This window comes from Calliphora vicina, chromosome 2 (assembly GCF_958450345.1).
Source record: "Calliphora vicina chromosome 2, idCalVici1.1, whole genome shotgun sequence".
Classification (NCBI taxonomy): domain Eukaryota; kingdom Metazoa; phylum Arthropoda; class Insecta; order Diptera; family Calliphoridae; genus Calliphora; species Calliphora vicina.
In genome coordinates this window covers 63,967,885-64,039,973 of record NC_088781.1, presented here as the reverse complement: position 1 = coordinate 64,039,973, position 72,089 = coordinate 63,967,885, and positions in this window count along the sequence as shown.

Here is a 72,089-nt window from a genome sequence, read left to right as displayed (position 1 = left end):
GTATGATCCGGAAAAATAACTTAATGCAAAAGCGCGTAAAGTGAAATTTTGCTCACTTAAGCGGACATGACAACCCCTAGACTAAGCAAACTTGCTCAATTAAAAAAAAAAAATTCGGTTTGAGTGAAAAATTCTAAAAAAAAGCTTCACATTTTTATAACCCTCTATGATTCTTAAACATCTACAAAGATTTTTTTTACTATCACACCGTAAGTAACGTCACAGTAGGGACTTTTCTCAAAAAAAACTCAGTTTTTGGAACGCATTTTCCTTGGTTTAGGAATTTTTGTATTTAGAAATAAAAAATTTCAAAAATTATAATGTCGTTGAATCTATATTAGTTCCAAATTTTTTTATGATATCTTTAACCGTTAAAATTTTACATTAATTCAAATTTTATATTTTTCTTCGTGGAAAATTACCATATTATAACTTTTTTAGTTTTTTAGGTGTATGTCTTCTCAAAAATTCATAAAATTATTAAATTTCACCAAAATCAATTTTCAAGTCCTAAGGTTTTCACCAATATCAAATACTTTTATAAAAAGCCTTCAATTACTCCACAGAAGTTAAACAAACCTTGCCCCCTTTGACAAATTTGTGTGTTTTTATACCCTACACCACCATAGTGGGGAGGTTATAATGCGTTTGTGCAGATGTTTGTAACGCCCAAAAATATTAGTCTAACACCCACCTTAACCCTCTAACCGGCAAGGCTGCCTTTAGGCGGGGTATGTTAAATGTATGTAATGCTGCTTTATTTGCTTATTTCTCCCGTTATAACGGTAAATATGTGTAAAGAGACAAACAATTTACTTATTGTGATAAATATGAACATGGACTTATCTTTTGTTTTTTATACCCTACACCACCATAGTGGGGAGGGTATTATGCGTTTGTGCAGATGTTTGTAACGCCCAAAAATATTAGTCTAACACCCACCTTAAAGTATACCGATCGACTTAGAATCACTTTCTGAGTCGATTAAACGATGTCCGACAGCCATACAAATGTCCTTCCGAAATTGGACTTTATCGGTCATAAATGTTTAATTTATATATGTTATATATATATATTCCGCTCCAAATAAGTTTTATATAAACAAAATTCATGTCACCAAATTTTGTTACGATCGGTCCATAATTAGTCATAGCTCCCATATAGACCCGCTTCCGAAAATCACTTTAACGTGCATAAATCGCTTAAAAATGTTGAAATACACACAAAATTCAACATAGTTATCTTTCATATAGACATAAATCACACGACCTAATTTCATGGTGATCGGTCCATAATTGGTCATAGCTCCCATATAAGGCCCACTTCCGAAAATCACTCAAAAATATAAATTATTGAAATTTTAAAAGAAAGATGTTTTTGCTCTTTTACTTAGTGTAGGGTATTATATGGTCGGGCTTGACCGACCATACTTTCTTACTTGTTTTCATATACATATAATATCTCATCTAAAACCAAGTGAAACAATATCTCTAGTAGTTCCCGAGATACCGAACTATTTCCAAACAAAAAAAATCTAAACCTCTGTGCACCACTGAATTGATGTATTACTTTGACGATTTATCTATCTAGTTAATAATTTGGTTAAGATTCCTTAATGTCTTTATTCTGTATATTTTTTAATACATAAACTAGAAAATATTAGAGTTTTATTTCAAAGAAAGCAGACCTCTGAATTGAAAAATTAATCATTCAAAGGACCCATAAGGAGACTCGCATGACGTATAAGGTAGTGCAAATCTATAATGACCGTTTTATTCTAGTATAGTTCATGGACGTTCCCTTGTCAATTGTAAATAAACGAATCTCAGTTTTACACCCAAAAATAAAACATCAACAAAACTTATAAGCAAAGCAAGGATTTTCATGCACTAAAAAAAGTTAAAAATATGCGCTTATAATATGCACTATAATCAGAGAAAATATGCACTAAAAATGACAAAAATATGCAATAAAAACAAGTTTTTTATTTGAAATATATTTATTAATATGTACAAGAAAAATATAAATTTCTTCAAAGAGTGCTGGGTGGATTATTGTGACTCTAGTCCTAAATGAAATGAAATAAATAGGTGAAACTCGTTAATTTTCTACATTGTTTTCCAGAAATATGCAACAACAAATCGATGCCATTTTGTTTCAAATACTTCGATTCGGTAAGACAAATTGTCAAAAGTGATTTTGAGTTACTGACTACAAACATGCATTTGCATAGAAATCCTTGTCCTGCTTATAAGTTTTTACTTAATTACAAATTTAGCATCAGTTTCAAAATCGATGCGAATATCAGTAGTGACTCTCTGATAGGAGAGGTAGCGACTACTGCACATCAATCATCATCAGAATAAATAAGAAATACATGTTCTTATGGAGTTTATAATTTGTTTCCATATCTATTTTAATTATAAGACCCAATTTTGTATAACTGTTTGTCCTTCTCAGCACTCTGCTTCCATTGTTATCATACATTTAAATACAGCAAACGTAAAATATAATAATATTCGTTTACCTTTAGCGAATACTTATTTCCCTTAAACTGCTTATAGATCTGTTAAATGTTGCAGACACTTTACGATGATTTTCATTTATGCATTCTCCAAAATCATACTCCTCGTATGCCAACAGCCAGCTATATGGAATCGAATACGAGTACGAGTACTTAGTTAGTGGTGATTGTAAACCTGGCCTCTTCATTTGCTTACTTTGTCGTACTTTTTGTTTAGCGTTTATAAAAAGTCTTTTAATGTTCTTTAATGCTCATCGTAATTTTTCCAAGACAAACCAATAGTAACTACTCCCATAATATATTTTGGCTGATATTTTAGTTACTTTTGTATTTGGTGTGTGTTTGTATTTTGCGGTGCCTGCTTATAAGTTGAAAACTATAACTTCCTTTCAAATTGCTGAATATTGTTGTTTGTTTTTGTTGTTGTTGTCTTATATACATATTTGTTACGATCTCCAAACATATCTTCATTTGCAGTTTTGTTCTTATATGTTTAAAGAAACTGAGAAACAACACAAAAAATATCTGACTTATATTTTTGTATTTAAGCTTTTGTACACCACGGATTCTGATTCCTTTTTGCTATTTTACTTTAAATAATGAGAATCATGATTTCTTTATGGTTTTACAAAATAAAGCAAGTAAGGATAAGTTATGATCGAGTTGTGGTAAACCAAGGAATACCCTAAATAAGAGTAATAGTGTTAGCCTTAAAATTTTGGTAAATGTAATTCAAAGAGGCCTTCACTATAAGTAATAAAAATTACAAGTATATCTGAACTACAGGTACAAATTAATATATTCGGATGCTAAATCTTTCAGAATTTGAAAGATATCAGAGGCTTAAACCCAAGGATACAACTGGAATGTACAAGTATTTTGGCGGAGAAGAAGATGGGGATGGAAAAGGAATAATTATGGACCGTATTGGTCTCAATGGACGCTGATTCCCATCCTTATAAAATAATCCAACTTTCTTAAAAGATTTTTATGTTGTTTCCAATGCAACCAAATAAGAGATGTAATTGGAAAAGGCTGTAGGGTATAAGAAATACCAATTTTTCTTTGGGAGCTTTTGGATGTTTTTTGCAATCTTTTTTTTTAGTTTACGCCATTTTGTTTGAGTACAAATTGATATGCAAATTCTTTTGTCGTTTAATACCTTCTTCATTGGCATTCATTGGTTGGTAGGATGGTTGGTTTCGTTGGACGGATGGCCGATCAGTTGTTTGCCTGGATTGGGTTTTTTAGTTTAAGATTTTGTTGCATTGGTTCTTCTTCAGCTGTTGTGTCTGTTGCTTGTTGTTGCATCAGTTATCATCATCATACGCGAGTACATTTAGTTCAGTAAAGACAAAAATACAGATACAAAATAAAAAAAAAAAAAAACTTGAGGAAAAAATTAGTGGGTACGTTAATTAGTAAACACTGTGTAATGTAAAATTCAAAAAAAGAGATGGTAACAATTGATTGTCATATGAACGTTTAAACGTTTATGCTGCAATATTGACTGGTTGCAACAATATGTACATTGTACATCTTACCACAGCCATAATCACTGTTTGTCCGTCTGTCCATCTTGTCTGTCTGAAATGAGGACATATTTTGTAAATGTTGTTTAATTATAAGATTTGTAAATATTCATTTAAAAGATATCACTTGGCAATGCCAAAAATATGTTGCTTATTAGCAGTAAATTTTGTATTTATTTAAATAAATAAATATTTTAATCCCAAGGTCAATCTGAACGTTGTTAAATACTTTTACAGACCTCTTCAGTTACTCAACATTAGCATAAAAATTTTAAGTTTCTTTTGAATGTAAGAATCATTCTAAATTGAATAAAGTGATTTTAAATAAATGATTATGTTTTAAATCAAAACAGGAAATATTATTGAGGTAGATTTTGTTGTTTTCCTCATATACGAGTATATCGGCTACAATTTCAGTGAAAATACCGATGATTTCGAGATCTCTTAATATATTTAAATAAAAATAGGAAACCGATTCTGGGTTATAACCGAATTTGTGTCAATTGAATTATTCCGTAATATGCATGTTTTCAGTTTAAACATTATTTAATTCATCCTGTTACTAACGGAATACACTAATACCCCGGTTTGCGTCGCCTCGTTCTGCGTCTGCTTCGAAGTTGCGTCTTTTTAAAATTTCTGTGATTTCGAAGTTGCGTCGTTTTTGTTTCAGTTTGCGTCGTTAGTGCTTCGATTTGCGTCGTTAATTCGAAAATGTTTGTACAAAGCTAAAACAGAAAAAGGGTATTTCCCGTTTAAAATGTAGTGCAAATTCGAAGTTGTTTCTTTTTAAAATTTCTGTGACTTCGAAGTTGTGTCATTAATATGAAAATGTTTGTACAAAGCTAAAACAGAAAAAGGGGATTTCCCGTTTAAGTATAATGGAAATACATACATATTTATGTTGTCTGATGGTTGTAGTGAAGTTGAAATGTATATACATATTTTGCAGCAATGAGTCAAAAAAGAAAGGAATTATGCATAGAACAAAAGCTTGCCATTCAAAACGTTTTAAATCCCCTTCTACAGTAAAATCCATTTGTTCCAGAGACGCTGATAAAATTAAAAAAATTGCTGAAACCGCAACATCGTTACAACATAAACAGGTTACCAAAATGAGAAGTTCTTTAATGGAAAAAATGGAGTGACTTCTTAACATTTGGATAGAAGATCAAAATCAGCGAAGAATGCCATTAAGTCAAATGGTAATTCAAAAGAAAGCACTAACTTTATTTGAAGATCTGAAAGAAGATTATCCGTTATCAAGTGCCGAAAGTGCGGAAGAATTTGATGCAAGCAGAGGTTGGTTGACCGTTTTAAAATCGGTGGAAATTTGCATATCATTGCATTAAAAGGAGAATCTGCTAGTGCAGATACTTCAGCTGCAGAAAAGTTCAAGCTTGAATTAAAAGCAATTATTGAAGGGTGGATATTCTGCACAACAAGTTTTAAACGCGACAACGGGACATTTTTGGAAGCGTTTGCCAGGAAGAACGTACATTTCTAAATCCGAAAAATTTAAAATGCTCTTGTTAGTTGACAAAAAATTCAATATTTTTTATTGAAAAATCTATTTTTTTCAGCTAAAATTATGAATCTCGGAACCAATTAAATGAAAATCAATACAAATGTATGGAAAATCGTGCTTCGTTTTGCGTCGTTTCGGTCTGCGTCGCGTTTCTTCAGGCCCTATTCGAGACGCAAACCGGGGTATTAGTGTACTTTTAGAATTTAAAAATAAAATTTCGATTCGAAAACTTCTCACAAGTTATGTATGTATATAGATATGGTACTGACTTGTCTAATAATAAAAAACAGAGTATTTATTTTTTTATGCTTTTAATAATATTATTTTCAAAATATTTTGTTTGTGAACTTTCAGTGCCATTAAAAATATATTATTTCCTCTTTAAGTCCATATTTTACAAATAGACTACCTAATTACTGATGTTTTCCAATTATTGAAAGCAATATTAAACAGCATCCAGATCCTATGAAATATTGAACTTTAAAGGTCTTTTGTCCATGGTCGCTTAATGGTGAGAATTATTACGGATAGATGGCTGATTTTGAATTCAATTCTTTTTTTAGATGAAACAAATACATTCAATATAATGAATTCATTAAAATTTTAATTTAGTTCACATTTTGGGCAAAATGGATTGATTTACATTTGTTAATTCCAGGTAAATTAAGAATCAAATATGAATCATTCATTTACAGCTCTGACGAAGACACACCAATATAGAGTTGTAAAATATGAGCGGAAACTAGAAAAAACTCAAACAAAAAAATTACTTTGTTTTTACTTTTTTTTTAATTACTTTTAACGTTTATTTATTTATCGAATCTGCCTTACTTAGGCCTGACAATAAGTAACAAAATCTTATAACTAAAATTAAAACTAAATGCTCTCTGAAGGGAGCGTTGATGTACGTATGGGCCACATCTTAACGGGGTGGTAGATCGGCTCTACGATCTTGTTTGTTCCGCAATTTCATGATGTATTTCTCACGGGCACTCTTGAATTCATCTTTAACTAGCGGTACTTGTAGGTCTCTATGGATGTTCTCATTTCTTATGTACCAACAAGGTGCACCTGTCATTGTCCTAAGAATTCTCGATTGGGCCCTCTGTATAAGTTCAATACTGGAATTACTGGCCGTTCCCCACAATTGGATTCCATATGTCCAGATTGGTTTTAAAACACATTTATACAGGATGACTTTATAGTCAAGGCTTAATTTTGATTGGTGATTGAGTAACCAGTGAAGGCTAGAAGCTCTTAACTTCATGTGAAGTCTTTTGGCTTCTATATGACGACGCCAAGTAAGTCGTCTATCCAAGTGAATACCAAGGTATGCAACAGTAACTGTCTGTGGAATGTTTATGTTATTTAGTGTGATAGGTGGACAGTCACCCCTTCTGAGAGTAAATGTGATGTGTTTACTTTTGAGTTCATTTACTCGTATTCTCCAGTTATTCAACCATATCTCCACGAGTCTCAGATAATTGGCCAATTTCGTAGAAGCTACCACGGTTCTGCATGTGAGCTAAGTATTGCCGTATCATCAGCGAATATTGATATGGTCACAGGCAAGAAGTATATATCAAATAAAGTGTTGGTCCGAGAACACTTCTAAATTACTAAAAAACAAATTCACACATACGAGTGTTGTTTTTGTTTTCACATAGTTTTGTTTGCTAATCCATTCGCATTACTACATTACATTCTGAAAACTGAGTTAAGTCTTTGACATGAGAATTTCGCATCTATGTGTATTTATCTATGGAACTCGATACTACTCAATACTTTTCAGAACTATATCTAGAAATGAATAATTCAGAAAAAATGTGATAATTATAATCTGTTAACTTACATCCTACTTTTCACATCTGAAGATTTTGCATATTTTCCAGTCAGAGTTTTTTTTTTGCACAAACTCGCTAAGTTTGTGCATTTCACATGAATCATTTTAATTTAATTTAGTAGAAATGGCAAAGTTTTCTAATATAACTTGAACAACTATTAAGGCAATATGGTCGACGTCAGAGCTAATGCACAACTGAGAGCGTTTAAGAGTGTTTTTCTTAAAAAATCCAGAAGAAACATATGCAATTTCTTGTTTTGGCTAGCCCGACCATATGATACCTTACACCAAGTATGTGATTATAAACAGTTTTTTTTTTATATAAAACTTATTTGTATTGAATGTTATTTGAATAGCAACATTTTTAAGATATTTATGCTCGATAAAGTGATTTTCGGAAGTGGGAATTATATGGGAGCTATGACTAAATATGGACCGATCGTCGCAAAATTTGGTGATTTGCTTTTATATGAAACATATTTGTGTTGAATTCTATTTGAGTAATAAGAAGTATGTGATTATAAACAGTATTTTATATATAGTTATATATTTCAGAGAATTATGCACGTTAATGAAATTTTCGAGAATGGAACACTGTGGAACGATCGTTACTAAATTTGGTAGTACGAGCTCAGCTTATATAAAACTTTTTTGTGCTGAAAAAATTGACGGATAATAACCAAATTTAATAGGCTTAGTCCTTGGGGCAATTTAAAAGTTTGTGCCAAATTCGAATTATTTATAAAAATGCGGCCTGTATTTTAATTACAAGGTTTACATGGAAGGACAGACGGACGGACATCGCTTAATCGACACAGAAAGTGATCCAGAGCAGATTGAAATACTTTTAGAACAATATTTTTACAGGTTCCAAACATAAGTACTAATCCAATACAAGCCACCCCCCCCCCGCATTTTGATGGTGTAGGGTATAAAAATCTGTGTTTTTTAAAATTTGAAGCAAGATTAGTATTATAAGTATGCATTCTGGGTATTTTGAGATCTTCGAAACTCTTTCAAAATATCAAAAAATATGTTATAATAAAAATGATCATAACTCATTAATTTTTAAATTGATCTTGATTTAGCTACGTGTTTTGGAAAGCTATTTCAGTTTGCTTTTTCACTAAAATAAGAACTAAATATCCGGTTTTTGAAATTTAAACCACCGTAACTCAGTCATTTTCCAACCGATTTTCAGTGTATAATTTTTTTGCCATTTCGAAATAATTGAGTTTAAAATTTTTGTTTTAATAGACATCTAACAAAAGTAATATTTCAATTGATCTTTTGACCCACTTTATGGAAGTAGTATTTCACCAAATTGTGTATATACTTATACACTCTTGTTTTATTGAGGCTACGATTTGTTGATAATCTGATTAAAATTAGTGACGAGAAAAAAGTGATTAAATATTTTCAACAAAACCAAACTTGGTCCTACAAAAACAAACAATCGAAGGTCTGCTGTCAAACTGATTCCTTTATTATTAAACAACGTTGAGAGAAAATATGGTTCTACGTCAAACTTCCAACCATATTCTACTCCTTTGCAGATGACAGCGACATTTGCCATTCATATGCATTCAATTATAGACCAAGCCTGTCGGAGATTGGGGCAATGAGGCAAAACATGAATGATACGCTCAACCAAGATCTTGTGACAATCTCTGAATGGGGTTGTGCGAATAGAGTCGATTTCAATGTACGCAAGACTCAATGTTGTATGTTAACTCACAAACGCACAACAGATCATGTTGCTCCATCTGTTTTTATGGATGGTGTAAATATTAAGGAATCAGAAGCTGGACAAAACACATTTTTCGAGTGTTGAAAGAAGCATTCAAGTACCTTGGTTTTCTAAAACTGTGTAAGAAATACTTCACTCCATCTGATCTCCTTACTATTTACATCACTTATATCGGACCTAAAATGGAATACAACTCTCATGTGTGAGCCGGTGCTTCGAAGTCTATTTTGGAGTTACTCGACCGCGTACAGGAGAGGGCAAAGATGCTTATCGGTAACAGTAGGTTATCCAGCTCTATTGACTCACTGGAACATCGTCGCAATGTGGGTTGTGTTTCACTGTTCTACCGATACTACAATGGTATGTGCTTAGGGAACTTGTTCCCGAAACCCGCAGTTTTTTACGCAATACACGCTCTTCGGCAAGGGCACATCAATTCGTTGTCGACTGGACAGTGGATCGCACAACACAATACAGGGAAAATTTGTTCTTTAGCCGTACTGTCCGTATGTGAAATAAGCTTCCTCCTGAAGTCCTTCCTGTCACTTTCAATATTAGAATATTCAAATCAAATGTCCAAAGTTCTTGGTATGGCAAGCAATATGCAGTTGCGGCAAAATACCGAAATTTACAATGGAAGATTTTTCGGAAAATGTTCATAAATTCATCACTATTGATTAGAACTATATCAATAATATTTTTTGTAAGTTGTAATAATAATTTCAATCGAATAAAAAAAATCAAAAATATAGTGGTAGTGGTTTCATTTTTATTAACATTTATGCATGTTAAGATTTTTTCGATCTCACTGCTTAATAATTATAGTTCTAAACGAAGATCTCGAAATTATATGCTGCTTTCTCTAACTCGCCGATGTAAAGTGAGAAGCAGTATTTTTCTTCTACTTCTCTTAACACATAAATACCTTTAGGATAAGAATATAAACAAGAGATGCCTGTGCTGAAAATTCAGTAATGGTTCAAGGACGGATACGGGCTCAATTTAGTATTTTTCGACCAAATACTTATACAATTTTCCAGATGGAAATTTACGCTGTCGATACGGCTTGTTGAATTTTATCTCGAAACGTCGGCCATTGATCTTTGCGTGCATAGTCTCGTAAACAAAGCTCTTAGTTCTAAAGACTTCATTATCTGGCCCAGACTAGACACCACCAACTCGAGTTCGTAAGAATCCCAAGCACGAGGGCATTTGGTGAACGGATCATTCATATCCCTTGGTTGCTGTGTTGAATATGATTGGTGAATGGGCGTTTAGAGAGACGAAATTTAGATGGTCTACGTTTGAATACTCCTCTTGTAGACAAAAAATGTTCCAAGACTCCCTGGACTCTTGGTAATAGTTCGACAAGTCGTTTTATAGCAAAAATGCACTTGTTAATTATAAATAATTATGTGCGAATAACCATCAAGTAATATCTTATATGATTCCTAAAACATAACCATAATTTATGTAATCTGTAATCTTGTTAAACACACTTAAAAAAAAATTTAATGCTTTTTTTAAACTTACATATTTTGCATGACAACTGACAACTTTCAAATGTCAAAATACAAAGAAACTACTACATAGATACTCACCAAAGTTCCACTTCTTGTCTTTCATCACCGTATAACAAATTCAACTCTTTCACGTTCAATATTTACTATTACCACATTCGTTTTTTTATTCATTACTGCAACTCTACGATCGGAGACCACAAAATAAAGTAATGAAAATTAATATTTAATGATTTTAATGAACCATTCATATGATAATATTTTTTTTCATACCTTAAAGTTCAAATTACAAACTATAAAAACTGTCAAAATATTAAGTATTTATATGCTATTAAAACGCCATGTTGGCGATAACATCATCCATCCACCATCATCATCTAAACAACCAACCGGGCCAACCAACGAACCTATGAAAGATAGTAAAATATGAAACGTTAATTCAGCTCAAAACGAAACGAACAAAAAAACAGCCGCCAAATCGCATACAGGCTACAACAATGAGATGAAATCTTACCAGCAAAAAACCCACACTTTAAAGAAATCTAAGTCTCTTATCTTAACAGCAGCTATTAAGTTTTAACACTACCAAGCAAATGACTACTTCCTACTTGCAAAAAGCCAACTGGAGTTTTAAAATTATAAAAAAATATATTTTTTTTTTAGTTTGTAGTGGATTTTCTTACAATATCATGCCGTTGTTCACACATACTCTTAGATTATTATGGCTAGAGACTTTTTTAATTCTTGTGTAAAATATTTATTATTAAAAATATTTGTTAAATACTACTACTACTAACTACTTATTTTCTTATGATTATTTTTATTACTAGCATTTATATTATTATGGATTTGTTAGTCGTTGTTGTTGTTGTTTGGTTTTTGCAATTCAAATAAGTTTTCATACTTCTCGAATTCACATGTGGCATGTTTGCTTTTCTATTTTGCAGCACACTGAAGACAACAAAAACAGCAGCACGTTATTGGCTCCCATCGAGTGCACTAACGATGGAAACCAAATGCAACAAAGTTTCACCTTCAGGCTTCAGGCCAAGATTTCAATGCCATAAATGTCTGCTTTTAGTAAATAATTTCTAAGAGAAACATTTAAGCATTTGATCATGCGGTACTCTTAGTTACAGTTGCTAGCAGCAAAATAACTTGGAAACAAGGAGTTGCCATTAACTTTAAAATTTATTTACGGAGTTTTATTTTGGAAACCAAAATATATATGGTAGAAATTTTTGCATATTCTAAAAGATGAGAAAAAAGCATTATGTTCTGCATACTCAGAAATCGTCCTTTTATCCAGGAATATATAATCCCAATAAGCATTTTTCGTGGGACATAAAATCCCAAGCAGTGTTCTTGATTGGTGATTCGAAATTAAATGAATAAAACATCAGAATATTATTAAATTTAGATGAAAGTTCACATTTACAGTCAACTCTCGATAATATGAACTAATTAAAACCAGGCCAGTTCACTTTTGCAAGATTGTTCATATTTGCGAATGGCATCTAATTCCCATCTACAAACATCTATAAAATAAAAGTTTCACGTTCAATTTATATTTAAACAAATAAGAAAGTATGGTCGGTCAAGCCCGACTATATAATACCCTACACTAAGTAAAAGAGCAAAAACATTTTTCTTTTAAAATTTCAATAATTTATATTTTTGAGTGATTTTCGGAAGTGGGCCTTATATGGGGGCTATGACCAATTATGGACCGATCACTATGAAATTACGTATTGTGATTTATGTCTATATGAAAGTTTATTATGTTGAATTTTGTGAGTATACCAACATTTTTAAGCGATTTATGCACGTTAAAGAGATTTTCAGAAGCTGGTCTATATGGGAACTATGACTAATTATGGACGGATCGTAACAAAATTTGGTGACACGAATTTTGTATATATAAAACTTATTTGGAGTGAATTTGGTGTAGATACATGTATAAATTAAACATTTATGACCGATAAAGTCCAATTTCGGAAGGACATTTGTATGGGGGCTAGGTGAAATAATGGACCGATTTCAGCCAGTTTCAATAGGCTTGGTCCTTGGGCCGAAAAAATAATATGTACCAAATTTTATCGAAATATCTTCAAAATTGCGACCTGTACTCTGCGCACAAGGTTTACATTGACAGCAAGCCAGCCAACCAGACGGACGGACGGACATCGTTTAATCGACTCAGAAAGTGATTCTAAGTCGATCGGTATACTTTAAGGTGGGTTTTAGACTAATATTTTTGAGCATTACAAACATCTGCACAAATGCATAATACCCTCCCCACTATGGTGTTGTAGGGTATAAAAATCAAATAATGCAAATTTAAAATATTATTTAACACTTAAGTAGTTAAGATAGAAGGATGACATTTTGGCATGTGGTATTCAATATTTGGAAATTTAACTCAATATTTTTTTGAAAAAAACTATTGGAAATCTAAAAGGATATTCAAGGACATTTTTAACATCTTTTGATAATAGCTGGCATACCATCCAATCTATATAATTTCTCTTTATAACAATTAGCTTATTCTCGGTCCTTACAGTAAAATCATAGCCCTTTACTTTCATCAACAATCAAGATCTTGAGCACTCTGGATCATTAATTATGTAGTTGAAATCATCTAGCATCCTATGGCATTTCCAATTCCATGTTATCTCTTTATAGGATATTATAAAAGCTGGACATTCACAGTTACTTTCCTTCCTCTTACTTTCACCATTATTCACGATATTTAGCTTTCTGGACCACTAGAAATACAGCTGAAGTCATCTATGAGATCCTATGACAGTTTCGATTCCATGTTCTCTCTTCGGATATTGCAATAAAAACGCTTGGCATTTTCATTTCTTCTCTTTGGACAGTAAAACAATTACTGAGACGTATGTATGTCAGCTTGATCGTATGATTCTGATGTACAAGCAATTGACTATTTTGTAGAAAGACCATACTCGATCAGGATACTTCACGCAGAGAAATATTAATCACATTCAATCTTATTTGTGTACAAATCGTACATGGTGGGGAAAATTTGACAATGATTAATTAACGATTTTACACCATCAGTTCTTGATTTGGATACATGTAATATATTTTCATCCTGAATCCACCCTAAGGCAAATTGTTATCAAATAGTCAAAGGTAAATTCTTTAAATGTCGTTTTTCTCTCTGTGTACACCAGATTTTTTCGTTATTTTACATCCATCGCATTACCTGCAATATTAAGTCCATTTTTTACAGATCCTTGGGGGGTTATTAGGATGATCGATTGCTCGACATTTTTTAGAAACCGTTTTGGGTTTCTTCGATAAATTGCAATTTAATATAAACCTCTCGGATCTAGATCCTGTCCTAGACCGAATTGATTGTAGAGTGTAGATAAGAGTAGTATTGAAAACATTAGTAAATGTACCGATACACTGGTATTCGAGAATTCCAGTAAATGAAATTTCTCATTTCAGATGTATCTGAAATTAAAGGTAGTAAAATAGTCTGGGAATACCCAAACCCTAGTAGCCATAAACATTTAAGACTCCAATAAAGTTAGGTTAGAAGTAAAGAATCACAATAATTTAATTTTTGTTATACAAAGAAAAGGCAACAAATCAATTAACTAATTATTGATATTAAATTTAATGGCAACTCTATAAACAAGTTCTTTATTTATATATTTGTACTCTTGCTATTGTTGTACACAGATTTGTTGTTGGTCGGTAATAAATACAACAAAAACAAACATAAGAATAAATACAAAACGAAATCTAATTTCAAATAATCTTTGTTTTCACATTTGGGTGTTGAAAGTCAAGTGTGTCGCGCATTCACAATATGAATTTTGAGAGAGTGATAAAGTTGATTTTAGCACGATAAACCCATTATAAATGCATTTATTTGTGTCTTTAGATTGCTAAAGAAAACCAAGACATAGATTCTCGTACAAATAAAATCGTATTGAAATAAATTCATATTTCTTACTTCGACTGAAAACAAAAATCATATGTCGACAAACAACAGGTTAGTAAGTATATGTTAGTATCTTTTAGTTTGTTTATAAGTATCCCAGTGAATGTGCTGTTGATTATAAAGCAGTGTGAGTTAATTAGATAAGTTTACCTTCTTGTAATTACGAGGGCGGGTCAATAAGTCGTAGACTTTTTTAATTTCCCGCCACTTAACTGAAAGGGCAACACTGCTCCTGTCAGTAGGAGTAGAGTGAGTTTATTAGATAAGATGTCTCCTGTCAAAATTTTAACAAGCTGCGACATAAAAACACCATAAATTTCATCGGTAAAAAAGTGGTTTACTGAATTTCGTTGTGGTCGAACGTTCTGGACGCCCAGTTGAAGTCTATACACCCGAAATGACAGTGCTTGAGAATGTGGAAGCCATAGTCATCTTATATGTCTCAGTGGTTTCAATTTTGAATGATCACTTGGTTATGAGATAGCTATCTGCAAGATGTGTGCCGTGTTTTCTCACAATCTACCACAAACGCAATCGTGTGACAACTGCGCAGGATTGTTTGGCTTTGTTCAGCCGCAATATGTACGAGTTTTAGCGTAACCAGAAACCAAAAAAGCAGTCAGTGGGTTTCTCAGGATGAATCTGTGCAAAAGAAGGCCAAGGTGGGTTTGTCAGCAAAAAAAGTCATGGCGACCGTTTTTTGGGATACACGCGGTATAGTCGTATAGAGGATTTGAAAAACACGACCGCATTTGGCCAAGAATTAGGCTACGAAATGCTCACTCCATCCACTCTATTTCCCGGATTTAGGAACGAGTGACTATTTCTTGTTTCTAAATCTGAAGAAATGGATTGGCGGAAAGAAATTTGACTCCAACTATGGAATCATCTCACCTCGTCAAATCTTATTTATTGGAAGTGATCAACAAATTTAAGAAACTTTTTACAAAGTGTATAGAGCTCAAAGAAGACTATGTTGAAAAATAAAATGATTTTTTATAAAAAAAAAGTTGTTATTCATTTAAAAAGTACTGATTGTACAATCGTGAGCTCTTCTTACTTATTCCTGCATCCTCTGAGCAGGAACTTTGCGAAACTTAATAAATTTGCCTGCTTAATTTAATTAATAAATGCAACTGCATTTAAATCCAACAAATTTTTTGCTGGGTTGAAAATTTTTTCTTGGTCTATAATTTAATGCTTAAATTTCATATACATATTGCGTGTTTTAATCTAAAGACTTCTGTAAAAATGCTATCTACTCACTCCATTCATGTTGACTCTATTTTAAATTATGAAGTTGTTTGTTTTTCGTTTTTTTTTTTTTGTTACAGTGACCCCCTCTTGTTTTTACTGTGTGATAGTAGTTTCACAAACACAATCGTTGGCGATCAGCCAACTTAAAAGATATTTATTTTCTAACTGTTGATATGTATATGAGGAAATACAAATTTTGGAGAATCGTTGAGTTTATTTTGTGGATCGAAATTAAAAAGAAATCTGTGACAAATATCGGTAGATAATAAAAAAAAAAATGTGAATCCGAAATTTTAGCCTACTAATCTTCAAATAGTGTAGTTGTCGTAACCATGTCGAACGATGTTTTTTCTCTGAGTGCAGATTTTTGTGAACTCGATTCTTGTTGCTTTGGAGAACCCTGTCAGACTTTTATGAGCTAACTCAAAATGACATTATCTTATAGCTAATTCATTTACAACTGACTTTAAAGTAATTCAAAAAGTATGTATGTAAATTATTTTATATACATTTTATATTATAGTAATTGACTTCTTCTCGATCAGTACTGAACTAAATTTTGCTCACTCAAAGCTGATGCAGAAATAAACAAACATTATAGAGAGTAAAAGAACAAGCTAACACATAATGAGCTGAAACTTATGCGGAGTGAGTATGTACTGAATGCGGTTAAGTTAACTCAAAGTCCGACAGGGAATGAACGAATTAAACTATTGGAAGAATATTTATGGATGTGACTAACGATATCATGACCAACACTACAGAGAGAGTCTCATATCTCAATTTCATCGGCCAAAAGTCCAACTTTTTGTTAACTCCGATTTCAAAAATTTTAATGCCATTCAATAGTAAACACATTGAAACTAAGGTAGCCAAAAAATTAGATACAAATATTGTCAATTGTGTGCGTGGCATGCTGTTAAAGTCAAATATTTTATGTCATTTTATAAAAATGTGATTTTTGAAAATTTGATCAGAAGTAAATTATCATTACTCGCATACCATTATAGATAATTGGATGATTTTTCTTTTATTATGTTGGTAGGATAATAGTCTTTAAGAGCTGATATGATTTGTCATTGTACAGTTTATACCTGATGTGTTATTATTTTTTTCTCAGGTACTATATTTTAGCCAAATTTGAATTTCAGTGGAGTAAAAGTGCTTAGGGTCAAAAGTGGTTAAACAAATTTTACAACCAGGAGAAAGACCAAAGTGTCCTCTTTAAGCCTATATATACTTGTTGACCTGTTTGTTGAACACTTTTTTCATTTGAATGAAATTACTCCCAAATTTTTGTTCTACTTTTATTTTATTTGTTCATATGACTGGCGCAAAGTACAAGTCGCAATTTTGAAGATATTGCGATAAAATTTGGTACATACATTTTTTCTTCGAGGACGAAGTCTATTGAAAATTACTGAAATCGGTTCACTATTTCACTTAGCACCCATACAAATGTTCTCCCGAAGTTATACTTTATCGGTCGTAAATGGTTAATTTATATATGTATCTACACAAATTTTGCTCCAAATAAGTTTTATATAAACTGAATTAATGTCACCTAATTTTATGATGATCGGTCTATTATTAGTCATAGCTCCCATATAAGACCCGCTTCCGAAAATCACTTTAACGAGCATAAATCTCTTAAAACTATTGGTATAAACATAAAATTCAATAGAAATAACATTCATATAGACGTACATCACACGACCTAATTTCATGGCGATCGGTCCATTATTATTTATAGCTCCCATATAAGACCCACTTCCGAAAATCACTTTAACGAGCATAAATCTCTTACAAATGTTGGTATAAACACAAAATTCAATAGAAATAACTTCCATATAGACATAAATCACACGAACTAATTTCATGGCGATAGGTCCATAATTAGTCATAGCTCCCATATAAGACCCGCTTCCGAAAATCATTCACGAAAATAAATTATATTGTAGGGTATTATTAGTCGAGCTTGGCCGAACATACTTCCTTACTTGTTTTTATCTGCTGATAACTTTTTTAATAAGTATAGCTGATTCAAAAACAAAAAATTTGCATTTTCATACTAAATGCTATAAAAAATTAAAAGTTCACCTTTAACCTGAAATTGCGCAACAACTGCTGAACCGATTTTAATGAAATTAAAACTGGAGAAAAATTCAAGAAGTTATCTGTCCACCAAAAAAATTTCTAAAATATCTCTATCGGTTCAAAAGTTACAGAGTTTTGGCCGATGAAAAACTGAAAAGAGCCACTGTGCGGCAGTTAATCCGAGCAAAAATAATTGGGAATTGCATCGGTATTACGGGTGTACTACGCACGAGTCCTTTAGCAACTCTGAACTCTATATACCAGCTAATACCAATAGGTATTTCCAAATGACTATATCGTAGAAGTAAGACTATCTGCATCCGAATGTTGGAGATCTAGAACATTTGGATATGCAAGGATCTTGTATCTGATTTAATGTTACCCTAAAACAGTGATGTTCACGCCATACAACAATTGTTCAAAAAATGTACACACATTTGTTACGCTCTTTTAAAAACTCTTGTTCATTCATCGTTTAGCAAGCGATGTAAACACATGCGACGGACTACCGTAATTTTTTTTCAGAAATTTTTTAAACATTGTTGTTGGTTGTTTTTGAACGAAGCATAGCAAACACACGCGCTTCAATTACAATTGAACACAAAACAACAAAGTCAGAAATAAATAAAACAAGTAAGAGTGCTATATTCGGCTATGCCGAATCTTATATACCCTTCACCTTTGTTGTGGATGTATTATTATTTTTTATAATTAGTATATATGTATGTACATTGCCCACTTTCAGCGTACAGCATCATAAATTTATCAAGAACACAAAAAACAACAACAACGCCAAACGAAACAAAACACCAAAAGAAAAAACAAAATACGCAAGCCAATGAAACCAACACACATCCAAACATACGTTTTATTGTATAAAAAACAACAACGCCAAAAGAAACACAACACAAAAGAAAAACAAAATACTCAAAACATGCACATCCAAACATACGATTTATTTCTTTTTTGTCAAAAAAACATACACACAACCAAACAAACGTTTAGTTGTATAAAAAACAACAACAACGCCAAAAGAAACAAAACACAAAAAAACAAAATACGCAAATCATGCATATCCAAGCATACGTTTTGTTGCTTTTTTGTCAAAAAAACCAACACACAACCAAACAAACGTATAGTTGTATAAAAAACAACAACAACGCCAAAAGAAATAAAACACAAAAAAAACAAAATACGCAAAGCATGCACATCCAAAAACATACGTTTTGTTGCTTTTTTGTCAAAACATGCAATACATTGTGTTTTTTGATGAAATTTTCAGAGGTTGTCTCGGATTTTTGCTAATATCTCCGTTATTTATGGAAGGATTTTGCTGATTTTAAATAGCAAAATTCTCGAAAGTATGTCTGACAGAATTGTTGAAGATTTGGATCCCGGAGATATCTGGGGCCTTCAGAAAATTGATTTCAACAGACAGACAGACAGACGGACAGACAGACAGACAGACAGACAGACAGACAGACAGACAGACGGACATGGCTTAATCGACTCCGCTATCTATAAGGATCCAGAATATATATACTTTATAGGGTCGGAAATGAAAAATGTAGAAATTACAAACGGAATGACAAACTTATATATACCCTTCTCACGAAGCTGAAGGGTATAAAAATTTATAGAATTTCGGCCGTATAATGTGTATTCTTTTATTTCCTTAAAATTTAAATTACATTAATTTAATAAATTGGTTATATCTGGCAAAAATTCTAAATCTAAACATTCTTTATTTTGTTCTTATTTTAAGTGTTTGACATTATGTTTGCTGGGTAGCTCTCTCACCAATACATCTTCATTTTTATTTTTGAACATCACTGCCCTAAAACCATGAATATATGCTACATGTTTCACCCTCAATTTTATCAAAGGTGTAAGTAAAAAGTATAGTTTTATAATATTTAGAAGCAACATAAAAGAAAAGTGCATAAATGGTAATGATTTTTGTTCTATTATGATTGTTAAAAATGCAACACATTATGAGCGTACGGGTAACCTTTAATAAATAGTACAAAATATGTAGGCAACATTTTGTGTCAGAAAACAAAACACCATAAGACTACATAACGCCTCTTTCTAACCTCTTGCTGATTGAGTGCAATTCAGGCCGAGATATTGGCGACCACGTAGGCATGCAAAGTTCTTCGCGATAGGACCATTCCTAACTGATATTACCCTAGTTTGTCTCCCATACAGGGTTTGCAAGGAATACGATAAGAAACAGAAAATGCGTAATCGGTTTACATAGTTTCAACAGTTACTCTCTCAGTTGCCATGACAACGGAAATAACCTTCTTTTTGAATTTCAGGTTGTTTATTAGTTATGACATAGATTTCCGAACAAACATATCTGACGTATTGGATACCAATATGCCACAGATTGGATCTTGTACTCTTTCACTAACATCTAGTTTCGATAGTTCATCGATCTCATTGGTTGATCTTGAATAAATGGAATCTTATCTTATTGATTTCATGTTAACAAACCAACATTAAGTTTCCATAAACTGTAAATGCCAAATCGAAATTTCAAGAACTATTTCGTTTGACGCTCCAATTGTGTTTTATATTTAAAATCTAACTCAATAAAACATGTTTGGATTTGTGCTTTTGTTAATGAAAAACCGCGTTTCAATAATTTCAGCTCTTAAACATGCAATGTCGTTTGCTTCTTTTTTTGCCTCCAACTCTTGGAAAAACTTTTTCTTTTTTTTCTGTTTTGTAGTTATTTTGCTGCAGCGGCTTCCCGTGTTGACAGATGGCGTTAGTTAATGCTTAACAAATGTTTATGTTCTTTTATAGCGATAAGCCACGGTTAATAACTGGTGCTGCGTCGCGTCGTAACTGTGACTACAACGTAATGCTACGTACGTACATAAATATATACTAACATGCCAGTGATGCAATGCACTTTATTCAATGTCTAAATATTCCTTAGAATGTTGCAGTTGTTGTTCTGTTTCAGAATTATTTTGTTTAATTTTTTTATTGTTTTGTATTTTTAATCACTCGAGTTAGTAGCTGGCCGCAGCAGCAAGTGCAAAATGATTTTGCTGTAGTTCGCAATTGTAAGTGCTACAAACAAACAAACAAAAAAATAGGTGGCATGAAGTTTGTTTGCACTTTATTAAATATGACATTTTTAATGAATTGTTGTTTATGCGCTAGTTTAAAAAAAATGCATAAATTCATTTCAATTTTAAAATTTACCCAAAGACAACAACTCTATATGAAATTCTATATATAGTCGTATAACAAACTTTAGAAATATGAAATTCTTATGCATAAAATTAATTGTGACATGTCTTAAGATAAAGTAAGAGAAAACATGCAATTCACCACAATACTGAATTCATACTCTGCCGTATTGCACTGGTAACTATGAAGAGTGAAGTAGTAAGTAAGTATTGAGTATACGAGTAGATAGATACTCACTCGTATTTACATGTTTTAAGTATTTTTTAAGGTGATTAAGTAACATGACTTTTTAATTATAACTTAATATGTGTTATTAGATCCGGTTTTTAAACTTCAACTTTAACACACGTTTGATAAATAAATAATAAAATAAAATTGCTCCACTTACTTGCTAGATCCCTTGAGCATTTTAGAGGTGTCAAGTTATAAATCTTATTTAACATTAAAAGTGGATCAAGCTGAATTTTATTTTATAGAAGTAATTGGTTTTAAGTTTAATAAATCTGTGTAGTCAAGTAAGTTGGATTTATTAGAATGTATTAATTTATGTTAAGGATATTTAAATATTGATAGATATGAATGTCTCATTTTTATTTAGCCACTCAAGCGATATAGATTTGGGATACTTTAATCAGGCTATGCAGTAATAAGTTAGAGCATTATGCTGGCCCCCAAAAAAATATTAGTCAATATTCACAACTAAAACTAAAGTTCTCATTTTTAAGATACCATTGCATTTTTTTCCATGCCCTAGCCGTTCTTCATCTGGATCAAAGGATAAAAATTTCATATTACAAAGTTTCTTCGGATTCGTATTTGCTATATTTAAAGACGTAAGAAATTTCTAACCTAATCACCCTTCATTGTGACCGCAATAATTCCTTAGAATCCTTGGAATCTAATCCAACAATAACAAAACCGCAGAAACTGATTCGCTTCACAAAAATGCGAGGTCTTCGTGTTAAAGTTCTAACTGTTCCCCGAAACCGTAAAAGCTTTTGGACATTCGTTAAAATTGCAAAGGATAATGCTAGTTCCCTAATTCCAACTCTTTTAAAGATGACAAACATGCACTGACCCGGTTGATAAAGCTAACCTTTTGACTGAATTATTATTAGCACTTTATACAGTGTCGTCGAATTTCCTGTTTGAAAATTATCGCCCACGAACAATTTGTTTCGCACTTTACAACGATATTCGGAGTCCAACAATTTACATAGCGATCGCATGTATTTTGTAGAGAATGCTCTTCGGGAGACTAGCTGGTCTTCCTATCTGAATAATTGTGTAATTAACTTTACCTTTGCCAAAAAGACAAATTCTTCACTTATGGAAAGAAAAATTAAAGTTTCTTGGTTTTCTTAAATTGTGTGGGAATTACTTGACTGCATCTGATCTCCTCACTATTTACACCACCTATATCCGACCAAAAATTAAATAAAACTGTTATATATGAAACGGTGCTTCAAAGTCTTTTTTCGAGCTTTTCGACCACGTACAGGAGACGGCGAAAGTGGGTTGTGTTTCACTGTTTATCGTTACTAAAGTCGCACACTGCAGAGAAAATTCTTTTTTTAACCATTCTATCCGTACTTGGAATATACTTACTGTTGAAATCGTTCCAGTCACTTTCCAGTTCAATGTAGGAAAATTAAAGTCGAATGTCCACAAACACTACAACCTCTATCCTCCCTACCATAACCTATTTTTGTAGTTCCACCACAATACTTGGACAGAGAAAACAGATTCGTGATGGCAACCGAATTTGTTGCCAATCGAATGATTCTACATTGCTGACCGAATTTTGCAGATGTGACTACATAACTTTGGTAGCTTTAACCGAAACTCGTCTTTATCAACTGACTTTCTGTTGATAAAACCGAAAAATTCTATGTGTGCAACCGAATCAATCGATTGCCAATAAATTCGGTTGCTACTACGAATCAGTTTTCTCTGTGCAGTAGTATGGATATGGATTTGTTTATTTTGAGAACGTTTCTCGCGAAAACTTGATTTTGGAAGTAAGGTCCTTTTAAATTACCAGGTCACATATGTAAATTGACTAGCGTGATATTCTTCTAGATGGAAGTTTAACTGAAGTACCTTCAATTCAAAGGTATGTTTGTATATACAAAAACTGATAATGAGATGTATACTAGGGTGGGTCACCCGTGTATGAAGAAAATTTTGTTTAAAGTTTTTTTAAGGGCACGGTGACAAAAATGTGCCAAATTATAAATATTTTCATATTTATAATTTGGCACAATCGGAAATTATTTTCTACCTCCGGTTTCATGTTGAATTTTTAAAAAATGTAATAAAAACAAGTAAGAAATTATGGTCGGTCAAGCCCGACCATATAATACCCTACACCAAGTAAATGAGTAAAAATATTTTTCTTTTAAAATATCAATAATTTATATTCATGAGTGATTTTCGGAAGTGGGCCTTATATGGGAGCTATGACCAATTATGGACCGATCACCTTGAAATTAGGTCGTGTGATTTATGTCTATATTGAATTTAACTATGTTGAATTTTGTGTGTATACCAACATTTTTAAGCGATTTATGCACGTTAAAGTGATTTTCGGAAGCGGGTCTATATGGGAGCTATGACTAATTATGGACCGCTCGTAACAAAATTTGGTGACATGAATTTTGTATATATAAAACTTATTTGGAGCTAAATTTGTGTAGATACATAGATAAATTTAACATTTATGACCGATAAAGTCCAATTTCGAGGGGACTTTGTATGGGGGCTAGGTGAAATAATGGACCGATTTCAGCCACTTTCAATAGGCTTGTTCCTTGGGCCGAATAAGTAATATGTACCAAATTTGATCGAAATATCTTCAAAATTGCGACCTGAACTCTGCGCACAAGTTTTACATGGACAGCCAGCCAGACGGACGGACACCGTTTAATCGACTCAGAAAGTGATTCGGTATACCTTAAGGTGGGTGTTAGACTAATATTTTTGGGCGTTACAAACATCTGCACAAACGCATAATACCCTCCCCACTATGGTGGTGTAGGATATATAAAGGCAATAGAGCATTATATGCAAGTTTATTCCAGATAGCTATATTTATTTGTAAAAATAGAAATAAATTGTAATTACATACATATAACATATTAAATATTTAGAGAAAAAAAGTATTACAAAAATGTTTACAAAGGTGAAAGAAAGGATGAAGTGTTCATATAGCGACAAAATTATTTTTGCTATCAAATTTTGGTATTGATTTTCTATTTCCGTTTTTTAACAGAAGAAGATTTTTTCATCTTAAGATTGATTGGTCATTGTTGGTGATTCTGTAATATTTTCATCCCATTTCAAAAGGTCATAGTATGACGTAGCATTAAAATTTGTAGTTAGTATCTGAAACAGCCGTAATTTATTTGACGATGTAAATCTACTTTTCAAAATTCGATTTACAGCTAATTCACGAATAAGTTGTTGGGATATGTTAACATTACAATTAATAAGTTTTCAGGATGTGCTAAATACCTGTTTCTTTGAATCACTGGGCCGACAAACCTTCAAAGTTGTTGGTAAATATCTGCTAAGTTTGATTAGTTCAAAAAAGTGTCGAGGTCCTTCTTTACAGCTGGGAAGAGTTTATATAGAAAACCACACTTTACAAACCTTTACAATATATATTGCAAGAGTTGTTAGATTTGTTCTCAACTGAAATTTATAGATGAAGGTCTGTTCTTGTAAGTTCGTGGGAATTGGTTGAAACTTCACTATTGGCCTTTTTTAAAGTTTTGAAGTTATTTGCCAATTTCCCCTAAAAATGTTTGTGGTCTTGATGTTTCACCATCAATATGTTGAAACAGGTGTCTGAATGGCAGTTCATTCATATGCAACATACAAATATTTTTCTAATAAACGAATATACAATTAAAAAATTTAGTATGCAAGAAAACGATTTTAATGGTAGTAATTGTAATTGTTCTGTTTCTTTACAATCTGACTGATCATATTCATGTTCAGATGCACTGCAAATGGCTACTTATAGCCATTTGTGTAACCGTTCTCTTGTATGTAATCAAAATTCGATCTCTTGCAGGTATTTTTTAATGCAAGTACATTTCAGAAAATCTTTGCACTTATAAGTGCTCTAGCCGAGCGCTTTCCAAAAATATAAAATTCTTTGAAATTTGATGGGAAACAAAAAAATGGCACGTGTTTAAAAATTTTACATGTCGAAGGTACCCTACTTTGAGCCGCCATAGCGCCGCCCCTGGATTATTTGTACGAATACTCCTTGGCTACACCCAATTCAAATGCCAGATTTATTTCCAAAAAATTCGATTCTGCCCCACTGTGGAGCGTTTCTTACAGTTTGGGGGTTTACCGTTAATTCATCACTAGTTTTCAAGTTTCCCGCAGTTACACATGCGCTAATTTTTGGATTACCTTCTACAAATCGTACAATTCTTCTCTCTAAGTGGTGGTCGAGTTTTCTTGGACGGTGATTTCATGGTTTATTTACCATTGTTCCGGTTTTTTTGCACTGTTGAATAAGGTACTAAATGGAAGAGCGTGGTTTTTTTGCAATATCAATGATTTCAGTTAAACTTTTTCCTTCATTTTGCAGGCAAATAATAATTTTATTTCTATTCATTGAAATTTGCTTATTTTTGCATTCCCTACAACAACAAAGCTGGTCCATTCCATTTAAATGCTGCAATTGCTCAGATAATTCCTACCATATATTAAATGCAATTAATTTTAATATTGGGGTTCCTTGCCTTAAAACGGTTAACTGTACGGAGACTTTTTTGGTGATACTTTTAGTACAATTATTGAATTTATGTAAATTTTTATGTTTTTAATGAAAATGTTTGTATTTTTTTATGTTGATTTCTAGTTTATAAATTTTTTTATAAAATTATTAAAAAAATTTGTAAATATGTATTGAAAAGTGACCATAAATTGCTAGTTTATATTACAAGTATTTACGTACAGAGACTTAATTGATTCAGTGTATATCTTCTGCAAAGATATTAGATGTTATTCGGTAGGATTACATTATCTTACCATCCAATAGGAAGTGTGACTTATTTAATATATGGTCATGACATGGTATAGGGTCATGACATGTTGATTATATTGATTTATTCGTACCAACATAATCCAAATACATATATTAATAACTTTATGCCATTAAAACCAAAATTATATAATAGTGTTTGCAATCAAGTATTCACATATAAAGTTACAACGTATAAACACAAATAGTATGTATGTACTTCCATTTCGTTTTACTTTAAAGCCCAAATCAATTCATACAATCTTCAGTATTGCTTATTTCCATTCAGCTCATATGTATAATATTTTTAGATTTGACATTAAGATGGATACATGTGTCGAAAAATTGTGACACATGATATCCATAAATATGTCACAATGTGAAAGTTTACAATGTGACATGCAAAATACAAAGAGTGAGAGAGACACACAGACAGACAGACAACAACACAAACAAAAGCTGACAAAGATTGTTCGCATTAAAGCAACAGAAATATAAAAAAAAAATTGTTTATAAAAATCAGATTTTATTTTGTTAAAATTTCTTGAAATTTTACTATTTATGTTGTGTCAAAGATTGAAGATGACAACCGGCAGTCACTACTACAACTACAGAAGCCAGCAATCCAACCATCACACACTCCAACAACCACAATAACATCACTACAGACATCAAATAGTTAAAAGCGGCAATAACTTTTAAAGAAATGGTGTTGCATACATTTATTTACAACTTGAAGCAGGAAAAAATATTCAAACTTACTACTCCAAATAACAACACAACATACAATACACACCAACAATGAACACGCAGTCAAACAAACCAAAAATAATAGCAACAAGAAGAAGGAACAACAACAGTTGCATCGGCATCATTGCCATCAGAAACAGTAGCAGCAGCAATATTTCTATATTCAAAAACAAAAGTTGGTAGAAAATATTGTTAAAGTCAATTGCAGCTTTGGAAGCACCAACAGTAACGACAACAGCAGCATGCAGCAGTAGCAGTAACAAAAGTCAATACATACAACAACTGTCATACAAAGTCACACCGCTCTTAAAACGTATGATGCTGATATTTTGATGTTGATGTACTCGGTATGAATGTAAAAAGACATGTGTATGCAAATACTCATTGACATCAGTTACAAGCTGTCACTGTTGTTGTTTTTGTTGGAATTTTTTTAATCGGTTATCCGAGTGGGTGAAACATTTTGGTGAAACAATATTTTTGGTTGAAGAAAAATGTTGGTGAACAAAACAAATTTGGTGGAAAATAGATGAAAAATCGGGGTAATCGATTTTTTTGCTTATATCTTAGTTATTTGTGTTTGTCGATTTAATCGATTTAAATCTTGTATGTAAGTTATTTGAGGCCTTCGGAAAGTTTATTTCAACATACACACGTGGTTATATCAACACCGCTTTATATAACATGAACAATGTGAAAATTGGAAAAAATTAGAAACTTATATCTAGCCTCATGATGAAGCCTATAAAAATCGTCAGGTTTTAAAAAGCACCGACTAAAGGACCGCTGAAGTCCGACTACAGTTAAAAGCTGTAGAACGTAAACCAACCATCAGCAGAAGAAGACTTGACCATCAAAGATTAAATAACCATGAGGGCTCTGTTCAGTTTTTCAACGCTTTAAGGAACAGCGTATATCTCCCATCAACTTCTCACCAACAAAATATTGATTTATAGTGAAAATCTGCATTCAATGAAACAGCTGAAAGTGAAATAGGAAATGCTAAAAACCCAATAAGCCCTGGATATCCGAAAAGACATGGCAATTAATAGAATCCAGGAAGCAAGCCAAAACAAAATGAACAACGTATGTCAAGAGGAAAACTGGAAAGTTAAACAAAGTGCAACAGAAGATAAAGGGAAGTGGCCTGATAATTTAATCAGAGATGCCCAAATAGCCAGTGAAACGGGTCAATCCTATAACGTATTACAAAGGAGATTTCCGGCAATAGCCATCACAGTATAAAACCTCTAAAGAATGATCAGGGTGAATCGATCTATGTCAAAAATTAACAGCTAGAGTTGTGGGAGAATTATTACTCTCAACTGTTGTCGGTCAATCAACAAAAATATGTGACTGCGAGCCAATGCATCACATCACCGTCATCCGGAGAAACAAAAGCTGCAACTAAGTGTCTGAAGCTCGGTAAATCTGCAGGACCTGATGGAATACCTCCTGAGATTCTGAAAGCAGATATCACACTAACAACGATGTTACTAAAACCATTAATTTCGAGTTTCTGGTTAAATGAGAAAGTTCCTGACAATTTAAAAGAAGGTCTTACAACACTATACAACAAAATCATTTTTTTTTCCAAAATTACAAGGTCTGACCAATAAATTATGATAGAGGAGACAAAAAAAAATACAGCTCCTATTGTTCTATACTCCATCAAAGTAAACGTCGGTGTCCGTCAAGGCTGTGTTTTGTTTCCATTATAGTTTAACATAGTACTCGACGTAGTTATAAACCACTCAATGGATAGGCAGCATGGTATTTCGATTGGTTAGATGATATGACGTCTCTCTTCTATCCCACCGCTTCTCTTGCATGCAATCCAAGATCCAAGCCTTTTGTTACTGCAAAGCTGGCTTACAAATTAATAACATAAATCAATGCGCATAAATTCATCATGCAACACGAATTTCCAGCTTTCGGGGCATTGAATTGATGATGTTGAAAACTTTTGCTATTTGGGGAGTATAGTTTCAAAAAGTGGGGGTAGCAAAGAAGATATTCAGAATAGACTTTGTAAGGCAAGGCAAGGCAAGGTTATGGTACGCTCAACAAATTCTGGAGATTGCAAAATATATCAACTCACACCAAAGTCATAGTTTTTAATAGCAATGTGGAATCTGTGCTTCTATATGGTTGCGAAACATGAAATATATCGAATCGTGAAATGAGTATACGATTGCGTAAATTTGGTTTTCTGGGATACACAATGAAAAAGCCAGGTAACAAGGTTCTAGGAGACCTTGGGGACGACAAATTGAGAACGCGTTGCTTGATCATGGCGTATCCTTGAGCGAGATGAAATTCTTATGTAATATAATAAACTACAATGGAAACATTTGTTGCTGCCCTATGTTCCACTGGGAATTAAAGGTTTAAATATATAACATGCGACAGTACAGCAAATTTAAAAATTTTAATTATAACTTGACAACTCAAATAATAATTTTAATCGAATAACTGCCAACACTATACTCATTCATTGAAAATTATAATAACAAAGAAATTTATACTACAGTAGTCATTGCTACAAAATAATAAATAGTATTCTGTATAAAAATTCGTTTAGTGAATGAATGGTTTGTTGTCATTTATTTATCGATTTTTCACGTACAAATGAAATCTGATTAAATTGTGATTGCTGGCTGCTGTTGCCATAAGTGTGTGATTGTTTCCACTTCAAATCCGAGATTGAATAGAAAATAAGAAAAGTTTGAAATTTTGAATTTTGTCAACTCTTCTTCTGTGTTTTCGTTACTTCTATTTGTTACAACAGCCAAACAAAAGAAGAAACCAACCACATAAAAATAGATTATTTTTACAGCAATTATGTTGACATTTGATTAAGCATGTTTGATAGGTGTTAAAACAACGTGCCGCCTTTATTTCCAACTCTCTACGAAAATTTCAAATCTCAAATTTAAAGTTTCATAGTCGGCATTTGCATGTATTCCTTATTGGTCCACACACATCGTTATAATAACACTTATGTATTTACGTGGAGTTGTAACCACCACAGCTGTACTTATGTACGAAGTGACCTGCCACAATACAAAGGACTGTCATTTAAAATTGGCAATATCGTTGATCTTTGTTTAGAGTTTATTTTCGTTTTTATGGTGTATTTCGATTTGTTTTCTATTTACTTATTTTTGTTAAATCTTCAAATGTGCAAAAAAAAAAACAAAAAACATCTTACGTGTGTCACATTTCTTAGTGGTAAGTGACGATATGGCATCACTATCAACATTTGAATCATTTTGTGAGATGATCTGGCTATTAAAATGAAGATGATAGAGCGATGATGATTGCTAGACAAAAACAACTACACTTAAAGAAATTACTTAATAAATATTTTCGTATTCAATTCTAGTTAAATTGTGTCTTGCAACAAAATAAACTCCTGTATTTTCTTATACCACAATCTATAACAAATATGGTTTTTAAAATTTGTAAACCAAATGTTTTTTAGGAAAAAATTAGGTCGAATATTTGTGGATGTCTCTCAACATACCATAGATCCATTTAGTAGTGATTAACGTTTTCAGTTGGTTTCCAAATGAAACCAACTGAGTCAGTTGGCAAAAAATTTGTTGCAATAACGTTTATTGCTCAGTGTACGTGTATATTTATCCATTTATTTAACTATGAACTTCAAACTCTTGGTGACATCTTTTCAAAAACCCAACAAAAAAAAAGTCAAACACAAAGAAAACAAATCCCATAACCAAATATCGTGACACAAGTGTGAATTGTAAGACGATGTAGAAAAAATCGGTGCTTTTTTTGGTTTGTTTTATCCAAAAACCTCTTATTAGTTGTCCATAGCATTTTATTGAAATACTTTTAGCCATATCCTAGTTTTTAACAATATCTAGAGGAGATGAATGCACAAAAGAAGCCGACAATTTTTCAAACACTCACCGAAAAACTAAGCACGCTTCTGCAATAATAAGGTGACGATACTTATTTTGCACGTGAAAATAACGAGTAAAACCCCCACCAATACCACCGATACTTAGCATACAATTCAATGGCTTGAGCTTTTTCCCCTGTCCTCTCACTAAATTGCACTGTATCGCACGCTCTCGTGTTTCTCTATATATTAGCTGATGGGGTGGTGGGAAGGTGAAGTGTCAACCACAAGGCTGTTTTTTTTTGTTTGTTTTAAAGAACCAACTTCAAACACAAGTGTGTATCAATAGTTTGTTTTCAGCCATGATCGTTGTTGATCAGTTGAGTTTTTTTTATAAACATAATTCTGTATACCCTACACAGCTCTTGTATGTAATTTAACTGAACTTGATAAGAATTTATACTGCTAATAAAACATTTCTAAAATCTATAAATTGGTTTGGAAAAATCAAAGATGAGCATGTATACAATCTCAGCCTAATAGAAATTGCATTCATACAATTGGAATGAAGGTATAAATACCTCGAAGTTAATTAGAAATTTTGTATTTTGGTGGAACAAGATATTGAGATCACCTGAAATAAAAGAAGACTATAAGCATATCTGCACTGAGAGGACATTTAAATAACTATAACTATGAGTATTTTGATAAAATTGAAATCTGTAATTGATTCATTCTTTATGATTCATCGACGTGGTATTCATTCATACTCACCCCAGTTTATCAATTTGGTTTTCGTGAACAACAACAGGGTCCGAAATTTTCAGTAGCTTCCTAAAAATCAATTCTATGCACGTTTGACCACTAAATAACACGTTAAAAAAATAATTTACAGCTCCCTCCAGGCCCTACTTTTAAAAATGACCATCTCCTGGCCGATAGTCTACAAATGTAGACACCATATAAAATGTATGGAAATTCACATCACTCTTTTACTCAACTCAAATTTTTTGCAATGCGGCATGTCAAACATGTCTTTTAGTATTAGGAGGTAGTTTTTAAACATAGTATTGGTGTTGGTTCAAAATACAATACCAATCTACATAGTAAAGCAATTCGAATCGGTGCTCATAATTTGTTTCGTAGATTTGTTGGCCCATCTCGTGCAACCAAAGAACTCATCGAATCAGCCGTATTCGATTTGAAGCTCGAACAAGTTCGGATTGATACTAACGCAAAAGCCGTGAAAACATTTCAAAAGTGGAATGAACAAAACCGCACTGTAAAGCAGTGTGAGTGGAATAAGGTGACAAATATTGAATTGAGAGCATTCATTGGGATTTTATTTTGGGCAGACGTTTATAAATCAAACGATAAAGATACAGATGTATTTTGAAGTACGGAGCAGTTTATTATTATCGTAATGCCGTAATGAGCACACTAGATCTGCTTGACTTGGTAATGATAAGGCTGCTCCAATTTCTGCATTGTAGGCTCTAATGAACAACAATCATCGCCGGTACTATCAACCATCGGGAAGAACTAGATTTATGCAGTACATCCCATTCAAGCAAATTATGGTATAAACGTCTGGTTCGCATGCGATGCAAATTCATTTTATCCTCTCAACAGCGATATTTATACAGGAATGAGCTCAAATGCAAGTCGTGCACGACACTCTCTCCTCCAATGTAGGAGAGTGTGTCATGCAAAGACTGGTATACCTTTGGGAAAACAGCTGAAGAACCATAATCTCTGCCAATTTTTTGACATCATTGAATCTGGATAGGCATTTGATGTCAAAAAATCTCCGTCATCTTGGTAAAATGAAAGCAAACCGCAAACGAGCATAAGAGTCTACAGTTTTCCTCGAATCAAAGTTTGCGTTGGTGTCCTACGTGACAAAAAAGGGGAAAGCAGTTGTACTACTTTCCAGTACGACGGAAGAAAAACAAGCCACAATATATCCTTGACTACAACGCAGTCAAAAGAGGCTTCGATGCGATGAACAAAATGCTTTCGCATATTCAACTAAAAGCAAAACTTTGTGCTGGAAATGTTTTTTAACTTGCTAGATATAAGCGATCCAGACGTATTCGTGATATACACTCCCTGCAACATGAATTGGACCCCCTTTGTGCTTTGTGCAACTGCAATTCTCTCCGATATTTGAAAACAATTATCGGTGGTTTGTTTTGTGTTTTAAAGGTGTCTATGTTTACTTGCTCTGAGATCAAATTTGTGTTCTGGAAAAGTCCCGTTATATTTTTTTTTTATTTTGTTTTATGATTGACCAAAATTGTCTGTATTATTTGCGTCACTTTATTAGGACCCCCTCATTAGTTTTCGTAAGCAAATGAACAAGTGCAATAGAAAAAATAGTAGTTTTAATGCAAATTGTGTTATTTTAATAAAAAAAAATTTGAAATGGGTCGAGGAATACCTTAACAGACGCTGAAAAAAATTAAAATTTAGAAGGAATATGGACAATCCATCCTCAAAATTCCTGAACAAATCAAAATAAGCTGAAATATGGTATCTAATTTTTTACGAAATGAATCAATCTACGCGAAAAATATGAAAGGCCGCACTAAAAGTGTACTTTCGGCAACTGATAAACTCGTCTGCACAAATTACAGCTAAAACTGGTGTTTCGGCAAGCGTTAGAACAGCTCAGCATGAAGCCGAACACCTGAAGCGATTAAAACTTAAGAAAAACCACCACTTAACGATGCTTGAAAAACTATGCGCTTGGGTTTTTGTCGAACTCACATGACGTGGAACAATGAGTGGCACCGTGTCCTTTTTCAAATGAAAAAGGATTCAATTATTATTTTCACGATCAGGAAAAGAGGAGCACCAAATGGATCGTTTGTATAGCAGAGTGGGAAGGAGTTATGGTTTGGGTAGCCATATCCTATTATGGTACCTAAGAACTGAAATTTTTGTCTAGCACCATTAACGCTAATCGCTATATTGGAGTGCTATAAGAAGCGTTTCCTCACTTTCAGAACATTTTTGGAAGCTTATAGTGGACATTCCAGCATGACAATTCATACTACCCGGGTGGTAAAGTCATAGCTACGCGATCAAAATGTTAATGTGCTCGATTGGCCCCCTTACTCGACGGACCTTAACATCATTGAAAATGTTTGGGGATGGCTAGCACATAAAATTGAAGGCATAAAGTGGCTTGGTCGACCATTTCGCTCGATTACATGAAATCATTGTATGATTCTATTCCCAATCGAATTTACGAAACAATCTGTAAAAATGTACCAATTTTTATAAAATGTAAATAAAATTAAAAATTTTTATAGCGAACTATCCTTAAACTGTTTTTTATAGTAGGGTTCCTATTCATGTAACGCAAAATTTGAGATGACCAAAAGGTATCTAAATATGTGTAACTGATCTTGGGTAAACAGAACGGACTGTATATTGTCACGGGCTATATGACCCAAGTTAAACTGCTAGCGTTATCCAGGGCTCTGTTGAAGATTCTATTGAGGTAATTATAGGTTTTTTCCCAATATCAGATAGAATAAGCACACTCGATTTTTGCAGGATGTCGAGGATTTTTGTAGGCAATGGAACATTTATTTTGTCATTATCTGGGTAGTCCTTGCTATGCTGACTTTACTTGATAACATAACTGGTTGCAAACTGGGGGATATCATTACGAGGGGATTAAAGTGGACCAATGACAGAAGAGTTTTTTCTTCCAGGCAGTTTGTAGGATTTGCCTCTCTTGGTACAACATTGACATTATTGTTCTTGTACTACTCAAGACCTTGCTTATCATAGTGACAGGATGCCAGACTAGGCCAAAAATAAGTCGACGCATTAGGAATTCTTATGAATGGAAGCATCCTCTTTTGTAAACATTCCTTGATGTAAATTTCGGTATTTATAAAGCCCAGTTGTTACAAACTGTTTGGCTTCTGCACATTGCTTGACATGCCAAGAACTTAATGGGAAAATTTTCTGCTTTTGTGTCCTAAACTTTTCAACAACATTACCTCGAGCATCAGCAACATAAAAATATTGACCCAGAAGCTTCGAAAATGTTCCATTCGTACGTTTCGTTATCCATTATGCAGCAGGTATATTTTTTGTACAAAATTTGACTTCAATTTGCGTGCTCTGTCTTTGGCATTTACATTTTTAGCGGAGTTCCTGTCAGGAACCTTTTGAGCCTTGTCTTTTTTTTAGTCCTGCATTGGCTTTAACTTTTCGTACCAAATAGTCTCAGTACTAAGCTAACCAGACTGCTTTCCTATCGGATGTGTTTTGAGCTGTTTTGAAAATGTTTTCTATTTATTGGCATCAGAAACATCATGTGGACCATTCCTTCTACATGTACCAGGTTTTTAATCAACGTACAAGTTCTTTCCTCGTCACTCATTTTAATCAGAAAAAACTTTTGCCAGATGCAGACTTCTAATATTAATCCAAAGTCCTCCTCTAAATACTGATATCTGGTTACTAAATGTCGGATTAACATTCTAACATACTGATTTTCTACAAAGAAACTTATACCAAATTGTTTGCCTAAAAGTTTTATTGAAAACATCAGAGTGGATAAATAGTCCTTTACTTAGACGACCTTGTCCAACTACTTTATCCATATGTTACCATAGAGATCTCTTACCGATGAGTGTGTAATGTGAATTTATATAAATACTTATGAGAGTGCGAGATGTTGTAGTCTAGTTGTTCTATAAAGTTGGTTTGTTTGGGATTCAACTAATCTTGATGTTGTTAAAAACGACGACAATGACGACGATGAGGATGATGATGTTGACGATGAGGATGAGATTGTTCTGTTGCTCTTTTTCAAAAAAGAATAATACAAGAAAAAAACTCTTTGATATTGAAATTTTATTTCATTTGTTGGCTAGTTGGTGTTGCAAGTAGGTACAGTGTGATTTTTGTTTTTATTTGATTTGGTGTGTATTTTACTTTATGTTTTCTTTCTGTTGTTTTTGGTTTTAACTAGAACATTTTCCTTAATTTTGTTGGCCAAGTTGTAAGCTGTAATGTTACTGTTTGTTTTTCTGTTGTTTTGCCAGTGCGGTTGTTGGTGTTGTTTGATTTCAATGCAACTCAATCGCCTGCAAATTTGTTGCAAGTGACAGATACTCTATGTTTAAGTTTCATTTTTGTTTTTTTTTCTTCACTTTACTTTACTTTGAGCGCGAAAATTGAGTATAGTCGTAAAAAATGGTAAAAGAAAAACCAAAAGTAAAGTTCGGTATTCTTTTTATGTTGCTCTTGTACATGGGATGGGATGTGCTGATTGGCTGTTGCTGTGTTGTGGTTGTGGAATGCAACTAAACGTTTCAAGTCTAGCTTGTGTGATATTTTATCATACGATAATGATCGTGAGAAAATTGCTATTTAAATACTTTTAAATATTTATTAATATAAAACGAAAATAACTTGCTGCCTCATACTAAAACACTAGGTGAGAAAGAAATGTGAGAGTAAATAGCAACACGTAGACAGAACTTGAAAGGTCAATTTATCGATAATAATGAGAATGTATAACAATCTCTATACTTAGATTGAAGATGATTGTGGTAAATTTAATTATAAAAATTTAATTGTATTGAGAAATATATCCGAAAGATTAGATGAATAGATTCAAATAAGGCCCCTCCTCGAATATAGGAGACAAATTTTGGATTTCTGTAATGATGAAATGATTTGAGGAACATCCAAATCGTCTTCAGATATTATGGAGTCTTTATTTTTAAGTTGAATTCTAGTTTATCACATGTTCATGGTTGTATGATTTCTGTAGTAAACCGAATACTAAATTTGTTAAAGTAAATTTCTTAAATATGTGACATTATGTTTAATTCTGACCTTTTGAGTGACAAATACCCCAGCATATAACTGGTGTTTTAAATCAATATTAAATCCACCGTCACAGAATATTGAAATAATAAAAAATTATAACTTTCATTATTTTCTTCACATATGTTTCTCCCCTCTTGTATTTATGGGAATGGTCAGTCAGGAGTTGTTAGAGCTGTAAGTGTATAAAACAGAAGAACCATAACATTTCATAATGGCAACATCATCAATTTCCATTAAATTTAATATGATACTCGTACTATGTATACAATACAAAATATACACATACATAGTACTTTACTAATACAAATACAAACATATTTTTTATACTCTCACTTACATGCACACGTTCTAATACAAGTGCTTTTTGTGTGTCAGTAAACATTGGTATTCTACAGTGATGAAGCAAATTATAGCAAATTCTTTTCTTCTGTCCGTGTGTTGGTTATAATATATTTTTCGAAGCAACCAGAAAACCTATGAACTACACATAAGTTGTCAATATATCAGATATTGTCAAGAACATCGGCCATAAGCAAAAACCCTCGACTACCTCGATTGTTTATCCAAAATGAACTTTGTGAGCTCCCCGAAATCGTATTAAATACTTAATGAAAACTTAAGAAATATTTAAATGAAGACATGTTCCTCAACGAGACATGTTCCATCAGTCACGTCATCAAGTCCAACATAGTTTCTATGCTGCAGCATGAGGTAATGATAAAAAATGTGTTTCATTGTCTCCGTTTCGACATCCTACACAAAATCGAGACAACCATGTTGTTCCATATACTAATTCTATCTCTTATTGGATATCACAACCCTAAGACTAGCCTTGTCCAACCCTTACAGTAGCTTGGTACCTGCTATGTCCACCGTACAGTCCTTTCTGTTGCTCCAGGATCTGTTGGTTGCCTGATCGGTGATTTCAAGACTTCCTCACATCTAGTCCAGATTTGAATGAAATTTAGAAGAAGTGTTGTCGAGTTTAAGTTTTGAACATGGACATCATGGGTCCACCAGGGACGCGACCAAGGGTGCTCAAAGTAGGATGTTACATTTTTAAAAAGATCGTATTTCTTGGTTTGTATTCCGATTTCAAAAAAATTACACATATAGAAACTCTTCATCGAGCACTACAAAAAACTTAAAAATTAAATTTTCAACAATTTTACCTACCCTCCTCCAGTTTTTTGATAACAGCAGTTCCAAATATTTTCCGATTTTCTCCATTTTTCATTGGACTAACAACAAATGTATGTGTCAAATAAAAAAGAAATGTTTAAAAATCGTGACTGATTCTAAAGTTATATGCATTTTAATTTAAACATTTTAAAAAAGACGATTTTTCGCTAGTTTTTGGAAAAAATGTACTTTTTTTCTTTTTAAGTTATCTAAAAAATTTCTAAGAAGATGTATTATAAATTTATACTTTTTTAAAAGCTAACTCAAGGCGTATTAACAAGGTGAGTGCATAAAATCAGCTGTTTCTTAATTCGCTGTGGTTTTATGTACACTATATGTCAAACTTTGTTTATATTTACATTTGTTATTGTAAAAAACATAGTATATTTTAATTCGCCTTGATTTTGACATTTACCGTACATTTTAACAAAAACAAATTGCCTGTTGTTTTTGCATTGTTGTATTTGTTGTCGGGACGCACTCACCTTGTAAATACGCCTTGAGCTAACTTTACATTAAATATTTTAAATCAAAACAAATTTAAAAATTGTTGATACTGAGGGGACCAGGTCCACCTAAAATACGCCTATTTTTATCTAAAATTCAAATTTAGGACAAAAATTCTCAAAGAGCATACTCGATATCAAAATATGGTAACCCATTTTAGATAGCCAAATATGTTTTTAATTGTTTTGTAAAGGGTTCCGATAACCCCGCCCTTGGTATGGATATTATAGCCAAAAAACTAAAAAAAAACATTTTTGGGATTTTTCAACACTTTTTTAGGAATTGCGGGATTCCCGATTACAAATTTCAAAATTTGTTTTTAGTGTTTTATTTTCAATAGCAAATTCTATATACTGTAAAATTTTATTAAAAAATATTCATAAATAAAAATTTAATTTAAATTTGAAAAGTTTGTATCTTTGCAAAATCTCAATAAAAAGCAATTTTTTTCATATTTTTCAAAAAAGTATTCCATGAATTTTTTAATTATCAAAAGTTATATACATATGTTTTTGAAAAATAGACAAAATCCCCTATTCATTGTTACATAACATGTCTAAGTTCTTATACCCTACACCACCATAGTGGGGAGGGTATAATGCGTTTGTGCAGATGTTTGTAACGCCCAAAAATATTGGGCTAACACCCACCTTAAAGTATACCGATCGACTTAGAATCACTTTCTTAGTCGATTAAACGATGTCCGTCCGTCTGGCAGGCTGTCCATGTAAACCTTGTGCGCAGAGTACAGGTCGCAATTTTGAAGATATTTCGATCAAATTTGGTACATATAATTTTTTCGGTCCAAGGACGAAGCCTATTGAAACTGGATGAAATCGGTCCATTATTTCACATAGCCCCCATACAAATGTCATCTCGAAATTGGACTTTATCGGTCATAAATGTTTTATTTAGATATGTATCTACACAAATTTCGCTCCAAATAAGTTTCATATATACAAAATTCATGTCACCAAATTTTGTTACGATCGGTCCATAATTAGTCATAGCTCCCATATAGAAACGCTTCCGAAAATCACTTAAACGTGCATAAATCTCCTAAAAATATTGGTAGATACACAAAATTCAGCACAAATAACTTTCAATAAGACATAAATCACACGACCTAATTTCAAGGTGATCGGTCCATAATTGGTCATAGCTCCCGTATAAGGCGACTTCCGAAAATCACTCACAAATATAAATTATTGATATTTTAAAAGAAAAATGTTTTTGCTCATTTACTTGGTGTAGGGTATTATACTTTCTTACTTGTTTTTACGTGTAAAATAAATTAAGTAAAACTTAACAACTCGCAGAGAATTTACCACGTAAAATTTTATCCCGATCGGACCAGCCATTTAGAAATGCAAGATTTATTTCCAAAAAAAAATTGATTCTGCCCCACTGTGCGTCCGTGAAAACAAAAAATTGGCCTTGAACAGTTTTTATTATCTATTTCATATTCTGAATGAGAAAAGTTTCCCATTTTATGTATGAACTTTTTTCTCTATATATCAATTCGATGATATTTGGAATACATGTAATTACAATTGTTGATGCTCTCCAAATTTTTCAAATTCTCTTTAGTTCGGATTTTAAAGAGGTTCAAAGGTCATATTTTTTATAGGTATGAGGAGAGTATTATGCGTTTATGATTCATTCATCACTTTCTGAACGATGTACCCTGTTTAATACGTCCATGATTTCATCTAGCTGCCATACAAATGTACTTCCGGAATTGAATGCTCCTAAATATATTAAATCTGCTGCTATCATAACATATCAATCAGTTCTAAATACTACAGTATTATATTACAAATTAGTTTTATTCTGTTAGGATCGATCTTTAATTATTCAAAGCTCTAGTTCGACTGAAATAATCATAAGTTACTCTACCAACTGTGGAGTCTTCAATATAATTTCTCAATATATATAATCAGAGTTTTGAATAATTAAAATATGTAGATGACGATCTAGCAAATTCTGTAGAAAATCTTTCTATTTTAAAAATTCTTACAAATAATACTTTAATCCAAATTCTGAAGGTACAAAATTTGTCAGAGCTCTAATATTAGTCCTCCTCCAGAGATAACTATTGTTATCGAGAAAAACTTTAACACAAATAAGTTTAGTAGTAAAAGATATCAGTTTAACAAATAATGTATGTTGAAATTTGACCATCGTTTCCAAATATGGCTGCTAAATTGAGTAGATATTGACTAGAAATGTTAACAAGGCAAGGGTAACGCTAATTTGTATTAACGGCAATTTTGCGTTAACGGTATTTGCTGTTATTTCGGTAACGATATTTAAATGATAACGTTAATTTTAATCTGACTGAAATATTTAACAAACATTTTAAACTAGTTGACCGCCCGGCTTCGCCCGGTAGCATTTACTAATGTTTGTTCGTCAAGTTTCTCCAACTCTGCCTGTTCTTATTTATTTGCAAATAAAATATCTAAATTTGTACTAAATACTTTAGGGGCTTTTTTATTACAGTTGACTGGACTCAAAAAAGCTAGTTTTAGTCGTAATTTTTAAATTTTTTTTTCTTTACAAACCATTTCCTGAAAATTTCGAATCGAATAAAAAAAATCAGCCAAATCGCTCCAGCCGTTCTTACGTGATGACATTACATACATGGACCATTTCATTTTTATATATACAGATAAGTGGACAAAGGTGATATTGTATTACATTTTAACTTCGGTAGAATTCAATAAACTAATAACGGAAAACAAATGGGTATTTTCATAATTTTGAATTATTACTAGAATAACGGTAACGATATTTTAGAAATAACGGTATTGGTGATTAACTCTGTAACGGTTGTTTTGCAGCAACGATCCTTATTTAAAATACCTATAGTAAAATTGCTAAACATTTTGAACAAATTAGTCAGATTGTCCCGTTCTTGATCACATACTTGGAAAAGCCAAAAATATTATGCCCAAAAATTACACAAAAGAGTTCGCAGCAGATAGTTAAAGTTTTAAAATTATAATTGTATTTGTATTTTCATATGATTACCCAATTCTCAGATATAGTACTATTACTTGTTTTGCTATAATTTAACACATTGCTGCAAAAGTGATAACTTATGTACGCTTAAATGGTCATCTATTCATATCACAAGAATAAAAAAGAAACCATAATGATGATGACAATGACGATGGTCAACAAAAATATAAAAAATTATAGAATAAAACACAAACTACAGAAAAGTGGCATCATCATAAAAAATGTGCACAGCCATAAAAAAGCTTTTTTCATAATTTTTTAACGATAAAAAGAGGACGATGGCAAAATAGCCAACAGTAACAAGAAAATTGGAAATTTATGGTGGTAGAAAAGAAAACAACCCAAACTGACCAAAATATAAAAATATGTTTATGACCGAAAAAGAAAAAAAAAACTAAAAGAACCAACAGACAAAAATAAAAACAAACTAAAACAGATTTTTATCACTTACATTTCCAAGAAAGATTTCTATCAACAGCACTTAATCATCTTCTCAGTGTAGAGGGGGGTGGATTATGAGAACAAATATGAAACTTTAATCAGAAATATTGAAATAAATGGGGTTTGCTAATAGAAACTTTTCTAGAATTAGTTTATCATTGTTAAATGTAAAAAAAAATGTGGAAGTAGTTATAGTTTTTCTTTTAACATTTTCCATTTAAACTTTGTTTTAAAATCGCTCAGTAACACGATTGTTATTCTTTTATGAGCAAAAAAACTCACACAATACTTTTGTAATCCTTTAAAAACTAAACAACATTTTATCTTAGTATAGTTTGTCATGTCTTTCTGTCATTTCCAATGACAGCCAACCATAATTCAATTCATTTTATGGCGAAAATTTAAACGTGAGTTTAGTTCACGTATTGTGCACTTTTTTTCACACTTAATTTCTTTGTCCATTTTAATGGAAAGAATTTTCAGTCCTGAGGAAAAAATCAAAACTTGTGTGTATGAACATGAATTTAATTTCTCTTTTTTGTTGGCTTCAAAAGGAAAATCTTTATGGAAATGGTAAAAAAAATCAATTTTAATGGCAAATTAACATTGGGGTTTAGCTTTTAAGTAGCTGATTACTAATGAATTATAATGTGATTTAATAGCTTCAGTTCGAATTCTACTAAAATTCGAAAAATATTCTTCCAAACTATGACGGAATATTTTGCATAAGTATACTAGAAACCTATAAAGAATTTTGAATTTGTCAACTCAGAGTTGCAAAAGCAATTCTTCTTTCAATTATTGGCTTCTTTACTAATTATTTCTTCAATTTCCTTGCAAATCCAAATATACTTCATTTCAATAACTTGTAATTGAGATAAATGTACATCCGCTTCATATTTATTAAACAAATGAATGGTATTTCCTTTAACAGTTTTGCCTTCTGACAACTCATCTTTAAATGGCATAAAAACAAAAGTATCATATTACGATCAGTGGTGGTAGATTGTATCGTACTCATTAAATCTTAATACAACCACACTCTATAAAGCGTCAGAATAAATAACCCTTTGACGGTCTTTACATACCGTCTATACACTATGAGAATTTTTGCATATTGTGGTTTCATTAAATTTGCTAATTATTTTTACCGCATTCATATGCTTTTTAAATTATTACAATAATATTGAATACTTATTATAATGATCAGTTGAGTGAGAGGGGCTGATGGCAATGAGTGTCAATGTACATATGGATGAGTGTCATCATACTTATACGAGAATATATTTGCATAAAAATATGTATAATTTATAAAAATTCTCACCATGACGATCAATTTTCATGTTCTTCCGGTCAAAAGTGATATCGTATGAATAATACTATGAGTAGTTGTACCTTTTTTTCTCATTTAGTTGTAAAAAATACACTCATTTTTACCCAGTCACAAAAAATATGTAACAAATCTTTAGCAACATTATGTGGTTTTTAATTTACCCTTTATAATAACAAAATTCATTCATTATTTTATTATGTTTGTTGTTTCATTATTGTAGTACTTGCATATGGATGCATTGTTATTTGTTTCATATTAAATCACTGCTGCACAGTGGTTAGCGTAGGGTTCTATAATTCGATTGTTCGAAAAATTTGTTGACTGAAAAAAGTTAAAAAGTTGAAATCGACTCTTTGGTCGGAAAAAGCTGACTTTTTTAGATTGTTAAACAAATATTTAATTGCAACAGTATACTACAACTAAATTTTGCACATTTATTAAAATTTACTATTTTGCAAAAGGCGCATCAAGTTTAGTTTAGTTTGGAAGGGGTGTGCACTACAACTCGGAGACCATAAGGTCCATTGTTATTCCCTCAAGAGTCATATATAGAGAAAAAAGAGTGTGAAAAAGAAGAATCCAAATCTGCATAGAGAGAAAATTGGTTACGGATTTGAAATCACTGTAGAACGTCCTTTAAATAGCCAACCTATTCCACTGATAAAACCTAGTATGTTACTCAGTTCACAGCCAGCAACATTCTCAAGTTTATCCAGAAATCCTGTGTGCCATTAATTACCTATGAAGGCCCCAATTAAGCAGTGACCGGTTATTACTCCTACTAGATTTCTGAGGCTACACCTATTCATCTCAATTAGTGTTTTGGTTACTTTTGCATTCAGTTTAGACCAAAAGGTCCTAGACAATTTGCAATCCATCCTACTACTCCAGGATTGGTTGGTGGATTCACGGAATCTTTCAAATCTTAGCCTGTAGTAGTGACATACCCCCATTCCCTAGTCCCATGCTCTAAATCAGAAGCGTGTCTGGCCAGTTCATCTACCACCTCACTTCCCTGCATGTTACAGTGCCCCGGTACCCAACACAATCTTATTTAGATTGAGATTCGAGAGCTCTCCTACAGTCTTCCACTAAGTTGGTATGTATTAAATGACATTTCAAAGCCATAAGTGCTGCCTGACTGTCCACATATATAGTCACTACAGACCCCTCAGTGACGTGTGCCCTTATCAACTCTGTGGCTTTCCAGATCGCAAAGATTTCTGCCTGGAAGACATTTCTCTCGTTTGAGAATCTATATGAACGTTTAATATTCTTGTCGACCAAATAAACTCCGGCTCCAGAGTCCATCTTAGACCCGTCAGTGAAAACTGCTCCCCCATCGAACATTTGATCGGTTCCAACCCAATTATCCCTACTGGAGAACTCTATTGGGCGTGAGGCACCGAAGTTGAAGATCGCGATCCTATGATCAGAAATTCCACCAAATTACCTTAGCACAATGGATATTTGGCCTTGGTATCGATTCGTCTGTGCTCAACATAGGATCTCTTACGCTTCGGGTTATCGTAATGGATCCATTTCTCATCGCATTTTCTTTTATAGCGTTCAAGCAGCATTTCAGACATACAAAATCGTCTTCCACGGTCTCTCAGCATTAATTCATATGGTGCTCAATTTCCCTATTTTTGTATGAATCATGCTGCTTACAGAGGTTTTGAAATTGCTTATTGAAAAGCTTCTAATGATTTTGCAAGCTCTTGTTAAGTTTGACAACAATCTTATGGAGTAGTGCCTCCAATTCTTGGTCATCAAACTTTTTTGCTAGCCAAAATTCGACATTTTCGAAACAAAAACCAATTAGAAATCTTATCTGTTTACACTATAATGTTCAATAACTAATTGAGAATAAATGACAGATATGTACCCTTCAAAATTACATATAAGTTATTAAAAACAAAAATCGAGTTCAAAAGATAGTTAATGGGAAGTTTCATTTTATAATCTGTGAAATCATGCAGGTAGCGCTTGGCGGAAAAAGTAAAGAACTGGAAGTCAACCTGCAATTAGTGGAGCTCCTTCGAATTTGTGAGGAGTGGAGCTAAATTAGCTGGGAAAGCGGAGAATTTTGGTATTTTCCCTAGTCAAGTATTATCGTTAAGGTTTAAAAAGGAATGACTACGCCTGCAGGAATTCCATGAAGGGGGCTAACGACCAACTTTAGTAAATTGCTTTTACACAACATTTTAGTAGACGTATTTTTACGGATTGGCAACAAATTCGGTTTCTATCACGAATCAGTTTTCTCTGTGTATGTATTTATAGAGAAGGCTAACACCTAAAAGTCGTACAGAATTTTCTTTAATTTAGACGAAAGGCTTGGAAGTGCCATTTGGTGAATTCCAAAGTAGTAGAGGACCGTACAAAGTACCCAGCAGTTAAGCAAGTAGTCAATGTATCCCTTAAAGACAGTAATTGTCACAAATGTCTTATCACTTGGCTGACTCCATTTTATATATTTTGGTAATTTGACATGTGTGTGCACTTTATAGTGCAGAGAGAAGGCAATTAGTTACTTTATCGATCCCAAGTAATCTAGCGTGAAGACAATTGACACTTAAGTGTCTCTAAGTAATCTGGAGTGTAGACACTTTAAACGTTTTGTGAGTAATTCGTACAAACTGGTTTTATGCCTTAGTATCTGGTATCCCATGTAACATAGCATGAAGTCAATAGTCACTTTAGTGTATCTTAGTAACCTATGGAGAAGTCACTTCAAACTTTTTTTGTACTGCACTTTATTTTACCCACCAGAAGCTTTGACTACTTTCGATCAGCTATCAGATAGTCACATTGTAATCAGGGTCAATTAACCGCCTGCTTAGGACATGCATGTGTTAAGATAACTAGTCAAGTAGCTGATCAAGTAACCAGCTACAAAGCTAGTAAGGTAACTGACGCTATGTAACTAGTATGTGACTCCAATGCATTGCCTACTTTGGACCAGCTATTAGACAGTCCCATTTTAATCAAAAAGAGACAATTGACCCCCTGCTTAGGACATGCCCGTGTTAAAATGACTAGTCACGTGGCTATTGAAGTAACTAGCTCCCACCCCAAACGATGGGTAAAATCACTAGTTCGGTACTGTCTCCTAGAACTGCTGGGTATGGTACGGGGACACTGCAACGTGCAAGGAAATGCAATTGCAGAAGAACTAGCGAGTCAAACACTGGACTTGTAAAATGTAAGTGAGATTTTTATGGGTCCAGATATCAGTAGTGGGTAATATATCAGCGAAATTTGGATGCTACCGACACATCCTGGGAAAGAAGTGGATATCGCAATTTGCTAAAGGTAATACGGTCTAATTTAGGCAAAGCAGTATCCAAAATGGTATTAGGGTTAGAGAAGTGCAGTTTGTAAACCATTTTAAGGGTGATCAAGTGTCCCTGTTGGATATAGACTAAAACTAAATTTAACACCAACACTCCAGAGTAGGATGTGCAAAGCACATTGTGAAGTCCTTTTCCTAACCAACATATTTTTAATAATCCTTGTTCTGTTTAAGGTTTGTCACTAATTTTTACCACAAACATTTTCGTTTAAAACCAGTGTCCAATTGTTGTGCATTATATTTTGAATTCAGTATTTTTATACACTTTGTTTTGATGCCTTTGAAATGTGACCATTATAAAATAAAGTTCATTATTTATTACATTTAATTCTTTGTTTTGTTCGGCAAAAAGGAAGTCGGTTGTGGAGTGTAATGAAATGAAAGCAACAACAACAAAAAATTGCACTGAAAACTAAACAGTGTTTAATAAAATGTGTAACTAAATATTCATACATTTCATGGTTATAAAAGCGATAAGTGTTAAAAAGGTCAATTTGTATGTGTGAATTCCCTCATACCAAATACTGTATAGTACATGGCTTTTGGCTTTTTTCCACTCATACGAGTATTGAAAAAAACTTTGGAAAAAAATAAGTTAAGAAAGAAGTCATACAATTATTCAATCACAAAACAATAAACAACTTTTATACTGATTTATGTATGTATGAATTTAAAATGAATTGCATTGCAATGAATTGAAATGGAATGAACGGGATAGATTGAATTCATTAAATAAATGTAACGGAAATATGTTTGTGGAATCATATATTCATGAATTTATAAAATCCAAATGAAATGCAATACGGAAAGTAAAGCAATGCAACACAACAAAACTGACCTAGGTTGTGAGGTTAAAATGTTTTTTTAAAAATAATGATAAGATTTCAAGTAAAGCATTGCATATTTATAACTTCAAATAAATAAAATATTTACGATTGCATTCTATTGTGAAAACAACGTTCGTTATTAATAAAATGTAGCCTTATTTTACAATGTGTTGCCAACATCCGTTATGAGATATGAAATTATGCTATAAAAATTATTTAAATTTATCTCTATAGACTAATTAATTTACAAATTCTGTACGTCTTCAACAAAATCCATTCTACTTCATTTAAATAAACACAGCCCCGTTTTAAAGTAATACATTCAAATTATGTCACATTAAATACTATAAAATTTAATTGAAAGACCTCTCTTTCATAAATTTACCTTCCAATTCAAATATGTATAAAACAAAACCTCAACTCATTAGTAAAATTATAATAGTTAGTCATAAATCAGCAGGAGATCCACAGAATACAACCCACAGAAAGTCTGACAGACAGACACATTTATAAACACTCTCCCCATTAAATACGAATATAAAGGAATGTTTTTTTTTCAAATTTCACTCCATAATAAATTCATAAACAATTAATAAATTTTTAATTTATGATTTTAAAAAAAAAAACTGAAAAACAAACATTTTTATTGACCATAATAAACATTAAAAATACAACACAAACTACAAATAAAACACACACAGGTTCACAAGAACGAATAAAAATGTTTAAATAAAATCAAAAAAAATCTAAATTATGATGGCCATTAAATAACTGCACGCATTTGATTATAAAATATTTTGACAAACTTTCAAAAAGACTTTGTGGCTGTTTTTTTCTCTATATTTTGAAAACCTACACATAGTTCAACAAATATGCAACATGCATTTCTTTATGACATTTATGACTGCATATGAATGCCACAGATGGTTGCTATTGACTTAGGAAGAGATACAGTGGGCCAATATAAATTTGAAAAACTATTAGGCAAGGTCATGACAAATTCAGGTAAACTTTGTGACCTGAGCCTATTTTATCGACTGTTGACTAGGGTAATTGGCCCTGTTTTTTAATAACCATTTTTTTGGTTATGTCGATTTTGGTTTTTTTTAAAAGCTCACATTTCGAATATCGAAGAAACCGGGTTTTTTTCCTCGAATAGCCGGTTTTTTCTAAAATTGTGTTTTTATGAGTTTTAGTGTATTAAAAACTTTAACTCTAAAAAATCGATATACTCCAAAGCATTTAAAATGTGTTTTATTCCTAAGAGATTATTTTATTCCTAAGAGGGATTAAAATTTACTGACGTTAACGATGTTCGTATCTAATTGACATTTGAAATTATATAAAAGTCATAAAATATCAACTACTCACTTTTTGAAAAAATTCAATTTTAATTTCAAAATGGTTCAAATTTGACCCGAAGACCTTATGAAGGATAAGAAAACCATAGCTTTGGTATCTAACCGGGGAAACGCAGTTTTCATACAAGTATAATATTCAGCAGGTATGATGAAAAGAGACAGATATATACATATTAGTGCTCTGAAAACATTTAACTTAATTGTGCGTAACAAAAACTCAAGATTTTTGATCCAGGTCAAATATGACCCAAAGACCTTAAGTGCAAAAAATTGTATAGATATTTTTGCCAATTTGTGTTTCTAAAAACCTATCGTAGTTGTTGACATTTGAAATTAAATAAAATTCATAAAATATCAAAAATATCAACCTCTCACTTTTAGAAAAAATTAAATTTTAATTTAAAAATGGGTCAAATTGGACCCGAAGACCTTGTGAAGGTTAAAAAAGTAATCAAAATTAGAGTTTTATTTTTTGTTATTATAATACATGTTTATTCTTTATCATACTTATATGATTTAATTTTGCATTTGTTATGTTTTTCCATGAACTGGTTTTGTTTTAATAACTATTATTTATTATTTCTATGCGTTTTAATATTTTGCCAAAAAAACCGGTTAACCGGTTATTATTAAAAAATCGAAACCGAAACCGGTTTATATTAAATTGCAATTTTTCGAAGAAACCGAAAACCGGTTTCTAAAAAATTTCGAATGTACTGTTGAGGTAATTTTAGGCGTTATTTGAATCTGGGATGCGTTCTTCAATATTGTAACAATATATTACTTATATTTCAGAATTAAATATCCAAAAATTGTCAAAACCCTTAACATTTTTTTGTTGCTAAGGTTCGCTAATGATTGAGTGAATTTTCAAACATTTTCGGCTAATACAAATGCGAAGACCCATTTCTACCAACCTTCCAAAGAATTGGTTTTTCTTATCAGATGTTCTTATAATAAAATTGTGCAATGATATGATATTCGAAACCAAATCATAATTTAATTATTTTACAATACTCAGATCTACTCCAGATTAGAAAAATGGCTGCAATTTGTATAAAATAATTATTTTGTTCACCAGAAAATTTTCTGATCAAAAAATAATATTTTCGTTACAAAGTTATTTTCGGAAGTGGATCATATGTGGGAGCTATGGCCTATTATGGACAGATCGTCACAAAATCGTACAACTGATCTCTGTGCAATTTTGCTTCGATATTTATAAGCACTTTATTTTGGTTAAAATATTTTTCGGAAGTTGTCTTTATATGGGAGCTATGGCCAATTATGGGCCGATCTTCATTAAATTAGGTACGGATATGTTTGTGTACATTTGGATTATTGATGCTGAATTTCAAGCTGGTAAAGATAATTGTAAGAGATTTGTACATATTTAAGTGATATGGGGGCTATAGTCAAATATAAATACATGGAACATTTTTTGCTGAATTTTGTATGGATTTATGTACAATTTTGTAACAGATAGGAACACCATGCGCACAACTTTACATGGTATTATCTGCAATATTCTTAAAAGAAAAAAGTAAAACATTTTTGAAAAATATCAAGTTGTTTGGAGGTTGTCTCACATTTTGGTCCATAACTCGAATTCTACTGGACCGAATTTTTTCCCTTTTTAATAATAAACTTTTTCGATCAACAGATACAAATTTCATTCACCAAAGTCTTTCTATTAGGCCCTGTCGTGCCTTCAAGGACCCATAATATATAAACTTTTTGGTTCTATGACCAATATTTCGATATGTTATTTCAATATACCCCCCATCATTTTGGTGGTGGGTATAAAAACTGTTTAAGCAATGCACAAAAGCCGGCATGTCGAATTATTCTAACATAGAAAAAATTAGACACCGGTCGTTTTTTCGAGCAAAAAAAAAAACATTTAACCGTTTTCCAGAATCTGAATACTCTAAAAGGGACACGAACGTATTGAACATAGCCACTTTATATATAGCGTGTCGGTCGGACGAACCTTAGAGAAGTGGACATATTTCTCATTATGAATTTATATAAAACCGTTGTCTTCCGATAGGGAGAAAATTTCAACCAAGGTCAAGAACTCTCTGAGTTAGAGGGGATCAAAATTTTACATTTTGGCCAAACAGGGGTTTTTTTCTCATCCAACTTATTACCTATTGTTCTTAGCTATTTCATAAATCTTTCGAAAAAAAAATTAAAAACGTTGTTGGCTTTATTTTGCTTTATATTTTAAAAAAAAATTCAAAAAAGTTTTTGATATTGAAAAAAAGTCAAAAATTGTGTGTCTTAAGTTAGAAAACATTTATTTTGGTAGATATCCCACTCGCATCCCACTAAGCGAAAACAAAGCTTTCTTTTGAGCAAAAAAAAAAAAATACAAAAAAAGGGAAAATTATGAAAAAAAGGCAAAAAAAATCAAAAATGTCTTGAGTTACAAAACATTTGTTTTGATAGATATCCCACTCGCATCTCAATAATCGACCAAAAAGGTCATAAGGTCTTAAGCTTTTTCTTGAGCAAAAATAAAAAAGGCTTCATTTTGAAAAAAAAAAGTTTTAGATTTGCAAAAAAAAATCCAAAATTGTATGTCCTGAGTTACAAAACATTTATTTTGATAGTTTAAAATCGGCCCAAAAATTTATAACATTTCGCTATCTTTCCATAAGAAATTCCAAATATTGAAAAATTTTACCTTTTACCTTCATGATTTCAGGGTTAACATTTTCCGATATTAGTACAACTTTCATACTATATTAAAAATTATTTGGACTATAATATTCATGATAGATTTTACTTAAAATTCATAACAGTAAGGAAATTTCAATCGCCAAAATATGGTAAAAAAATTAGTTTTTTTTTCGAAAATCGCAAAATTGCCATAATTTTTTCATATTTTTATTTCCTATTATATTCTCAATAAATCCCAATGCGATGATCAAAAACTTCTGAAATTAGTTTACAAAATTTTTTAAAAAATTTAAAATTGAGTTTTGAAATTGCCGTTAACAAAATTCAATTTTGTTGGTCATACCTGCTAATAGGTTAACGGTATCCTACGAAGACAAAAACTCATATACAAGTAACTATGGATATAATTTAATTAAAAATGAGCTTTCATTTTAATATTTCTCAAAATATGTTAATTTTGTTCCCACATTTCTTTTTCTAGTGGCCTGAGACACATTAACGGCCTATGGAATTTTTAATAACTTTAAAATTTTTAAACCAATTTTTGTCTCTTATATCTCTTTAGAACGACAATTACGTCCACATTGCGATTATGTTATAATAAATTGCAAAAGTAATAATTTAATGGCAACATTTTTACAAAAACTAAAAAAAATGTTTTTTTTCGAAACATTTAAATATTACATCCTCTCTATATTAATGCTTTGCACGAATTTTTAATGCAAATCAAAGTCAATCTACACAACATTTCGCTTATTTAAGTTTAGAGCCATTCCTATTAAAAATCATATTTTGCTCCACTGTATGTTGTCAATTTCATGATATTTTAATAATTTTCTAATTGTTGCAAACACAAACATAAAATTAACAATGCCACATACTAAAATTATAAAATTATTTGCAAACTAAAAGATGTTTTATTATGAAGAACCAATAACTCTTATACATATGCAATTCAAAGACGATGATGACTTTAGTGAAGGCTTTTATAGCTGACATTTTTATAGGAATTCTTAACATACAATCAAAACTAAAAAAGAAAAACCAAAAAAAAAATCCTAAATGAAATGGTAGAAAAAAGAAAGATGCTGTGATTTTTATGGTTTATGAGTGGTTTGAGATGAAATCATATGAAACCAGAAAAGCACCCATATACGAGTGAAATCGACCAAAGAAATAAAAAGGCTACAACAACGTTCAAATGTTGTGATGATGGTTTGTGGTGGAGCTGGTGGTGGCGCTGTGGATGTGTATTAAGATGATGATGTGTGTGGTGTATATTTTAATTGGGCGCCACTAAAATCATTTAAAATTAAGATCATATAAATATTGATGTTTTTTTGGACATCTTTTGTTAATGTTTGTTTTCTTTTAGCAGTTTAAAGCTTGAATTATAAATCAAACTGTTTATTTCTGGGATACAAATATTTCATGAAACGAAACCAAAAAAATTATTAGAACACAAGTAAGAATTTTTCAGTTAGTAAAGGTTTATTATTAAGCTTTATCCGAGTAGTTTCATACGTATTGAGATGGTTATTTGTCCTTTGTTACAAAAAAAAAATGTGTTTCATTAATGTTTAAAAGTTATTACTGTAAACCATAACAACTGTTAAAACATTTTCTATCTGTGAGTTTCTATATTAAAAGTACTGTGTGTGTGCATGTGTCTCGTAACCCCTCAGTTTTTATTAGGCATTCAGTTTATTATCGTATCAATTTACATCATAATTTGTCAGCAGTGTTTTAAAATACAGTAGAACAAAGAAGAACTTTAACATGTAGCACAGTGGTTTAGAAGCGTTTTTTTTTTTTGGAAAAAAATAGGTATCCCAGGAACTATTGGAGATATTGTTACGAAAATTCACATGGCTGGAGCTGAGGTGTTTTCGAGTTGATTTTGTTCAGCTTCATAGCGCTAATGGGGGCCAGTGCATAGCCCCTCAAAGTTGCTCACCTCGGGTCTAAATTTTTTTTTTAAAAAATCTTTAAAAATCCACTTATGTTCCGAATAAGCTGAAATTTTAAATATAAATAGTCCATAATAAATATAGGTTATCTCTATTAGTTGAAGAGATATTCAGGTTTATTGATTTATTTTTTTTTAATTTTGCTCGATCTTTTTATGGTTTTTTAGATATGGCGGGCCTACGGAAAATATTGGCGATTAAATTCCAAATAAAATAAAAGAAACTTGTCCTTATAAAAAGTTATATACATCCAAAGTTGGAACATGTTTTTTACGTTTTTTCTTTTGTAGAAAAAGATGTTCTTCGGGACTAAATACAATTTTTATACGATCCGGAAAGATAACTTAATGCCAAAGCGTGTAAAGTAAAATTTTACTCACTGAAGAGGACATAAAACCCCCAGACCTATCCAAATTGGCCAATTTTTAAAAAAGTTTTGGTTTGAGTAAACAATTCTAAAAAGGCAAAGAAAAATCTCCATACTTGCATAACCCTATATATTTGTTAAATACTTACAAAGTTTTTTACTATCACACAAAACATAACGTCACAGTATGCACTTTCCTAAAAAAACTCAGTTTTTGGAATACATTTTCCCCGTTTTAGGAATTTCGGTATTTGAAAATAAAAAATTTAAAAAATGTTAAGGACATTTGAGTCTATAGGAAAAAACGTACAAATTTGTCAAAGAGGGCAGGGTTTGTGGAACTTCTGAGGAGTAAGTAAAGGCTTTTTATATAAGTATATATTATTGGTGAAAACCATAAGACTTGTAGATTGATATTTTAGTGAAATAAAATGAATTTATACTTTTTTCGGATATCATTTACCTTAAAAACTAAAAAACTTTTTTGTGTTTTGTAGCACCAAGTCTATATCTCAATTACATTAAAAAATATGCCACTTTAAAACTCCGTCCTTCAAAAATATTGTATTGTAAATCGTCCCCTCAATATTATACGCCAATATTTTTTTATTGCATAATAAGAATCTGGTGAAATTCTACTTCCACAAAGTGGGTCAAAAGATTAATTGAAATATTACTTTTGTTCCAGATGTCTACTACCACAAAAATTTTAAACTCAATTATTTCGAAATGGCAAAAAAATTATACACTATTGTTTTATTAAGGGGATGAAATATTGTAAAAATCTTTGAAATCAGATGGGAAACAAAAAAAATGTTACGTGTTTAAAAATGTTACATGTATTGTATACCTACTTTGAACCCCAATAGCTTGGCCCCTGGAGAATTTGTAGTGCCCATTTTAATAACTTAAATACTCCTTGGCTACGCCCACGTCAAATTTTTTTAAAAAAATTTTGATTCTACCCCACTGTGCAGTGGTTCGAATTATCACGAGGTTCAGAAGTGAAAAAAGTAAATATACCTTAACATTTTTTATTATACCGTACACCACCATAGTGGGGAGAGTATTATGCGTTTGTGCATATGTTTGTAACGCCCAAAAATGTTAGTATAACAGTATACCTTAAAGTATACCGATCGACTCAGAATCACTTTCTGTATATATTAAACGATGTCCGTCCGTCTGGCTGGCTGTCCATGTAAACCTTGTGCGCAAAGTAGAGGTCGCAATTTTGAAGATATTTCGGTTGAATATGGATGAAATCGGTCCATTATTTCACCTAGCCCCCATACAAATATCCTCCCGAAATTGGACTTTATCGATCATAAATGTTTAATTTATATAGTAGGTACCTACACAAGTTTTGCTCCAAATAAGTTTTATATACGGAATTCATGTCATCAAATTTTATTATGATCGGCTCAAAACACTATGCAACAAATGAAGACTTTTGGAAAAACACAAGATCATGACAGTATAAGTTCGACTCTACTACCAAATGGTAGTAAAACCCTATACTCAGTTTGTCCATTTTGGTGACCGATTTTTTTTTATGGGCCCTCAAAGTTTCTGAAAATCAGTGGGGCCTCTAAAAAAGGTGTCATCAGTTTTTGGTTAACAGCTGACTTTCAGACTTTGTGATACGGCTTAACTTTATATGGCAATAATATAGCTAAGAGTCCGCCAAATAAATTTTGTTAAAATTCGTTTCCAGAAAATAGCTTTTTCATGCACTTTTGTTAAAAAAATATAGGAAGACAAAATTATATTAGAATAACTTCCAGGGACTCCTAATTTTTTACTTTGTAGCTTAATAATGTTAGTTTTTGACTATTTTTTGACTATAAAACAAAGATTTTTTATTAAAAATGTATGTTCGAGTATATACTTCTCTATTGTGCTGGAATAACAAAGAATGGGCAAATCATTATCGGTATGATCGGGCGCATCACTTTATCCAATCTTGATCACGCAAGACCGACTTGATGCAAGATATGAAAAAACTTTAAAATTTTTGAAATTGGGCAAAGTTTGTGGAGCTTCTGAAGAGTAAATTATAAGCTTTTTATATAAGTTTTTGATATCGGTGGAAACCTTATGTCTTGGAGATTGACATTTTAGTGAAATGAAATAATTTTGTTTAAAAACTAACAATATTTTAAAATGGTGATTTTCCATCAAGAAAAATATAAACTTTGAATTAAAGTAAAATTTAAACAGTTACAGACATCACAATAAAATTTGGAAATAATATAGATCTAAATGTTCTTAAGTCAAAGGCATCACTTATGTTGTCATTCTTTGTTTTTAAACATCAAAATTCCTAAAACGGGGAAAATGTGTTCCAAAAACTTAGTTGTTTTTAGAAAATAGCCCACTTTGACGTTATTTACAGTATGATAGTAAACTTGTTTCGCATGTATATTAACAACATAAAGGGCTACACAAATATGAAAAGTGTTTGAGGATCGGAGCTATGCGTTTTTAGAATTTTTTACTCAATCCTAAAATTTTGTTTCAAAATTTGCCAAGTTTGGATAGGGATTTTACTTTATACGTTTTTGCATTAAGTTCTCTTTCCAGATTATTAAAAAATATATATAGTCCCGAAGAAAATTAGTTTTTTATAAAAGAAAAAATATGTGGACTTTTTTGGGAGAAAACTTAAAAAACACACGCATACAAAATTTAAATATATAAAAAGATGCTTCAAATTTGGATGCGTGTAACTTTTTATAGGGACGAAATAATTGGTATCAGGTTTATTTAATTTTCTTTAGAATTTTATCGCAAATATACGTAATATATAAAAAACAAATTTCTACCCGTAGGCCCATCATATATAAAATACGAAAAAAGATCGAGCAAAATTTTAAAAAAAAAATAAACATAAATATCTTTTGAACCAAAAGAGATAACCTACAGATAAAAGCATATTTTTTTGGACCTTCTCAAGAACTATATTTTAAATTTCAGCTCATTAGGATCATAAATGGCTTTTTAGCGATTTTTTTTAAATGTGTGACATTGAGGGTCTTGATCACCATTCCGAACACCTCAACCAAGTAAATAATACAGCACAACATAGAAATTGATCATACTATTTAAAAAAAAAAATCTTTTTTTTAGCGTCAAAACGAAAATTGTTAAGGTACAAAGTGATCTTTATGTGCTACTTAGAGTGACTAGACACGTTCAGAATGCATTGATATGTTGCTAAATATTGTTAGTGAAAAATTAGGAGACCCTGAAAGTTATTCTAAAAAAAGTAAAAAAAAAAATTTCTTCCTATATTTTTTAAACAAAAGTTCACGAAAAAACTTTTTTTGGAAAAAATTTTAACATTTCTTTGGCGGACTCTTATCTATATTATTGCCATATAATGTTAAGCCGTATCGCAAAGTCTGAATTAGCTATTAACTAAAAACTGATGACACCTTTTTTAGAGGCCAAACTGATTTTCAGAAACTTTGGGGGCCCATAAAAAAAAATCGGTCACCAAAATGGACAAACTGAGTATAGGGTTTTACTACCCTGTGGTAGTAGAGTCGAACCTATACTGTCATGAGCGTGTGTTTTTTTCACTGTTGTGTAATTAGTCATAGCTCCCATATAAGACCCGCTTCCGAAAATCACGCACGAATATAAAATATTGAAATTTTAAAAGTAAAATGTTTTTGCTCATTTACTTAGTATAGGTATTGGTAGGATCAAGCCCGACCATACTTTCTTACTTGTTTTTATATGGATTTACGTTTCTGAAGTTATTAGCTTCAATATCTATCTTTTTCGGAATTTCTTATCAATATAAGAAAAAAAAATATATTAAACGCTATCCAGTCCAGTATCTCCCAAATTAATAATTGTTACCAAACATCCATGTTACACTTTAAATGTAAAAAGTTTTTACTTAAAAGTTACTTTCTTGGTATTTAATTCTGTTTTCTTGTTATTGCTATTAGCCAATTGTTGTTCATACTTGTTCGCATACCCTTAGTATCAAATCCATGTCTGTCTGCCCGTCTGTCCGTCTGACTTTCTTGTTGTCTGTTTGCCTTTGTGTAACTCGTCTGTCTGTTGATGTATTGGATTACGCACTAATTATCGTGTTAATTAACCCCTTTTTTCCTTTAACCATTTTAAATATTTAGTGTAACGTAATGTAATTTTATCGTCTTTTGTTATTTTCAAAAAAAATAAAAAGTTGTTTGTTGTTTTTGCGTCTTTTAACTTTTTTTCTTTACTTTTTTTCGTGTTACTCAACCATGACCTTTGTTCGTCGTAGACTTTGTGTCTTTTCCATTTGTCTAAGGCTAAATGTTTTAAGCTCATTAGAAACACATTTTTTTCCTACTTTGTACTTTTATTATTTTGTTGTTAATTATTGTAAGTACACAGTTTACCAGTTAACTTAACAATATCGATTACTTTGCGAAAGCAAATTTTCCAAAACATTAAATACAATTTAAGGAAATATTAAATAATGAAAAAAGGAAAATTAAGTTTCAAGCAGATTGAAAAGAATCTAGTACTTCCATATTAAAAAATATTTAAAAACAATAGTTTTAGAAGTTTTTGTATCTCATAGAACTACCATTTCAAAGATTCCCAGAATATAATTTAAAGTTATTGCAGAAAACTTGATCTGTAATTGCATACATAATATTAAATTATAGATTTTGTATATGAGCAGACATAAATTACGATTCGGGTATTGTAATTTTTTTAATAATAGCATACAAATTGTAATTTATCTACTTATACTTACTACTAGTATTGTATGTTATACTTATGCTTTTGTATTTGTGGACGTATTGAAATTAATTTTAATTATATTCACCTTATATTGTATCATCATTGTAGTATTAAACCTTTAGTTACAGACATACACTTTCCAACATATAAAGTATATTAGCCTAACCCGGTAAGCTTCGCTACTCACCATCAATAGTGTAAAAATATTATCTTGTAATTTTCAAAAATGTTGATATCATAAATATTACTTTGCATAATAACGCTACAATTTCGCATTTATTTATACCGCTATAAACCGTCAGATATCCCAGTGAATTCGATAATGGTCTAAATTAATCATTATTAATTTTGACGTATGTACAATGTACACTTGAGAAAAATATACCCTTAAGAGCTCTTAAGGGTTAATACCCATTTTTGCACCGTTATTGTAAATGCTGGACTTTATGTTATATTTTTATCAAGTTTCACTTAAATCGGTCCAAAAATATATAATATCGCTATCTTTCTATTAGAAATTCCAAATATTGAAAAATTTTAGGTTTTACTTTTTTTAAATACGCCAAAATATGGGCAAAAAAATTGTTTTCCCGAAAATCGAAAAATTTTAATTGCAGCTACGAAAAAACTGTAATTGGCATTGACATAATTTGTATTCGCTATTAATCTCAATAAAGCCCAATTCAGAAATTTGTTTTACAAAATTTTTGAAAATGGAGATTTGAAACTGCCGTTAAAAAATTAAATTTTGTTGATCATACCTGCGAATAGGTTCACGGTATCGTACAAAGACAAAGACTCATACACGTGAAAATACGGATATATTTTAAATAAAAATTACCTTTTATTTTAATATTTCACAAAATATATTAATTTTTTTTTCTTAAATTTCTTGTTCAAGTGGCCTGGGGAATTTTTAATAACTTTAACATTTTTTATCACATTAGAACGATAATTACGTACACATTTCGATTATTTTGCATTCAATTGAAAAAGTAATTATTTAGTAGCAAATCTTTTACAAAAACTGAAAAATTTGCATTTTTCCGAATTTTAGCGATAATACAGTTTGTGGGTAATTTTGACCCAAAGGAGATATAGGGTTAATCTCCAAAAATTATATTTTACTGTAATTTTCATTAATATAAATAAATATACATATTTCTGTAACATAATAAAGAAAGTTAAGGAGTTTCACAAGTTTATTTCATATAAATAAATAGTAAAATTTTGCATATATCTGATATTTGACCTCGATGCACATCACGATTTGTCTCAAATTTTTAGCACAATATTCCACCCGGCACTCTTTGAAATCGAAAAAAATCGGCTGTCATATATGAATTGTTTGCTGCTTTCTTATTTATGTCTTTCAAATTACGTGTTGATTGATTTGGTTTAATTCCCCATATTAAAGTTCGTCAGATGGGCTATGTTATACAAAAGGGCAAGATATGCCAAATATGCTTTAAAAAGTCAAAATATGCCACAAATATTCTGCTCTTATATGCAAAAATATGCCAAAATTCTTAAAAAGTTCTGAAACGTTCTGATTACCTTATGTACGTCTTTATAGGACATACAGAAAAAAACATGCATTTGCATGAATCCGGTTACCCTGTTAATATTTATACATTTTGAAGATACTTAACGTGATTTCATATTAATTAACAAGTAAGAAAGTATGGTCGGTCAATACCCTACACCAAGTAAATGAATAAAATATTTTTCTTTTAAAATATCAATAATTTCTATTCGTGAGTGATTTTCGAAAGTGGGCCTTATATGGGAGCTATGACCAATTATGGACCGATCACCATGAAATTAGGTCGTGTGATTTATGTCTATATGAAAGTTATTTATGTTGAATTTTGTGTATATACCAAAATTTTTAAGTGATTTAAGCACGTTAAAGTGATTTTCGGAAGCGGGTCTATATGGGAGCTATGACTAATTATGGACCGATCGTAACAAAATTTGGTGACATGAATTTTGTATATATAGAACTTATTTGGAGCGAAATTTGTGTAGATACATATATAAATTAAACATTTATGACCGATAAAGTCCAATATCGAGAGGACATTTGTATGGGGGCTAGGTGAAATAATGGACCGATTTCAGCCAGTTTCAATAGGCTTCGGCAGAAAAAAATATATGTACCAAATTCTATCGAAATATCTTCAAAATTGCGACCTGTACTCTGCGCACAAGGTTTACATTGACAGCCAACCAGCCAGCCAGACGGACGGACGGACATCGTTTAATCGACTTAGAAAGTGATTCTAAGTCGATCGGTATAATTTAAGGTGGGTGTTAGACCAATATTTTTGGGCGTTACAAACATCTGCACAAACGCATTATACCCTCCTCATATGGAAAAGTTAGTTATTCGATATAGATGTTCCTCATATGAGTGTCATATTATTCCTGCTCATACTTACTTTGATAGGGAAGTAATTCGTAGAAAGTTTGAAGACTCTCACAATAATAGTTCTCCAGACATTCGAAAATAACTATTTGCTTTATATTGAACTTACTTAAATTATTTTAACTACATAAAGGATATTTCATTCTTTCCTCAAATTTAAATAAAACAAAGTGTGTGAGATATCATCGAAATTTTTTATTTGTTTGAAAGGCCAATCGCTGTCGTTATGTATAGTCAGAGTTGGGGGTAGTGCACTAAATGTTGAGTGCAATCAACATTTCACTAGCACTAAATATTATTTTAAAAAATATATTTTTAACTAATTTTCATCAGCTTTAGTGGTAGTGAAGCTTATATTTTTATCACTAATATTTTTTAATGATAGTGATATTTTTTTAACTATAAATCAATTGAGTGGTAGTTTAGAAATAAGCACTAAACTCAAATAGTTAAAAAATTTAACAATAACTAAAAAAAAGCTTCAATAATTTTATTTGCACTAATATATTCAAAATTAGAGATCATGAAGTTATTCCAGTTTAAACTAGAATATTAAATATACAGATGTTTGTTGAGCAAGCTTCAAAGTGTTTTTCAGCATCCGAAGAAATAATAACACAAAAAAAAACTGATAATGTAGGATTCTTAGTTTTTGGGAAAATTGACAACCTTTGTGCAGAAAGATGGCATAGAAAGTGAAATACGTGCGTTCCTTTTAAGCTCGGACAATGATATTTGCAGTCTCAAAAAATATCCAATAATAAGGCAAATGTTTTTTTTTTTTTAATTTAACACGCCTTTGGCTTCTTCTGCTCCAGTAGAGCGTTTATTTTCTTTTAGTAGAATGGTGGATTCTCCTCGGAGAAATAAATTAAGTGATTCGAATTTCGAAAAGCTTGTTTTACTTAAAGCCAATAATTGCTAATTATTTTCTGTATAATTGCTTATTTCTCTTTTTATTGTAATTTGTGTATTTATATACCGCTTTTACGTTTTTTCCATAAATATATTAACTTAAACTATGAATAGAGTAAAACATTTCTTTGTTGAAAAAAATAGTGCAGGAATATTTTTTTAACTAAAAATTTTAGTGTAGAAAAAATTATTTCATTAGGCTGCAAAAAAAAATATTTTAACTATTTTCAAAATATTATTAGTTAAAAAATTTTAACTACACTATCACTATTATTGAATGAGGCTTATATTTTTCAACTCATCACTAAACATTTTAAAAAATTAGTGAATTATTTTACACTACCACAAATTACAAATTAGTGTACTACCCCCAACTATGTGTATAGTATATAACATCGTTCAAATCTTCGCCGCACCTTCCCCGGGCGGACCATTTCTGGCGCATAAATTAACTGATGACATATGTTATGTAGGCTGTAGTTTGTGGTTTATTCGCGTAGACCTGCGACATAGGAAAACCTCACAAAAAAAGGTCTAACGGAGTCAAATCCCACGATCTCGGTGGCCAGTTCACATCCTTCCACTTTGCATGACCATATCCTCAAATCACTAGTGCAGAATGTCCAATCTGGCATGAGCCGTGTGGCATGTAGCGCAATCCTATTGAAATCACCTGTCTGTGGTGTCTATATCATCCAATTATGTTCAAAAGAAGTTGGTAATCATCGACATATGGCGCTCGCCGTTGGTGGTTATGGCCTGATCAACGTCTTTCTCAAAGAAACATGAATTTATTACTCCGCCAGCCCAAAATCACACCAAACAGTGACTTTTTCAGAATGCATTGACCCTCTTGGATCTCATGTGGATTGGTATCGACGATTTAGCTTGTTGACATACCCATTCATTTAAAAATGGGCATCATCGCTGAAGATGATGAAAATTAGGGTCAGTTTCCAACTGCTTCAGGGCCCATTCTGCGAACACACTTCGTTGTCTATGGTCGTTTACCTTCAGCTGCTGGGTCAGATAAATTTTGTAAGCGTGCATTTGACAGATGTAGCTTCAACAATATGTCCGCTGTGAACTTTCGTAGTTCGGAATTACCTATTAGAAGACACTTTACTTTATATTTGTATATATATTATATCGAAATAAAAACCCTATAGTTTCTTATTGGTGATCATTTCAAGGAAACCGGTTTAGCCGTTTAGTTGTCTATAAACTTCAAACAAACAAACATTTATACATACAAACACACATTCATTTATATATATAGAACATTTTAACAGTGAAGAACAAAAATCTACATAAATTTGTCTAAGAATTGTAAAAGTCACAAGTCAAGTATAGAATAACTATATCCTTCTAGTTTCAATTAAATAAATTGTTTTTAAAATATTTTGTTTTGGTAAACCAAAAGAGATGAGGAACCAAGACTAGAATGTTTCAAATTTAATTTTTTTTTGACACAATTTCAAATTATAATAAGCTAAGAAAGAATATCACTTGAACAAAGTTGGAAGACCCTTCAAAAATTTAGACAGTTTTACTCTTTACTGTAATAATGATACTTGTGGGGCTATTGTAATCACACAACTTGCATGAATGTAGATGTGTGTCTCTTTTTGTAGTTGTGTATGTGTTTGTGTGTGTATAAGTATTTGTATACATAATAAGATGTTAAATTAACATTCATATCCTTTTACATTTTACTGCCTGCCACTGTCAATTACTGACCTCAACAGTTTAAATATTGATTGATACAAATACGTACATATGTGCATATACTCACTACTTATATACATGCATGTATTTATAAACATTTACAGACATTGGCAATAATTTACCAAATTATACATTCGTATAGACATGCACTAGACCTGCCCTTGGAAGTCTAAGTTCAAGTCTTCAAGCATAAAACGGATTTTTATGACAACGACGACATTCTAAACGACCCCTTAATTTGCCCACCTAACAATTGACTTAGAATTGCTTTCTGAGACGATCTATGAATGTCCTTCCGTTCATACCTCCATTGTCCGTCCTTGTAAACCTTGTATTCATACTTCAAGCCGCAATTCTGAAGACAACACAACAAAATTTGACAAGTGACCTTCTAGAACGGAGTCTGAATTGGTTTAATTCGGTTCATTATTTCACCTACCGAAACAGGATGCTAAATATCAGAAATCTTTTAAATATATAGGTATCCTCAATCAAATCAAACATCGAAATCTTATGAACTTAGACTTCATATCTCTGGTTACGCCAACGACCTGATATTATATGTTACTGGGTAAGAAGACGTAATAGAATACAGATAGAATACTATTCCTGAATTTAGGATAAACCAGCCGTAGAGTTCTATGACTCACCGAACCGTCCTTAAATTAAACTTATATTGAGTTTAAAAGTGGTAAAACATATTTTGGTTACACGTGGTAGAACGTGGTTGTTAAACCGAAATATGGTTTACTGGTTACATCTTTTAATGAACTCGGCGTTAAAAATGAGCTGACATTGAGCTGGGTACCTGTTCATTAAGGAGATACTGGGAACAAACAAACCTATTGTTTGAATCGAAATTTGTCGTACTTACCAGGCTAGCCAAACGATTCTTTACTCTATCTAGGTGAAGATTCCAAAAGTTACTATCGCTCCGAAAAAGCGATTTGACAAAAAAAGTAACTCCAATTTACTTTAGGTAATTTTTGTGACAAAACGGAGCAGCCTTTGCGAGATGCACGTGACTTTAATGAACCGATGATTTTGGTCTCTCATAAATCACGATAATTGGCTTCATATGAAGCCTGGACCTGGTATGGGTATATCCACAGGGATTTGGGCACAATTGTTAAAGTAAAAATTTTCAAACAATCAAGGGCAGGTTTAATACACTTCAGCATATATGAGTATGTGTAACTGTCAGCGTGTATGTTGGCTATGTTTATATTGTAATTTTCTGTAAAATATTCATGACTTACAATTATTTGTCTTTATGGACACTGTAGATTTAATATTGTTTGAGAGTCTTTTGAAACACTAATTTAGCAAAGAAACCCTCCTTTTATGAAACATTTTTCAATAATATTAGTTTTAAATTTGTATAAGTACCTATAGTGTTCTGGATTTCGATAAAGAAAATGGGTTTCCAATTACGAATTTGAATTTAAATGCACAATAAAGATTTAATTAGTATTATTATGATAAAATGTATGAAAAAATAAATTACAAGTTTAAAGAGGATCTTTATATACAGCACCTCACTAGGATGACTTAATCAAAATGTACGGCGATATCTAAATATTGATCGATGGGTTGTATCCCTGTTTTTATTTTTTATTTGTATCCTTTTTGTAAACCTTCCACTATATATTTGCCACAAAAGTTTTTCTGGATGTAAGTTCAGGAACTTTGAATGAGTTTCTTGCTTACAGCATAAATCTGGTTATATAGTTTTTCAATTGAAATAGTCAATTGCTAATTCGTCGATTAAACTGGTCATACTTTAAAATTTTTATGATATTTTATGATAATTTTTTTTTAAATAATTCACTGTCCTAGAAATTACTAATTATCAACCATAATAATACTGTAGAAACACGTTGTGTAAAATATTAGGATGATAGGATAACGTTAACTGAAGTTTTGAGGGAAAAATGGATATTTTTCAGTTTTTGTAAACATTTTGCCTTTAAGTTAGTAATTTTGCAGTCTAATTTAAAATAATGGAAATGTTTACGTAATTGTCCTTCTAATAAGATATAAAAGACAAAAATTGGTTAACAAATTTTAAAGTTATTAAAAAATTTTTTTGGCCATATTTTGATCAATTTTATTATTCATTAACATGTCTCTAGCCACTAGAACAAGAAATGTAGGAAAAAAATTAACTTATTTTGAGAAATATTAAAATAAAAGCCAATTTTTACTTAAAATATATCCATGTTTACTTGTATATGAGTTTTTGTCTTCGTAGGAAACCGCTTTCCTATGACCATCAAAATTTAATTTTTTTAACGGCAGTTTCAAAACTCCATTTTCAAATTTTTAAAAGTTTTGTTAAACAAATTTTAGAATTTGTTGATCATCATATTGAGATTTATTGAGAACAGAATAGCGAATAATACCTGCGAATGGGTTAACTGTATCCTACGAAGACAAAAACTCATATACAAATAAATATGGATACATTTTAAGTAAAAATTGGCTTTTATTTTAATATTTCTCAAAATAAGTTAATTTTGTTCCTACAATACTTGTTCTAGGGTTATAGTGTTTCCATACCTGCGATAAATTTTGTGATTTTCGAAAAAACAATTTTTTTGGCCATATTTTTTTAGAATATTATTATAGTCCAGATAATATAGTCTGAAAGTTTTACTAAATTCGGACAACGTTATATATTATTGGGCCAATTTTAATGAAACTTAAGAAAAATATAACATAAAGTTTAGTAAATACTAAATAGCGGCACAAAAATAGAAATTAACCCATAATAGCACTAGGGGTTCAAATGATATGCAACGTACTGTGGATTGAAGTATAAGCTCTTTGAAATAAAATTCTTTAAAATTAAATTTAGTTTTTGTCAAACGATCTCTGTTTTAACTCAACAAGTGATTCTAAGACGATCACTTTAAAATTCATTTGCATACTTTATCTAACATTAATGAGGTACATATATGAAATTGAACGAAAAAGACCTTGCTATATACAAATGATTTGTTCAAGGTTGTTCTAAATATTCATGCAAATCATATTTAAGTGTTTGGGAAGTTAAACAAATAAAAAACCCAAATTACTAATTCACTTTCATTGCTTAAAGAAGCTTTCTCTATATGAACATGAAACAACCAAAATGCGAACAAATTACAAGAAGACATTTGCTGGTACGAATACAATATTTTTTGGAAAACCCCACAAGTGACTTAATTAACCAAATAACAGTAATAATAATAATAATTTTTAATAAACCAATTTCAAAAGCATATAATATGCGTATATTATAAATACACATGCTCATACAACTCGGCTTTCATTAATATCTTTATTGGCCATCATAAAAACCATAAAACCAACATTTAATCATACATATAGAAGTAGACAGACAGAAATTTACTCGTATTTAAAATATGAGAAATTATAAATTTTGTTTTTTTTTATTGGTTTTCTGACCACAAAATCATCATAAAAAATTATTAATAAAAATTTCTTTAAACCTGAGATGAATTGTAAATTACACATTTTTATGATTTGTTTTCAATTTTTATTAAATTTTTATGATACAAATATTTGTCTGTTGAACATTTAGAAAGAAACCCAGCCAGACTGGGTAAAAGTAGACAGACGAATAAACAAAGGCACGTCATAAATGTGACCAAACAAAATTGTGTTGGCACTTAATTAGATTGAGTTCACTCATGACAAATTCATAATACAATAATTTTGAATTCAAAAATTAAAAATAAAAAAAATCATTATGTCGTTTTTTTGTGTAGAAGTATAAATAAATGAAATATTATTACCGACTGAGTATGTTTTCGTTGATTTAGAGGTTGTAATATTTATAGAAAACAAGCAAGAAAACAGAAAAATAAACTAAAAAATTAAATAAATTAAATTATGTATGCAGATGATAACAATTTTACATAAAACAAAACATCTAAATACTCGTCGTATGTTTGTTGTTGACTCTACGCACTTTACAAAATTTATACTCGTAAATTTATGATTTTGTATGATGATGATGATTTGATATGTTTTTATGACAATTGTACGTACATACACGCGGCCAGTTTCATACATTCGACCACAAAACATTTACATAAATGTCAACAAATTTTAAATTATTACAATGTCTACCGAGATTTTTATCAAAACATTTTACATGCACACAGTGGCAATAAAATATTTAATTTATTTTAAATTGTGAGTTTTAGACCTGTTCGCATGTTCAATGTACATAAGAATGTATTATTGAAATGTGATCAACGGTTTTTTTTTCGCTTGTACGGTATTAAAGCGGGAATTGAGGGAAATGAAGGCAGCGGTAGTTCTCTGATATTTAATATATGTATGCACTACAGTGGGCGCTTAAAAATATTTTTGGTTAAAATATATTTAATTCATAATCATTCATAATACCGCACAAAAAAGTCGAAACTATTTTAAATTAGAATTAAAAAATTTACAAACATTGAAATTAGTTTTTCAAATATCTATAGAACTGACATGGATATGGTAATTCACAAAATAATATTTCATATATTTCCCATTTTTCAAATGGGAAAAGTATGTTAATTTGTTTATTAGGACATGTTTTAAAATTTGCATCAAAAATAAATAAACAGCGCTTTTTTAGAATAATGTATGGAAAAATCTCGAGGAAATTAGAGGATTAAATTGTTTAAAAACATATTTGATATTGATATTTTTTAGATATTTATGTAGGTTAATGTGTTTTTCAGAAGTGGGGCTTATATGGGAGCTATAACCAATTATTGGCCGATCTTCATAGAATTAGGTACAGAGATATTGGTATATATGGGGACTATTTATGACGAATTTCAACTTAATAGCGATATTTATAAGACATTTATGCTTATTTAAGTGATTTTCGGAAATGAACTTTATATGGGGACTATGGTCAAATATGGGCCGATCCACAAAAAATTAGGTGTTGTAATTTTTTTAGACACAAAACTTATTTTTCCTGAATTTTGTATGGATACTGCAATTTTGTAGGTATTTACAGACCATATAACCATATTTCGGGAAGAAATTTGTATGGGGGCTAGGAGAAATCATGGACCGATTCTTATAATTTTCGCCAGAGTTAGTCTCTTTAACATAAAAAAAACGTGTGTACAATTTTATGGTATTATCTGCAATATATTTGCACAAATGACGAAAACTATGTTAAAATTATCAAGTTTTTTTTAGGTTGTCTCACATTTTTGTTCATAACTCTGGTTCCACTGAACCGATTTTGCTGATTTTCAATACCAAACTGCTTAGGAGAACAGTAAACATTTTTTTTGCAAGTGTATCAATTTTGTTTGCCTATTTTGGACGTGAGCGTGTTTTACACAGACAGACAGACGGACATATCTCAATCGACTTAGAATTTCATAAGGATCAATAATATATATACTTTGTTGGGTCTCAGATGAATATTTCTCAATGTTACACACGGAATGAAAAACTTATATATACCCTCATTCACCACTTATGGTGATGGAGGGTATAAAGACACGTGTATCGGCGTTTTGAAAGTTTACATCTGAATTTCATTTGATGGGGTGTTAAAGTTTCCCAACTCTGGCACATTTTTATTGTTATTCGGCATGAGAAACCATGTGATCCTTATATTTGAGGTAGAAAATTTATTCAGCAAATTTATGTAAAATGTTACGGAGAACATTTTTGTAGAATATGTTAACCCTCTAAATCCTCAAGGCATGAGTCTTTTTTGTCCCTCTTTTAAAAAATAATAAAAAACACCATTAAAACAGCGATTTAAGAGGTTAAAATGTTCCGCAAAAATATTATCCGTGAAATTTTACTATAAGTCTCTGAATACACCAAAACAGAAAATTTACCAAAAAGTCAGAAATAAGACATAACAAAAATTTTATTTAATAGGATAGGAAGTATTCATTAATTGCATTTTTTCAGCTCTAGGCAATTCCACTTTATTACCATACAATGTCCAGCAAAATTCAGAAGGATAATTGACGGCTTGTTCTTCGTTCATTACTATGTCAATCGATTTGTATTTTATTGTTTCGCCAGGCAGTTTCATTTGAATTTGGTCATTGAGCTTGTTAACATCATAATTTTTTGGTGCCAAAATTACACGTTCTCACAGCCAATCCGAATTTTTGTAGTTGATTGTAAGACTTGGGATTGGAATTTTTCCATTTCCGATTTCCATTTCCAACAATTGTTTTGAGAATGTTTCGGCAGAAGGGTCTTGCAGCAAATGCACACGCATGTTCATTGATTGCGTTCGGCTACTTTAGCTTCATTTCCTGTGAAACAAATTTTAAAGAACTTCGCATCATCATTGTTAAGCGGGAGCAATGATGCAATTCTGTGGTACATTTGGCCTTGAACTTTAAACGTGCCGACTTCATTTGAAAGCATGAGTTGAACTTTTGGATATTTTGATGGAAGTGGAAATAGGGTTGGATCCGGAAATGTAACTTAGAAGCAGCTCAGGCGGCTTATTAATTGGTGACAGAATAACTTTACCGTTCGAACAGCACATTCAAAATGCAGTAATGTAAGCAATGTTTGTTCATTGCGCCAATCAGTAAGTCCTTAAGATTCCTGTGGTCATCATACTTATTGTAATAAAATGCCGGCAATTTTAATTTGATTCTTTATCTTGATCGAGCCATTCGGGGGCGATTGGTTTCTAGTTTCTAGTTTCTTTCGATATGCTTTTAAGGTGTACCAGCAACTCTCGATGAAGATGCACTGCGACGCATTTGCTGAAGCAGTGATTCTCGTTCTCTTTCCGTTTCTGCGGCTCTAGACGTAGATGCCCTTTCGAAAACAAATTTTATTTGGATAAAACCGTTCTTTTTTTATTAAAAGTGGAATGCGGAGAGTTATTCAAAATATTATTTTTTTTAATAGATTTCATATGGAAATTTCTTATTAATTTTTTTCTTATTTATATTTTTGGACGTTACAAACATCTGCACAAACGCATTATACCCTTCCCACTATGGTGGTATAGGGTATAACTAACTATATGTATTTATAAACTCTATGGAGTTCAATAAAACAGAATTGATGAGAACTCCTGCATATTTTCTGTGTACGTACTCTGTGTAGGGCATCATATGGTAGGAATTGTTCAACTATATTTCCTTACTTGTTGCAATATCAATATGTTAAAAGTAAAATGACCCCTTGAATGCTTTAAACGTTTTGAAATTAACATTTTTAGTCATGTGTATGAATGCAGATTCATTCCAAATGCAACATGATGCAAAGAAAAAAACAAAAACGAAAAATAATTCATTATTTATTCCATTACTCGTGAATTTAAAATATGAAAAACATAAACAATTTTCTTGTTCTATGTTTATTGGTTTTTATAAATTCACATACATAAACAAACAAACAAACAAACACACGCACTCACATAATAATAAAGGATTTCAACAAAAGTAACAACTACAACTAAAACATGAACAAAAATTGAAAAAATTCCAACAAGTTACAAAAATAACTTGAAAACTAAAATACACTTACAAGACATACATACACTCACTCCACTCACTCATTCACCTTAACAAATTTAAAGATCGAAATACACACTCACACACAACAGCAACTTTCAACTCTCCCATACAATTGTAAAGGAACAAAACAAAAACAATCCTTAAGGTAGGAAACAAACATTCTCTTTACAAATGCGACAAATGAAGCAAACATCATACAAGGCGTCTGATAGTCGTAGCATGGGTCACAGGGATGACTACGATTCTCGACAAAAAAATAAAAAAAAACAAAAAACCAAATGCAGCAACATGTATGAATGTCTGTCTGTCGATCTTTCCCTATGTCCGTCCAAATGTCTGTCGGCTTTTATAACTATGACGCGAATGATGCTGATGATGATTGGTTCATCTGATGTTTCCACTGCTGCTGCACCATGTTCCATGGGAGATTGAGGCAAAATGAAAGAATGGACGACTAAACAAACTAGACAATTATAAAATGATGACAATTACACAACATCACAGTCATTGAAAGTATGACGATTATAAGCTGGATGTATAATAAAAGCCCATACGAACGTAAAACCGATAAGAAATAGTAAGTATTTGTTATTAAAGTCGACAAGTGTGAATTTTGGCCACCGGGCGTGAACGACTTGAAAACGCAGTTATTGGTTTTGAATATTTGTGTATGCAGCAAAATCAGTTACAAAGAAATTCTGTAAACATGAAAATAAACATAATAAAATTATAAATAAATATAATCGCAAGCAAATCTCTCTTTCAACCAAGATCATCAAAATCCTGTGGAATGATTCCATAATCTCCGCCGAAAAAAAACCTTAAAATCTCTATAAATCGAGTAAGCAATAATTAAGGCAGTCCATTCATGTTGTA